The sequence below is a fragment of the Balaenoptera physalus genome (assembly GCF_965194825.1).
Source record: "Balaenoptera physalus genome assembly, chromosome: 2".
NCBI lineage: Eukaryota > Metazoa > Chordata > Mammalia > Artiodactyla > Balaenopteridae > Balaenoptera > Balaenoptera physalus.
Genome location: NC_138883.1, coordinates 150,905,676 through 150,966,623, shown reverse-complemented (window position 1 = coordinate 150,966,623; position 60,948 = coordinate 150,905,676). Strand labels below are relative to the sequence as shown.

The 60,948-nt window shown below is 47.1% G+C and overlaps 2 protein-coding genes and 1 long non-coding RNA gene across 8 annotated transcripts; 1 reads left to right on the top strand and 2 right to left on the bottom strand.

The window, feature by feature from the left end:
- Positions 1–241: 241 nt before the first annotated feature.
- On the top strand, positions 242–3,977 carry IDI1 (isopentenyl-diphosphate delta isomerase 1). 5 transcript variants are annotated; one of them, XR_014260858.1, is made up of 5 exons: positions 242–419; positions 733–905; positions 1,031–1,123; positions 1,522–1,700; positions 2,384–3,977. XR_014260858.1 is itself a non-coding variant. In XM_082450706.1 (5 exons), exons 1-5 carry the CDS (start codon positions 271–273, stop codon positions 2,699–2,701), a joined length of 864 nt encoding a protein of 287 aa, XP_082306832.1. In that variant the 5' UTR covers positions 242–270; the 3' UTR covers positions 2,702–3,977. The 5 variants fall into 5 exon arrangements, 4 of the variants coding, with proteins under 4 accessions (XP_082306832.1, XP_082306835.1, XP_082306833.1 ...); XM_082450706.1 differs by having other exon boundaries at positions 1,570–1,700; XM_082450709.1 differs by having other exon boundaries at positions 1,570–1,700; positions 2,155–3,977.
- Positions 3,978–5,536: 1,559 nt separating this feature from the next.
- GTPBP4 (GTP binding protein 4) lies at positions 5,537–23,911 on the bottom strand. Of its 2 annotated transcripts, XM_082450702.1 has the most exons (17): positions 23,808–23,911; positions 22,738–22,908; positions 20,728–20,831; positions 20,507–20,643; positions 19,363–19,463; positions 18,106–18,198; positions 17,321–17,512; positions 17,175–17,240; positions 14,775–14,864; positions 14,165–14,275; positions 12,502–12,579; positions 12,169–12,220; positions 11,612–11,712; positions 9,618–9,815; positions 8,585–8,650; positions 7,061–7,204; positions 5,537–6,160 (listed from the first exon to the last, which is right to left on the bottom strand). In XM_082450702.1, the coding sequence occupies exons 1-17, from the start codon at positions 23,853–23,855 to the stop codon at positions 6,008–6,010; spliced, it is 1,905 nt and encodes a 634-aa protein (XP_082306828.1). In that variant the 5' UTR covers positions 23,856–23,911; the 3' UTR covers positions 5,537–6,007. The 2 variants fall into 2 exon arrangements, with proteins under 2 accessions (XP_082306828.1, XP_082306829.1); XM_082450703.1 differs by lacking the exons at positions 20,507–20,643; positions 20,728–20,831; positions 22,738–22,908; positions 23,808–23,911 and having other exon boundaries at positions 18,106–18,233.
- Positions 23,912–33,919: 10,008 nt separating this feature from the next.
- LOC309655301 lies at positions 33,920–41,423 on the bottom strand. Its single transcript, XR_014260760.1, has 2 exons — positions 34,911–41,423; positions 33,920–34,567 (listed from the first exon to the last, which is right to left on the bottom strand). It is a non-coding gene; the product is annotated as an uncharacterized lncRNA (long non-coding RNA).
- Positions 41,424–60,948: the final 19,525 nt, after the last annotated feature.

Sequence of the window (60,948 nt, the reverse complement as noted above, 5' to 3'; positions counted from 1 at the left end):
CGATTGGCTGGCTCGGCCAGGGCGTGACTGGTGGGCGGCCGCTCTCCCGGCCCCCTTCTCTCCTAGCTCACTCCGTCAGGTAGCTCCGCAGTCGAGGAGCACCCCCCTCCCCCCTCAGCGGCACAGGGAGGACGCCGAAAGCACCTGCGCTTCGGCCTGAGGGCGGCTCTGCGGCCCACGGCCCTGGGAGGAGACCCCTCGCGCTCCGGGAGTGGCGCCACCGCGCGACCGTGACGTGAGGCGCGGCCGGCGCGCCATTGGCCAGCGGCCATGTGGCGCGTTCTGGAGCGGGCGCGGGCGATTGGGCGCGTGGCGGTGGGAGGCGGGGCTCGGTCCGGGGGCGGGCGTTGTGCTTGGGAGCTAGGCCTGCAGGAGACGCGAGCGGCGGAGTGTCGTCCCGCGGCTGGTCGTCTTCTGAGGTAAGGATGCTGGGTCTCTGAGAGGAGGCGGGCTGGAGTCCCGGGCTCGGCGTCGGGCTCGGCGCGCTGATGGGCGGGCCCACTGCCTGTTGGTCGTGTCCTGTGAGCTCAGGGTGCTTTTTTCTCTTAACTGTTTTGGGGAGAAGCCAGAGGGCGGAGGTCTATGCGGCGCGAGAAGCGCGTGGGGTCGCCGCCGGGCTGGGTAGGCGCAGGCCGGGAGGACGGCGCGGGGGAGGTGGCGGGGCGGGCGGAGGGAGGGGCGCGGGGCGGCGGGCTCAGCCTCCAACCCCCGGGTCCCCACCTCCCCCGCCAGGTCCCCGGGTCGGCGCGCAGGCTGGGCCGCGATGCCCGAGGTGAGCACTGACGAGCTGGACGAGCGGCAAGTGCAGCTCTTGGCGGAGATGTGCATCCTCATCGACGAGAACGACCGGAGGATCGGGGCGGAGACCAAGAAGAACTGCCATCTGAACGAGAACATCGAGAGAGGTGCCCGCGGGGACGGTGGGCGGGTCGGGTTCCCGGGCGGGAGCCCCGTTTCCTTCGGACCCCAAAGCGACAGGCAAGTAACTGGCCTTTTAAAACTCAATTCATCGTATGTCTTTTGCTTTCAGGATTATTGCATCGAGCTTTTAGTGTTTTCTTATTCAACACTGAAAATAAGCTCCTGCTGCAGCAGAGATCAGACGCTAAAATTACCTTTCCAGGTTAGTGTGCTTTGTGTAGTGTTTTGTTGGCGACTGTATTTAGTTTTTCACGTGGAACTTCTGGTAGCCAAAGTCAAAAAAGAAATCTTGTGAATGACTTAGTTTTATATTCTTCATACAAAAAATTTAGATGGCGGATGCAACCTAATAAGACGTAAGGTTTATCCTAATAAAGGATAAAAACTGCTAAGTATGTGTAGATTCATATGTAACTTTCTAAATTGTATCTAATACACGTTATGATCGTTTTGCTTAAGAAGGCGTTCTTAAAAACTTCTCTACACAAGTGTCTTTCACAAAATGGTTGCTGATAGCTCATTATAACAGATTTAGAAATCCTCAAGAATCATTCTGTTTTTCTGTTACTTTTAAAATTTAAAGTTTTCTTAATCTTTCAGACCTGCTTTGAAGAAGAGTTAATGCACATCTATATTAACATGTTCCAGGTTGTTTTACAAATACTTGCTGTAGTCATCCCTTAAATAATCCACGAGAGCTTGAAGAAAACAATGCAATTGGAGTAAGGCGAGCAGCACAGAGGCGTTTAAAGGCCGAATTGGGAATTCCCATGGAAGAGGTAAGCAGCCATACTAGCTGAAATCTAGAACACATTGAAACAATTTTTAGTAAAACATTAAATTTAGGTGTAGCCTTCTGCTTTGTAAATCTCTTGCTTTTTTAGCCCAAGAAAGCCCATTGGATAAAGGTTAAATTTTGATTTCATAATACTTGTCGATATTTAACTCAGTACCAAAATGGATTGATCTGTTAACCAGTTTATAAAGTTGACTGTGTTTTATAATTGATCAGATCAAAGATGAATATTTTCTTGTGAACTACAGATCTGATTGGGTGAATTGAAATAATCTTTTTTTCCCTGGAATTGTCCCCTTTTAATAATACACGAATAAATAATCTCTCATTTAGTTAAAATGGTAAATTTTTTTCTCCCGTAAGTTAATATTAAGATGTGAGGCAGAATGGCACACTTCTAGTTAGAGTGACTGCTTTTCTTTTTTTCTTTAATACAGGATTTTTCAATAAATCTACTTCTGTTTTTGGTCCTATGGGAAAAGTGTCAGATACTTGAAACTATTTAATATTATTTAATACTATTTCCATATATTAATAGGAGACTAATGTTTCAAAAGTTGTCATTATAAAACTAGTTCTGTTGTTCAAGGTATTATTGAAATGTAGTGGGTTGATTTAGATTACTTTATTGTTGGTATTTTGGAGGTTTTTGGTTTTTTGTCCTAGGTTCCTCCAGAAGAAATTAATTATCTAACACGAATTCATTACAAGGCTCAATCTGATGGTATCTGGGGAGAACATGAAATTGATTACATTTTGTTTGTGAAGAAGAACGTGACCTTGAATCCAGATCCCAATGAGATTAAAAGCTATTGTTACGTATCAAAGGAAGAACTAGAAGAACTTCTGGAAAAGGCAGCCCATGGTGAAATTAAGATAACTCCGTGGTTTCAAATTATTGCAGAGACTTTTCTCTTTAGGTGGTGGGATAACTTAAATCATTTGAATCAGTTTGTTGACCATGAGAAAATACACAGAATGTAGATGTAGAGATGAATGATTACTAAAGTACTAAAGAATTTCTCTACTTAGTAAACTTAAGATGAATTTTTTAAAAACCTGGTTCCCCATTAGAACTCTCATTGGAAATACTGATACTTTACAACCAGAATTTGTGTGGAAAAGAATTCTTGATTTGTGTCATACAACCCATATATGTTAACTGCAATTTGTAAAAAATATTTGAGATTATAAAAAGAGCAGGTAAACTTAATTTAACCTATCTAAACACATGGTTATGACAAATTCGAACAAATAAGTGAAGTTCTTCATTTTTTTATATATTGTGATAAACATTTTCAGAAGACTTGTAGAGCACTTTGCTGTTTGCCAGGTGCTTGACCTATCTTTAAATTTTTATCATAGTCCAGAAAAATGTGCAATGGAAAACTATTTGCTTATCTATTTCAAAACAGTTCAAATTAACTTTTCAGATTGAGATTAATATAGAACAGGTTCAAGGGAATTAAATGGTATATATCCTGATTTCTGTCATTGTTAATTTTGTGTTTTAATCATTCTGGAAGTATTCTGATACTTAAAGTCAAACATTGTTTTTGGTAATGACATTGGCTAGGTTAAATCATTTAAATAATCGTTGCTGATTAGCAAAGTCTGTGGTTTTCAGAGTTACTGGGAACAGACAGGCTATTTGTAAAATGGAACTTGGGTCAGTTGGGTCATACTCTACAACAGGGTATTTTAACCTTGGCACTGCTGATGTTTGGGTTGGATAATTCTTTGGGGGGGCTCATCCTTTGTGTTGTAGGATTTAGCAGCATCCCCAGGTTCTACATAAAAAAATGCTGTTGGCACCCCTCCCCACATGGCAGCCCCAGTGACACCAGATGCCGAATGTCTCCTGCAGGACAGCGTCACCCACAGTTGAGAACCACTGTTCTGCTGAGTCAGGCCGTGTTGTAGGGGGAAAATTATCAAAAAGAAAGGCTAACGTTCGTGTTAAATAGATTTGGGTTATGGAATATGTGTGTATTCATATTTAAAGTACACTTTGACTAATGTACTTCTTTAAACTCTTGCCATAGACTTCTCAGATTTGAAATCTTAAGACAGCTTTATTATCTTTGAATGCTGTGTATTAGTAAGTAATAAAGAAAAAGATAAAAATTTGTTTCTTACAAAGCTAAATGTTTTATAAATTCAACAGAAAAATTCATTTGTTAACCCTGAACAGTTAATTTCAGGCAAGACTGTGTAGCTGATAGTAACTTTATTGAAAAATAAAAACAAAACTAAATTACCACATTTTGATACTGTTGTCTAGTTTGTTAAAACTTCAATACAGTAATAGGTCAACCTGCCTATGGTAGCTTAAGTGATAAATGACAAAGAGCTTCAAAATGCATTTTTGTATTGTTTCTAGTTCTTTAGGAGGAACTTTTAGGCTAAAAGACACATGTAACCAGTTACTGGGTAGCTACAGTGGCTAGTGGTTGCCATATGGGCAGTGGCGTCTTAGACTGTTTGTTAGTTGCTGGACAAACCACTGACAACAGGTACAGAGCAGAGGGAGCCATCTATAAAACTTTATTCTCTTTATTGATATTCCTGGTTTGTTCAGTTTTTTCTGACTTTGTCCACGTCTTCCTTTAGCTCCTTGAGCATCTTTAAGGCAGTGTCTAGTAAGTCTGTCATGTCTTCCTGAGGGACAGTTTCTCGGTTTTTTCCTTTAATGGACCACACTTTCCTATTTCTTTGTATGTGAATTTTTAGTTGTTGTTGGGTATCTGTACCCCCCGAGGTCTTCAATTCTCTCACTTCCTTTCCCACTGTGTGTCTTTCCCTGGACACAGACATGCTGACTTTCTAAATTCCCCTGAGCCAGCCAGCAGTGCTTTCTTAAGTCCTAATCCTCACATCTCTAGCTCTCCAAAGGGGTAAAAAAGGAAAAATGCAAGGGAAAAAGAAACAGGCACTGACCCTTCAAATTCAGCTGATGGGATCCATCTCTGTCTTACACCTCTGCCATCATAAGCAGCAACTGTCAGTCAAAACAAAATCCTAATATTTGGAGAACAAGGCCCTTAGGGCCCAATCTGAATCCCACAAGCACCTCCAGAAACGCAGGTACAGTGACTGCCACAGGGTTTGGGGTGGGAGGTCAGGCAGTTGCTAAGCCAGCCACAGGGGCTAAAACTGACAAACTGGTTTACCGCAGAGCCTTTCCCTGGAAGAGGTGAGCCTTTAAAGACTGGAGTCCCAAATATTCAATAGTTAAAGCAGAGATTCTGCCAGAGCCACTGTAACCTGGGAGGAGAGGGACTCTGGTGCTTCCTACTCCCTCTCACCTGACACTCAATGGGTTTCTCTTTACATAATCTTTCTCAGCATAAACAAATGAAAATTTTACTTTGGATCCCCAAAATGTAATGCAACTTTCAAACACACCTTGAATCACACTGCATGACACTGGAAGACTCCCACACAGGTGCACTTAGAAATACCGTGAGTCAGCAGAGGGGATGCTTGAAACCACACAAAGCAGTGGCCACGGCAGTTTAGTGGTCAAGAAGTGATGTTTTAAGCACTTAATATTCTAAAATGTTAATTTCCTAGATTTTACTGGGCATGTACCTCACAATGATTTCTACTCAAAATAAATTAATTTTCAGCAGTGGACACAAGGAGCAGATGCCCACATTTAATTGCTGTAGTAACTTAGGCAACATTCTGTTCCACTAAAAAGTATTTTTCGCTTTGAAAACAAAAAAGAATTGCCATTTACTTTCTTTTCCCTTTTCATCTGCCCAAACTGACAGTGATCTGTAACTAAAAAAAACAAAACCAACTAAATAAAACTGCTTTCTTTTGGAAGTTTATTTTGGATAAAATAGTTGAAGACAGACTACAACAGTACATTGTACAAAAGGACTAGAAGATAACTCAGTCCTGGCATCCTGACATCTGTAAGCTTTCACCAGCTAAGGACTCTTCCCATGCAGTGAAACCAAAGTTCACTGTTGCACAAGAGAGTAAGATTTTTCTCCATCAGAAACAACATAGTCACATAAATATATCCTTCCAGCCTGTAAGTCTGAAGCCACCAAAACTCCATAAATGAGAAACCACTGCCTGCTCAAAATATCTGTAATATTATGCAGCGATAAAAATCCCCCATACCTGGACAACTATCGGGTAACCACAGCTTTCAGCAAAGCAACAAATGCCTGAGTTATTCCATTGTCATGTTCAGTTTACAGATCACGACTCCAATTCTGTAAAACCAAACCAAGAAGAAGTCGAGCCAAAGTGCTTCAGCTGCGATGGACACTATCTCCTGTCCTTTTTACCAGCTTTCCTCTTTCCCGAGAGCAGGTGCTTGGGTTTCATGTCAAACACATGTCTGTCTGCCTCCCCTTTCCTCCCCAAGCGATTCATCTTCTTCTGAGCGTTCTTCATCATGGTCTTGGCTTTCTTCACCATCTATAAAGCAGAAGAAAAACACGTCAGCTGTGGAAAACCTAATTTCCAAGCAAATTTCCATTACCTGTTAACACTCTGTCTGAACGGTCCGGGTCTGTGCTGTGAAGAGAAACCCTGGTGAGTCTCACTCATACCATGTTCCCATGGATCCACCACAGTACCTGCAGGAGCTCAACCAGTATCTGCAAGATGGAAACTACCCAGACAAGTCTCGTACCTACAGGGACCAGATACACTCAGACCTGGACTTCCTCTCAGACACACGGGGACACTGAGATTCCGGCCCATGAAACTACTCACATCTGACTAACAAGTGTCAATGCTGGTGTTAAATCCAGACTTCCAGATGGAGACGGCGTGGTGGAATGGGAAACTCGGGCTCCCAAAAGGGAGACCGCTTGTAAGCTTATACACAAACTTTCTCATCTGAATTTCCAAAATGCTAAAACTAACCATTTTTGTGTTTATTTAAAAAAAAAGAAGTTTCAGCAAAAGAGACTGTATACATCCAAAGTGTCTTTCCCAAAAGACTCCCAAACAGCTCTCTCTGGGCTGGCTCCCCACATGGGCCTGTGGTGGGTGAAAGCCCCATGTCCAGGTTCTGAGCAGAACCGTTTCCTAGCACAGCCCTGAGCGGCTAGGACAGAGGCTCAGGCCGTGGTGCTATTACCACACCCTGCTCTGTCCACCCCAACAAGAAACCCATGCACTGAGGGCAAAGGTCCAGGGACACCCGGCTGTGCCAGGCCCAAGCCCGCCTCTCGGGGTGCAGCACACAGCCAACGCCCACTCCCGCATCCCCACCCCGCAGTTCTTGCAGCTCCAAGTGTTTGCCCTGAGCCCTCGTGTGATCAACAGTAGAAGCTACCATTTTATTAATTACACCTTGCAAGGACTAACCTTGACATCGCGGAGACCAGAGACATCACGTGGGGTCCGAGAGCAACTGCGACTCCGGGCCACAGACGTGGGCGGGACAGAGTCTTCCCGCTTCCTTTTCCTTGTGACGCTCCGAGACCTTCTGGCCTGGACCATATAATGGGCCTGAAACACACAGAAAGCAAACTTCAGTGCCTCAGGGTCCCAGCCTTAGTGACAAACATGAAGTTATTCCAATGAGGAGAGAAGGCACATGGAAGGGTTTATAGAACCATCGTCAAATAAGTTAAATACATTTAAAATACACATAGTTAACTTCACATTAATTATTGGTCAAATAGTTTTTTTTTTTTTTTTTGGCTGCGTTGGGTCTTTGTGGCTGCACACAGGCTTTCTCTAGTTGCCGTGAGCGGGGGCTACTCTTCGTTGTGGTGCGCGGGCTTTTCAATTACGGTGGCTTCTCTTGTTGCGGAGCACGGGCTCTGGGCGCGTGGGCTTCAGTAGTTGTGGCTCGCGGGCTCTAGAGCGCAGGCTCAGTAGTTGTGGCGCACGGGCTTAGTTGCTCCGCAGCATGAGGGATCTTCCTGGACCAGGGCTCGAACCTGTGTCCCCTGCATCGGCAGGTGGATTCTTAACCACTGCGCCACCAGGGAAGTCCCAAATACTCTTTTTCACTTTCACAGCTGCTTTAAGTTACAGAGCTGATTTTAACTCCATTTAAAAAACTTTACTTAGAGCTGCCTGTTCAGCCACATTAGCAGCACAATTTATGTAAAGTGCTGTCTCTCCTTCATGCCCCCTTTCCGGGATCATCCGCCTGAACACAGTGACGGCCGCCTGAAAGCTCAGCCTTGCGGGTGCTGAGATCCAGCTCTGCAAGCCAGCAGCTTGGCACCCCGGCCTGTGGCGCCCGCTCACGTTACTGTTTTGAAATAAGATGACACAATGATGTGAGAGGCAGGCACCCTAGAGCCCAGCACCTGATAAACAATCCAAAGTCAGAAGCCATATGTGAACATTAAAATAACACCCCATGTGAGCAGGATGGGGTGCTCACGCAGCTCACGCACTGCTGATCAAAATCCGAATTAGTCTAACACAACGTCATCCTTTGTTTCGGTAATTCCACTTCTTGGAATCTGTTTTGAGAAAACAATCCAGAACATGAAGACGTTCTTTCACACAAAGATGTGCATTCTCCAGAGTAATTCATCAAGCAAGAAAAACTGGGATCCTGAAAAAGGTATCTGAAATGCCTTCTAACCTCTGGGCTCCAAGGAACAACTTTGAGCTATTTACAGCCTACGTTCCTCTCACACCAAGAAACTCAAGACCACCTCACGTTTACCTGGTGTCCAAACTGAAGCTCTACGTGAAGACATCAGTCACCAAAATCAAAGTTGCAGCTCAAGTCCTAAAAACTGCACACAACAACATAATTCTCAGCACAAACCCCGGCAGTGCTAACTCCTCTGTAACCCGCTACTGCCCTTGTTCCCAGGACGGCGCCGCCCCACCCATGGCTCTGAGGCCGTCTGCACTCACATTGTCTTTGTTGTCCATGTCGACACCGAGACTGCGCATCTCATCCTCCAAAACCTTCCGCTGAACCTGAAGGCAGAAACGGACATTGTTTTAAGCAAAATTAGTTTGATAAAATGTTTAAAAAAAAATTTCAAGGGAAACTACCTTTTACAATGATCCATGATACACTTATTTTAGAAATTCTTTTACTTGGGCTCATGTGTATGTTTTTGGACAACTCATTAAATAACATGAAAATTAACATTTCCTGGGCAATTTTTCTGAGCAGGACAACGTACATGTTGCCCCTGGATTCCGCTCAGCTCCCCGGGGATTCCCACATGCAGACCCCAGAGGCCAGCACCTCCTCCCAAGCACACGGAGCCCCACGATGGTGGGGATACAGCGATGGCCACACCTGTCAAGAGACAGTCATTCGCCACCACACAGGAACAGTATTTCGAACACATGAATATCCTCCATGGAGAGGCGCCTAGCATCTGACATTTTCCCTCCTGTCCCATCTCACTCTAACTGCCCCACACACCATTCACTTTCCCTGGGGAGCTATGCCTCCGGACAAGAGCACGGAGCAGGAGGAAGATGCTAAGAAGACGGACCTGAGAACTGGAAGGACCCTGACACCATCTGATCCATTTGTGCCTCAGTGTGAACTTCCCCGTCCTAACCAGTCACAGGGCCCAGTTAAATCACCTTTGGCCCTAAGTTAGATTGGGTTAGTTTTTCTGTAAATTGTAAAAGATGACTCCTAATAAAGAATTAAAGAATAAGAATGTGTTAATTGATGACTTTACATCTAGAAATTTATGCATAACTCACAATCTTCATTTGTACAGCTACAAAGGGGTTGAATCCAACAGTGAAAGTCACCAAGAAGGGGTATAATACTCAGAATATGAAAGATCAATACTCACCCAACCTCAAAAGTCAACTTATACCAACAAAACAAAGTGAAGCATGTTTAGCATGGACCATACAAGACTCCAATACACAAAGAAATAGGTGACGCTCTTGGACACGACACGACACTTGCCTTCTTGGCTGTCCGAGGCATCCTGGGTCCCTGTGTATCCTTCTCTCTAGACTGCAGAATCTTCAACTTCTTTTTTTCCCTAATCTGTTTTGCCAGCTGTTGGATTTCCACCATTTCTTCATCTTCAGTTTCAGATTCACTGTCATACACTCCAGCAGCTGTTCTTAGCTCTTCTTCTTTTTCTAACTCTTCCAATTTCTTTTAAAAAAGTCATAATTAAACAAAGCCAACAATGAAAAACTCATAAACAAGTGTAACAATCTTTACAGAAACCAGGTTTCCCCTAAGTCTTTCGGGGTATGATTAACACCCGGGTCCAGACTCACGTGGGCCTCGCCCTCTGTGCCAGGGCTCACCTCCCTGCAAACAGGCTCCGTGCGGAGATGAGCACAAAGACTAAGCCGACAGCCGCAGACTATTCTGTGCCACCTCTTTTCCTTCTTTAGAAACAACCACTCCCACCTCTGAGGCTAAAACATGTAAAATGTTCCCCTCGCTCCCAGCAGGTACATGAAAGACCCTCCATTCTTGAAGAACTGAGAACATCAATCTGAACTGGCCTTGGACCACGACAGCCCGTGTATCCATCCCAAAGCTGTCCCAAACACAAGCTCGTTGGCCATACAGTTAATAAAATTTCTAAATACATATAACGAATAAACCTCGACAGGAACCCGAGTCAGAGGTACCCCCATCAGTACTAGCGTGAAAAGGCATAGGGAGGGAGGTTGGATGGGAAGGCCAGGTCAGGCCATCTGAGCCCAGACTACGGAAACAGGATGTCACAGAGTAAGAGACAAAGCAAGAAGCACAACTGAAGAGATTAAGACATGAAATATAAATCAAGGATGCCATTTGAGAACTGAGGAGTGAATAACAAGGGAAACAAGGAACATACGTTGCAAATATTTTATAAAATATTTTTTGAAAAACTTGGCTGGCAGTTCCTCAAAAAGTGAAACATAAAATTATCTTATGACCCAGTAACTCTACTCCTAGGAATCTGCCCAAAAGTGTTGAAAACAGGCACTCAATACTTATCCATCAATGTTCATAGTAGCACTAATCACAATACCCAAACGGTGGAAACAACCCTATGTCCATCAACGGATGAATGGATAAACAAAATGTGCTACACATATAAAATAGAATATCACTAAGCAATAAAAAGGAATGAAAGCTCTGGCACATGCTACAACATGGGCAAACCTTGAAAATATTATGCTAAGTGGAATAAGATCAACATATTGTAAGACTCCATTTATATAAAATATACAAAACAGGCAAATCTAGAGAGACAGAAAAGAGATTTGTGGTTGCCTGAGGATAGGGGGAGGGGAGACTAGGAAGTGATTACTTATCGAGTACTGGGAGTTACTTTGGGGATGATGAAAAGGTTCCAGAACTACACAGAGGTGGTGGTTGCACAACACCATGAAGGTACTAGATGCTACTTAACTGTACACTTTAACACATTTAAAAAAAAAAACTTGACTCTGGAGAGAAAGGATAGCAACTAAAGGAGAACACAGGGTCTAAGAAGTTTTTGTTTGCTGTGGACACTCATATGTTAAGAAACAGCAAACAAGGACAGGACTGAAACAGGAGGCAGCTGCGTGTGCCAGGGCAGAACTTGGGGAAGACAAGGGGTCAGGTGGGGAGCAAGCAGCACCTGCAGCCACAGGGGCCCGCATGGGGTGGCGACGAGGGCGTCCACGCCCCGGGGACTCCCTCATGAAGTGAGGCCGCCCCCGAGACCAGCACAAGGAGTTCGGGCAGGAGGTCTGGGAGGAAGGGGAGAGTCTGCACCAGCACCCGGTGCAGGGACATGGTGCTGCGTGTGCAGGGCCCCAGGAGGCAGGGGCCCCGGGGTCTTGGTGGGCGTAGAAGGAACGAGGGCCATGGACAGAGGTGAGTGGAAAGTTGTGTGCGTGTCTTTCGGTGGTCTTGTTAAAGAGGAATAAAAGTCAAATAATTTAACTAGTGACACAAACCTGCATGATGTCAGGATCAATATAGTCGGCTATGTTATGGCCTTCCCAGATCTCAGGTATCTTATCATGTTTCTCAGATGAATTCACTATATCCCAGTACTCTAAAGGTCAAAGAACAAAAAGTTTATAGCTGTTTTTAACATCAACTACTGTGTGCCCCAAACGAGCCACCACTTACGCAAGTCCTACACCTGTGAAGACAACAGAGCACTTGTGTTCAACACTAGGTAAGCACTGTAACATGCTTGACCAAAGGATTGCTCCAAGCACATCCCAAGACCCATCAGTACCTCAGGATCAAAGTGTCCAAAGGCATGAACAACAGATTATCAACAATATCAGCCTGGTCCAACACTTACATGCTAGGAAAGTTACAGAAATGATCACTCACAGAAAACTACCTGGGAGGAAGAAATTTCAGAGTCCTGGCAGTATGCAACCTCTCGCCTTCAAGAAATTAAATTAACAAAATGCTGCAAGACTTGCACCCATTAATGCACTTTCACATTTTTCACACAACTGGCATCTGAAAACAACTATCACATTTGAGCCCTTACTTTGAAGATCCAGAATATAATCATCTCCCATTTCCAGCTCAATGTCCCGTTCCTGCAATGAAAACACAGTTTTCATCAGTGCTATTTGACCTTCAGAACCAGAACTGCTGGGCCCCCTCCCTTCCCTGTGGAATCACCCCTTCTCCAACCGAAGAGCCAATCCTTTCAGCACCTGAGGCTCAGAGCCCATTTCTGGTGGGAAAGCTGTTTCTGCCACTGGCGGACCTGGCACCTCCACCCAGGAGGGTGTCCAGGCCCCAGGGGGTTTATGCTCCAAAGCCCTGCCCCGCACATGCTCTCCAGCGCAGGTCCATGGGCGCTCCCGTCACCTACCCGCCTCCTCTTCGGCTCCCTGAGCTCCATTCTCTTTCTGCGTGCCACGACTCCTTCAGGGATGAATGGGGGCCGCCCCTGAGAAGACATGAGTGGAAATACCTAAATGAAATGCCTTGCTAAATCAAAACACAATGATGAAAAACTACAAGCAAATTCTCCATCTGCATGGGAAACACAAAACCACACCCAGACCAACTAAAAACCAAGATGATCTGGGGGAGAGGGGAAGGTGCAGGGCCAGTCTGGGCAAGGAAGCTGGGAAGGCTCCGTAAGCCGATTCTAAAGTTTATTTAGAAAAAACAAACGGTAAGAGAATCAAGAAAAAGTATGGATGAAGAAAGCAATATAGGAGAAATAAAGCAGATCAATGAACAGGAGAAATTCAGACATAAGCCCAAGCACAGAAGGGAATACGATGGGAAGACACATCATCCAGCCATCAGTCCTGAGATAAACGATGAGCTGGGTGAAGACCACCACCTGCTTCCCATGAACAAGATAAAACCACAACTAAATGAAGACTTCTATTAAAAAAAAGGTAAAATTTAAAAATTGAACCATCAGAATACAGAAGAAAAAAATACCTTAAAGAAAACAAATCTACACAACATACAGGAGTCTGATTTCCTTAATATAAAAATTACAAATCAGTAAGAGATAACCTAAAGAAGTGAAAAAGCAAATAAGTATGTCAATGCCAAGATACACATCCTGTTCCACATGATGTTCACTAACTGAAAACAATCATGTTGAATAATCACTGAGTGTGACTGCCTGAAACTACAGTGTAGAAATATCACTTCTTATAATGCAATTTCCACTTTATTTTGGGGAAAAAAACTGAAAACTGGTATAACTTTTTGAGAACAAATATGATAAAAATCATTAACAACATCACTGACAGTGATCTTTACCTGTATTGTTAATGCCTAGACTAGCTACCAAAAATTAGTGTTGAATGAATAAATACATAAGAAACATTAAAATAAATAAATAAAAAGTGAGAATTCCCAGGTGGCCTAGTGGTTAGGATTCTGGGCTTTCACTGACATGGTCCTGGGTTCAATCGCCGGTCGGGGAACTGAGATCCCACAAGGTGTGCAGCACAGCAAAAAAAAAAAGAAAAGAAACTCATCACAACAATGGAAGCATCTTTAGTCCGTCACACTGACACAACAGGAAGCGTGCGTTCTCAAACCTTCAGGAGTATAAACCTGCAAGGCATTGTTGGAGGACAATGACATTTTCGATGCCATGCCTTAAAATTCACTCTACAGATATATTTGCAATTAAAAACAGAGACCTATGTATGAAAACGTAAGCTTGAGCACTAGTTTTTAATAGCAAGAAAATGAAAAACTTGAAAGAAAATGTATTCCCATGTTTAAAGTTTTTTAAAAAAAGCTTATATGCCAAAATGTTTCTGGACAAATAGACAAGCCGAGAGTTACAGTAACAGCCTCTGGTGGGGGAGCAGGTTTAACCTGGCTCTTCATGCTCCTCCTCTCACCGCTTCGATTCTTCCTGACATACATGGCATAACCTTCATTCTGAGGAAGACGCAAGAACACCCGGGAAATCCACTACCGGGGAGGCAGGCGCGCGGGTCCCCACCAGCCACGCAACCCCCTGCCTCAAGGACCTCCGCAGGCGGCTTTACCTTGTCATCTCTTCTGCTGGGAACAGCCAAATGCAGTCTGTTCAGCACCTCGTTCACTTTATTTCCTTTCATTTTGGTTTCAACTCGATGAGCCAAAAGCCTGTCACAAGCCTGAGAAGGTGAGAAAACGTGGCACCAGGTCACAGGGCACCTGGCACAGCCTCATGTTGCCTTCTGGAAGGAACCAGGAACCAGAGCCCCCATAACCAGAGGACGGTCCCCAGGTTTGGAACCTGCTACGCTTTTCCCTCAGAGGCAGCATCTGATGGCTGAGTGCTGGGACCCGCAAGGTCCAAGTAACTGCCCTGGGGCAGACCTCACGCTCCGGGACGGGGGAGGGTGGGCCGGGTGCAGAGGGGACCTCTCTCTTCCTTCCTGGGTCAGGGTCAGGCCCAGCCCGAGGAAGAACCCTGAGGCAGCAGGACTAAGTGAAAATGACCTGTGCTGGGAGTGTGAGCATCTCTTCACATCCCCCCATGTTCACCGGGCGGGTGGGGGCCCCAGGACTCATCTCTCAGGCGGAGCTACTAGCGCTCAGGGTTGTTAACGCCCAGAGAGAAACATTCCTGTCAAGGAAAGGGATCAACCCTGCTTGTGAGGAAGCACTGACCTCTGTCTTCACTTTAATAACCCCTTCCTCCGTCAGGGTGCTGGTCTCCACCACAGAAAACCCTTCAGCCTGAAGATCTAGAAATATTTTCTGGGAATACAAAGGACAAATGAGAGCTCCATTTATCCCCAGTTCCCCATGAACAAATCTTACTTCTCCTCAAATGGGTGCTATAAATGCTAATTATAATTAACACATCTGTGGTTTTTTTAACTCTTTTGAAGGACATCTCCCCAAAACAGTTATTTATTTTTCCCTAAATTCAGCTGTGATTAAGAAAATACAGGGGCTTCCCTGGTGGTGCAGTGATTAAGAATCCGCCTGCCAATGCAGGGGACACGGGTTCGAGACCTGGTCCGGGAAGATCCCGCATGCCGCGGAGCAACTAAGCCCGTGAGCCACAGCTACTGAGCCTGCACTCTAGAGCCCGCGAGCCACAACTACTGGGGCCGCGTGCTACAACTACTGAAGCCTGTGCACCTACAGCCCATGCTCCGCGACAAGAGAAGTCACTGCAACAGAAGCCCACGCAACAGAAGCCCACGCACCGCAATGAAGAGTAGCCCCGACTCACCACCACTAGAGAAAACCCGCGCGCAGCAATGAAGACCCAACGCAGCCAAAAATAAATTAATTTTTTTTAAAAAAGAAAAGAAAATATACATTACGGGGAGGATCAAATCAGACTACAGCAAGCAAACCAGAGGCTCTCTGGAACATTCTGTGAGACCTACCCTTCTGAAGAGAATCTTGAGAAAATTAAGGTAGATTTTCATAGAGAATATTGTCAATGCTATTTTTTATAAAATACCTGGCCTCCACAGCCTAAGATAATTCCTTAGAAAACGATACAGCAACGTGTACGAATCCAGCTACGAACGAACCACCAAGACCCCAGGACAAGGGACTTCATTTGCGCCTCCACGAATGCCACCCGACACCTTGCTGCTGGCGTGACCATGTGACAACGCTCAGACACAAGTGGCCAATTCACGACAGTCAAGCTTCTCAGGAATGAGTTCTGCTCCCCCCGCTCCCTGGAAAGACCAACCATACCACCTACCAGCATGACCTGCATAAGACACCGCACCTGCCACCATGTGCCTCGTGCAAGACGGGGCAGAACCTGCACTGCAGCTCAAGAGACATCAGAGTCACTGACCGACACAGGGCAGGCCCCACGCGGCGCTGACCAGCGTTCATAGCACCCGCAACCCTGCTTCCCAACCCAGCGATGCAACTGTTCCCACCACTGAAGCTCCATCACAGCTGGCAGTGGGGGCAGGACTTGGGCGCGTCTAACCCCAAGGGCTGAGCTTCCGGCACAACGATCACTCCTGACCTGCCCTCCCCTCCACACTCCAGTGCTCTTAGCCTGAAAAACTGAGATCACCCAATGAGTATCTGATCCTTTCAAAGAAAAGAGAATTCTCTGACATCAGCGTTTACATCATCAGTAACGTAGAGAGTACAAGGCAGGGCCCAGGGACACCAGAATGGCTGTTTAAACACACCACGTTCTCACCAAGGATTAAGTGTCCAAACAGCACCAGAGAGAGCCAGAGACAAGAGCACATCCTCCCTAGAGACCCTCTCCTCAGGCCAGACAAGCGCAGCGTCTCTCCCACCAAACGGGGCCTTGCAAACCGGGCTGCTGGGCCTCCCAGAGTCTGACTGCGGAGGCCTGGGGTGTGCCCTGACTTATGATGCATTACCACCGAAAAGCAACGCCAACACTGCTGGTGGGGCCACGAGAGAGAACCACTGGACCAGCGCAGAGCTTCTCGAAGCATTTGTCCTGAGAGATGCCTCCTGGGGACGGATACAGGGTCAAACAGCTTGAAAACCTAGGGCTAACGACGTTACCTGCCACTTGGAAAATTACAGCAGACACAACAGGGTCACGGTTCTGGAAGGTCTGCAGACACTCCTTTTCCCTCACTCACTCAGTCCCCAACATCTCCCCACAGAACCTGTGCAGCAGGTACTCCAGTAACACCCGAGAAACGCCTCCCACTAGACACTCTGCTGCAGGCGCTGCTCCAGAGCAGCCGGCAGCCCAGGCCCAAGGAGCTGGGGCGAACCTTGAGGTGCTTTGCTCGTTTTAAGGCCCCAACACGAGAGGCAGCCCCTTCCGAACAAGCAGTCTCCTGAAAGCTACTGTACCGACCACACGCACGGCCGGCCCCACAGCCTCTGAGAGAGCAGGAACCAGGAAACGTCATGGTCCGTTTGCCATTAATGGGCTTTCCTAAGGTCACGTCGACTCAATCAGTGAGGATATTATCTCACTGCAAAACAAAAACCAGACTAGCATCGCTAACATTCCTTTTCAACTCTGACTGTGTAAGACGAGATTCAGAATTAGTAGGAAATATTGAAAACATCAAGGTGATTTACCTGATCGTCCTCAGAAAGTTCAGCTATTCTCTTCACGTCACATTTGTTTGCTACAATAATAAGAGGCTAGAATGAGAAAGAAAAATAACAAAATTATTACCTTCACACTGCAGGTTACAAACTAAAACACTGGTCCCCACACTCACCTTGTTGACAAAGAGCGGCCTTATGTTCTGGAAGAGCTCCAGCTGCTCCCCGAGTCCGTGCCCACACTGCTCAGACAAATCCATCACGTAGAGAACCGCAGCTCGCAGGTGAGCCAGTGCCGTGATGGCCTGCATCTCAATGGTGTTGCGATCCTCCAGAGGGTGGTCCAGGATCCCCGGAGTATCCACCACCTAAGGTCAGACTCGTTACTCCAGAGCCCACATCTGCACAAGCTGCTTGCCCAGCACAGGCCGAGGGCGCTCACAAACCCAGACCAGCCCTGACAAAGCTGGTAAAGAAAATGCAGGGCTCCCAACTGACCACGGTAAAGAAGGCAGCGGGGGAAAAGGACAAATTAAGTATGAAAAACGGGGAAGGGGGCTGCAGAGCTCATTGAAGAACGAACTTGCCAACGACCCTGAGAAGGACCCCTCTTTCCATTAGTGACGACAACACAGAAAACAGGGATAACCCCTCCCACGTGCTAGGAATGACATCACCTCTCATAACATTAAATTCAACTGCGTCATGCTTGTAAATGGTTTCTGATGACCGGCCCATCAGAAGCACCACCATTAGCTGAGCGCAGAAGGCTTGCTGGGAGCTGCCGCGTCCCCTGAGCTTGCCGGAGCTTGTCCACAGAGACGTTCCCGGTGACCCCCCCAGCCTTCCCTGTAACCCTGCGTGCACTGGGACGTGGGCAGACACTAACTAGTCTGTGGGAATCCCCAGAATCAAACTCCAGGAACAAGAGCACGACTGTCCCAGCTTAGACAGCTCTCACCTGCCAGCGCAGATACTTGTAATCCATGTGCCCAACAAACAAAGACTTGGTGGTAAAGGCGTAGGGCTGGACGTCCACATCTGCTCTCGTCACCTGGAACAAACCACAAGTCCTGTACCGCGTATCCTCTGCAACAGAGTAAACGCGGCACCTACGTGTTATCGAGACTAACTGCTGCAGTAGGAAAAAAACAAAAAAACCCCACGAGATTCAACCTCACATGATTGAACTCTGACAGGAGCCAGCACCTCAGCAGGCAGACGGGCCCCTCTTCCTCAGGACCCGGGCCGCAGAGGCGGAGTACGAATCAGGCATCAGGGAGCAAGGAAGGCCCAGTACCTGCAGGACACCAACCAGCTCCTCCTCGCACCCATCCTGGCCCCAGCGACGCCCCACAGAACTTCCTGTGATGATGGGAACGCTCGACACCTGCACCTCAACACAGGCCCGTGAGCCACGTGGGGTCCCTGAACTCCGGAAATGTGGTCACGAGACTTAGGACTGAATTTTCTGTTGTTGTTTAATGTTAGTTAATTAAGCGGCCCGTCTCACCCCCAAGGCCTGGCTCACAAGCCCTGGAGAGGTCGGCTGAGACACTGCAGAGCTCAGCTGTCACTGTATCAGTGCCGCTTGTGGACAAAACAAAAACCTACAGATCTGCAGGAGTGTTCTTAGTAGCAAAGAGCCCCACATGTAACCATTGTTTTTTTGGCACCTGGGCTGTTGCTGGTTGTGAGCTGACACTTTAAACACTGTTTCTACTCCATTCAGGTCCTTGAGCGCAGCTAAGGTGCTGCGTTACTTAAACAGTTCCTTTAGCTCTGATAATAAACTCACTAAGTAAAGGGCAACCACTTCCCACTACACAAACCAAAGTTTACAGGCAAGTTGACACAGCAACCCGGGTGATATCACCTGAGAAACACCTCTGGAGCCCGGGAAGGTCAGTTCAACAGGCACGGTCTGCACGGTCAACAGTGACTCCCTGGCACTACTGTTCCCGGGACACGCATGTCCATGTGTTAACAGAAACGTATTTAAACGTCTCAAATCCCTTAGAAATTTGTAGGACACACACAAAATTCAAAACTAAAATGGTCCCCATAACTGCAATATCCATCCAGGTTCAGGGTCGATCCTCGAGGATGGGAGGAACAATGTTTTGGGCCCAGGGCAGTGCTAACTAGAGGACTGACTGCAGCCGCCCTCACCCCATGCAGTCAGGTCCTTGGTCACCGCGCCGTCAGGCGGACCAACCTTATTGATGAAGCTGGACTTTCCAACATTCGGGTATCCACACAGAAGCAGGGTCCTTGTATTCGGGTCAATGGTCGGCAGACGGGACAGATGCTGACGCACTGTGAGAAGTTTACAGTAAACCTGCTTAAATTTCATAAGAAAACTTAAGAAACTCAAAGCTGAAGATCTGCTCGACTTAGCTGCGCACTCCAGGACTGTGGTCACATTACCCTCACTCCAACATTTATCATGTACGTGACAGAGAGAATACGAATGAACGAAGAAGGGACCAGCTGCGGAGGCACCGGGCATCCAGGCTGTACCAGGAATCCTGCTCCCAGGCCCAACAGCATGGACTCCTATCCAACAGGTACAAGATGGGGCCCAAACCACACAACCCAGACAACTGAGTAAGAGAGATGATGTTTGAAAGAGCATTTTCGAGCGAGTGTGTGTGCCATCACTTCCTGGCTGGGCAGCAGGCTACTTCCATGTAATGAGAAACCCTCAGGAGCCTCGTCTGCTCCAGCGACACCAGTGGGCCACCCTGATGACCTAACGGCTCACTGCAAGCACTGTTAAAGCAGCCCAGTGTTACAATCTTGTCACAAATTATTTGCAAGATGCTGGGAGGGGTGGGGGGGTCCAAAACCAAATCAGTTAAAAACACTTGAATTGTAAAAATATATGCATGCAAAAAGGCAAAAAATTGTTTCAATAAAAGTCCTACTACATTAATTAAGAAATCATCCTACTGAAAAAAACTACCAGGTAATAAAACTGGAGTAGCAGTTTGATGCTACCACGTTTTACAAAGAAATGCACCATATTGTCAGTAACAGGTAAAACTATGGGTTACTTTATTTTTATATGTTTTATTACTTCCCCATGATTTATAACGTACATGCCTTACCTATTACACTTGAAAAACATAAATTTTCTTAATAGTGCTACTAATGTGTAAGCATGTTAAGTGCTAGCTGCTTTTTCAGTAATATCTAACCTGTTAGAATTTCTTACAGGCTAGGCTGGGAAAAATAATTTGATCCTCTTATCTCTAAAATAAAACAAAAATAAACATTTTAAAAATCACTTCTAGACAAGGATCAAGTACGTTAACAGAATGCACTAAAACCTGTTTTTGCTGATGCATAACAAGTACCTTGTTCCAAATATTCCAAACTCTGCTTCTGTCTTTTGATAATAGTACACATTCGCCCAAGGGCCGCACGTTTCAGCTGCTTGCAGCGGTAGAGAGAATCACCATATTTCATAAGCCGCACATAATCTTTAGCAACGCTGAAAGACATAAAAAGAAATGTGTAAGAGTTTTCTCTCTTTTAACAGTAACTTAAAAGATATTATATTAAGAAAATACCTTACTTGTCCACTAAATTTTTGGCAATATTTATTTGTCCTAGAGCCAACTTGTAATGATCCTTGTCATACAGAATGTTCATCAAATCAGCATAAAATGGATGAATATCCTATAACAAGAAAAACAAAGTGGTCATTTTGCTCCAGCAGTTTCGCCTCCCAATATATGAATAACACCTGAAGAATAATTTCCTAGGGAAACAAATGGCACCTCTTACTCTTCCTCACGCCCCCAGGATCTTCTCCCCAGTCCTCTCTCCTGTTCAGTGACTGTTTAGTTCACAGAGAAAAATGGAGTCAGCAGGGCAGCCAGGCCCATCTCCATCTGAGCACCAGAGCCTGCCCCTCACCACTCAAGAACTGAGCTGGAGAAATTCTTCCCTGTCCCATCAACCTTACACTATTATTGCCCCAAAACTTTAAAAAAGTTTTAAAATTCCCTTAAGCCCACAATCCGCCCATCTCTGCTCCTCTTCTTGGCAGACGCTCTCAGCTCCTCAGCTCTGGAGCCACCAGTGCCCTGGCAGCCATGCTCCCCACCTAGTGCTCTCACCCCCACAGACCAGTCCTCCTTCGAAAGTCAGTCAGAGCAAGGCCAGCGAGGCCGGTCCCAGGCTCCACTGCAAAGGCCACTACACAAGTTGCCTCGCCCCACCCACACCCTCTCTGACCCGCCTCCTGGACCTTCCTGTTCCCTAAAGACACCACACTCTGGAGCCCGGGGCCTTTGCACTTGCTGTTTCTGTGCCTCAGTGCTCATTCCCCAGGTAGCACACGGCTCTCGCTTCCTTCAGGGCTCAGATAGCGGCCCTCCCTCGTCTCCATACCCATATGACACACATGTTTTACTACCTCTTCCCCCCACTAGACAAAACAAGGGCTTTAAAAATGACTGCTGAACAGACACAGCAATCGTTTAATGAATGATAATCTACTCAAACCTTTTACTCGAAAATTGTCCTCAGATAACTTTAGTTTGAAAAAAAAAAAGCCAACAGGAATAGAATGTTCATAAACTTGAACCCCTAATGTATATTAAAAAAAAAAAATGATACCAAGGATAAAAAAGATAAATTTTTTTTACAAAGAACAACAAAAATCTGGTGTTGATTAGATCAAAGTATTTTGTTTGCTCACATCAGGTGTTTCCTGGTGCCTTCATCTCATTCTTACTGCCTTCTTTATCCCCAGGTACTTCCTGAAGTACCCACACTTTCCCAAGAAACTACACCCTCATCCAGCCAGTAGTCACTGAGCACCTATCAAGTCCCGGAATTTTATAACAGCAATTTCTGTCACATAAACCAATCTCTTCTCACTGTCTTAACCCACCTTCAGGGACTGTTGTAGGGCAGTGGCACATTTAGGTTCTCATGCTGTACTGCTGACCCCACATCCATCACCTCCTCAACAACCCTGCAACCGTGTCGCCCCACACAGGGACTCCACAGGCAGTGTCCTCTCTTGCGTCCTACAGCTAAACACACAAGCAAACTGCTCTACGCAGCAGAGCTCCACTGTGGGGGCTCAATGCAGAAGGCGGCTCCCCACGAGACTGCTTCTTGCCCGTGAAGAAAGTACACAGACGGTCGTTAGCTGATGAAGCAACAACATCACAAACACTGCTGGGCCTCAAGCCATTGGCCCAACTTGAGGCCACAGGAAAGGGAGCCTTGGAACGAGGGAAGAGAGGAAGCACACAACCCGCCAGAAGCTCGGGCTTCTGAATTCAGTCCACAGCTTTCAGAGCTCGGGTTGGCCCATACAAGCCTAGAGGTCACAGAAAAAGCCCGAGTGAGGCATGCTCTGGGCCCTCGTAGATGGAGTTTGGGGGAGAAAAGATACTAAGGAACCAAAACACCTGTACTCTGTTCCCAGTTTTGCCACTAACTCTCAGAGTAAACTTTCACAAGTCAATTATTTCTTCTTTCTTTCATTATCTCTAGACAGACCTGGTTTAACCCTGTCTGAAGGCTCATATTTACATAATCACTTATGTTTCCCAGAATCACTTACATCCAATTTGGGGAAATCCGTCAGAATCTGTGAGAGTCTGTCATGGTAATTCTGCTGAGTAAATTTGACTTTCCTCATATAAAAATGTCTAATGCGATGGATTTGATAATGTTTATGGATAACTGTCGGAGTCTTTCGTTGAGTCTTCGACAATGTCAAGTCAATAAAGTCCTGCAATTAAATAAAGTAAGACACAGTTACACCAAAAACATCTACTTTCACCCACTTATTTGAAACCATCTTAAAAGACTAATATTTAACAATACAATATATTTTAAACTACAAACACATTTTCTAACTAAATCTTCAATATAAAACTTGTTCATCTTCATAGTTTCTGGCCTTTAAGAATCACTCAGCAAATGGCTGCAGAAATAAATTTTATCCTACGCTTTCTTCACGTTATCCTAATTTCCAAATACCTAAGAACCTCTGAAATATAAGTAGCCAGACAACTCAAGCATAAATTAGAAAAGAAAAATTTTTTAAATGAGAAATAGTCGTACTGTTTCAGTTTGCGTATCTGTGGCTTTGAAAGTACATAAAATAACAGATAAAACTAAAACCCACTATATACTATTTCCTAAGGAAAGGTGACTAAGGTATGTAAGGTGACTACCAGAGAATATAAAAGACTTTTGCATGAATTCCCCAGTGCAAACGAGCCAAGAAGACAGGTGCCGGCAACACTGTTAGCTCCGGGAGGGACGCCGCGGTCTCGCCTCTGACCGCGACCCCTCTTCCATCTGGCACAATCCACGAACCCTTTGGGGACAGTTCAAAACCTACCTACTTCATAAAGTTTGCCCTGACTCTCCCCCTCTTCTCTAGGGAGGACCCTAACATCTGAGGAGGGACCCTAACCCCGGGCAGCCCTAAGCTCTGAGGAAGGACCCCGACCCTCTGGGGAGACCCCTAACCCGGGGGCCCTAATCTGGAGAGAACATGGTCTAAGACGGGGGCCTGGCGGAGGAGGCGACCCCTCTCAGCCCAGCGTTACAAACTGGACCCTCGATTCCCGCGACCCGGCAGAGAAAAGTGTGGGCGGAAGAGCCCTCGGAGCCGCCTACCTTGGCTGACGGCACCACCGTGATTTTCTTGAAGTTGTAGTGCGCCATGCCTGCGATCAGCCACGAGGGACGGGTGCTCTGACTTCCGCCGGGGGGGGAGGGGGCAGGGCCGGCGGGTAGGAGGAACTTCCGCCGAGGTGGACGGGACTTCCGCTAGCTGCGCGTCACTTCCGGGCGCTCCCTTCGTCCCACACGCACGGCCTCGGCGTCGCACAGCGCCCCCGCCCGGCCGGAGGAGGGGTCACGGGGCCGGGGGTGGGGCTGAGGGCGCGCTGAGGGCGGGAGGAAGACCGCGCGGGGGAAGCGGTTTCGAGGTTCAGTCCCTGCCCCGTAAAGGAGAGGGTCCTGAGAGGCCTCCCTGGGGGTCTGTGCTCCCCCCGACGGTCACCGGCTCCAGGGCCCGGCCGCGATCCCCTCCCGGCCCGGGTCAGGGGTCTTAGGAGCCTCGGGGTGTCCGGGTGGTCAGAGGGGCTCGGAAGGCTCCGGGGGCCTCGGCGACTCTGGGGTCTCTAAGGGCCTGGGGGACTCAGGATCTCAGGAGGCCAGGGGCTCTGGGCTCTCAGGATCGGGGAGTCTTGGGGGCCTTGCGTCGCGGCCGCTGGCGGGGTGGACGGAAGGTAGGGGGGCGCGAGGGTCTGCGCTTTGCGCGCTCACGCCGCCTCTCCATTTGTGAGCGCGATAAATCTTACTAAATAAACGCCGTTGAGGCCGAATCGTCTGCAGAGAAGGGGCCCGTCTCCCTGCGGGCCGGAGTCCGCGCTCGCGACCCCACCCCCGGCCCGGGCAGCGACCCGGGCCCTGGGCCCTGGGCCCCGCCCGACCTGCCAGCCTTCCCCTGACCTGGGCCCTCAGCCGCAGGCCCTTTGTCAGTCATCATTTTCTCTGCTTCCCGTCTTCTCAGAAGACCTTCTCTTCTACCCCGTGGCGTCTGTGACTCTGGCTCTTAGTCTCTCCGCGCCCCTGACCTTGGCTGACTTACCTGCCTAACGAGCTCCACCTGGAGCTTTTGCCCCCGCCCTTTGCTCTGCCTGCCGGGGTCTCACCGAATGCTTGTATGGACCAGACATTTCCAATCAATTGTGTAATGTCCACCTACACGATTCCAGATATGGCAACGCAGCATTTCTGAAAATCAGACTCTAGGTCGGTCCATCCTCACCGCCCTGTGCGGGAGGGCAGCCCCTCCCCCTCCCACTGAGATGCCAGGGGTGTGAAACAGGCCGCGGGTGAGATCAGGCCGAAGGAGATGGCCCCCAAGACCTGCGAAACCCCACGGTGGAGGGGCCGGGGGCTGCAGCCGGCTCCGCACGTGCCCTCTGGAGTGCACTGAGAAGGCGAAGGGGCTGGGGCACTGGGACACTCCCCACCATAATCTCCCCTAACGGTGGCCACTCCCTCAGGGAGCCCAGGACCACATACCGTGGTAAACTGTACCTGCGTGCGTGTGACCAGGTGTGGAGCACTATTGACTAGCCCACATATTAACTCATTTCATCCCTACAGCAACCCTGTGACTAGACGGGGAAACCGAGGCACAGCACGGGGGTAACTAGCCTGGTCACAGCTAACAGGCAGCAGTGGGGCTTGAACCTGGGTGGCCTGGCCCAGCATCTCTGCTGTCCACCAGCAGCTGCTCTGCTTCTCAAGCATCTCGACTTCTTAGATCTTTTTAACAAGTCCTCCCATTCTTACGTGAAAATGCCTCATAAACCTCCCAAATTCCAACACCGAAAATAATTTTGAGTCACGATTCTCTCATCTGTTATTAACTGTACTACCTGTTTTTGTGTCATGGGTTAGAGAAGCATGCCTCCTGTGTCTCTGTGGCACTTCTGAAGGAAGCCTCTGGGGTAATTAGGATTTGCTAGAATCATTTGCTAAACCCCAGACAGCTCTGCGCACCATTCCTGAGATGCACGGAACCGTGCTCACACCCCTCTGTCTTCCTCCGGCACCTGCATGTCCCTCAACCTCTCCCCCTCCCCTCACTCTTTTTTTTTTTTTTTTTTAATTTATTTAATTTATTTTTTTTTTTAAAGAAGCTGAAATAGCGGTTGTTGGTTTTTTTTTTCCAAATTATTTATTTATTTATTTATTTCTGGCTGTGTTGGGTCTTCGTTTCTGTGCGAGGGCTTTCTCCAGTTGCAGCAAGTGGGGGCCACTCTTCATCGCGGTGCGCGAGCCTCTCCCTATCGTGGCCTCTCTTGTTGCGGAGCACAGGCTCCAGACGCGCAGGCTCAGTAGTTGTGGCTCACGGGCCCAGTTGCTCCACGGCACCTGGGATCTTCCCAGACCAGGGCTCGAACCCGCGTCCCATGCATCGGCAGGCAGATTCTCAACCACTGCGCCACCAGGGAAGCCCTCCCCTCACTCTTATATGGCCTGTTCCTCCTCCTTAAAAAATACAGTATTTAGATAAGTTCAACCAATCCTTTGCTTCAGGCAAGCAACTATCCTTTCTTTAGCTTTTAACTCTAGGCAGTAATTGAACAATTTCTTACATTTGCGTAGGACTTTAACATTTACAAAGTGCTTTACTTTTTAGTATCAATAATATTCTCAACAACTTTGTGGTGCAGCACTAAACCAAGACCAGAGGCTTGCTTCTCCCCAAGGATGCTCCAAGTGGCAAACAGGACCCCAGGCTCTGCTGAGGACCAGCATCTTTTCAGCTGTCCCGTAAACACAATCATGTATATAGGCAGTGTATGGAGTGGACAGAATTTTTTTAAATGATGATAATAATATAAGATGTCAAATATGTGATTTTCTTCGTTTTACAAAGAACAGTTGAAGTCTGCTTGTTCAATAGAACAGAAGAGGAACCATTCGTTAACCAAAAAGAGGACCCTTGACAAAGAGAAAGTGCATTAACGTTCCTGGCAGAGAATAACGTCAGGACTTTATACGTCCTGTCAATGAAAAACAGACAGGTCTTTGGTATTTTTACTATTCACCCATGAATTTGAAATCGTGTTTGCCTAAAAACACTTAATAAACACTTGCCCTGGTGAAAAGCTCTGCACCTTACAGCTTTGTGAGCCATGGCGAGTGACAAGTCCTCGTAGCCCTGGTTTCTCTTTCACAAAATGGGGGAAATAAAGCCCCCCTTCAGAGGATTGTTTATGGAGGCTAGTTAAGATGTGTGCAAAAGCATAAGGTGTGTGCAAAAGCATAAGGTGTGTGCAAAAACATAAGGCGTAAAGTAAGAGGTACTAGTATAATGACCACCATGAATCAATTTTATATGAAAACCTTAACGGGGCAGCACAAGGTCATGTTCTGAGCATTGCCATGAAGTGTATCAAATGCCTAATTTCTTGCCAGGGATTCTCAGTTCCCACAAGTGGCAATAAAATCACCCCTTAGAGAGCGCAGTCGTGCAGAAACTGAGCTATCTGCCAGCCTTCAAAGGAAAAGAACTAGCACATGAAAAGAAGAGACTAGAAACACCTCCCCTCACTGTGTGTCTGTGTGACAAGTCCACTGGCGGGAGCTCTCTGCTCGGCCACCAGGCCTGTCTGAAGGAACGCACAAGCGTCATGACTTGTGGCGCCTAGAGCTGCACGCCCAGGGCGAGGCATGGAGCGCCGCACTCCACCTCCCACCTTCTCTGCTCTTGTGTCCCCACTCTGCCTGCCTGAGTGCCGCTTCCTGGGGGCAGGTGTGTGTCCCAGACCACACGTCCTTGGACACACTGCTGGGCTCCTCAGAAGAGCTGGGAAGGCAGATGGCCAGTTCTTGAGCCAATGGTGACAGTGCAGTGGGGTGTCCAGTTCCCAGGACTCCTCAGACCATGAGCCTGGTGACGGGGACAGGCAAGCCTCGGCTATGGTGAAGGACACTCTCGAGGGTGCCCTGCAGTGCTTTCTGGCGACTTCTGACTGTCAGGGCACTTCACAGCCAAAGGGCTTGTTTCTCAGACCTCTATATTTTGTGGAATTGGTCTCCTCTGCTTTACTTTCTTGTTACTATAATTCTGATTGATGAAAAGTACATCTTGCAGCAGAATCTGTGCCAGGAACTGTGACCAAACTTCTTGTCTAAAAGGAGGCTTTGTGTGGGGATTAGTACTTAGCCATAGGTCACTCAGGGTCCGGAATTAGAAGTTGTTAGGACCTGTGCATCTGGCAATCATTTCCCTGCATCCCCAGAAACTGTGTTCTGGGGACTCATTCAGCATGAATCGTGTGTCCCCCTGGGTCCAGCTTACTTCCCGAGGAGGTGGCCCCTCCGAGGGCAGGACTGTTTCATCCTCCTGGCGTTTCCCTCGTCAGAACTCAGCTGACTGAAAGCCTGTGCAGCCGGGCGGTGACATTTGCTCTCTGGCTTCTGTGTTGCTCGGGGTCCCACTGCTTTCACAGCTCCATCTGTGGTACCGGGCCTCCAGCTAACTACAGCTGGGGAGGGGCCTCGGGGGACACCCGGACGCCTGTCCCCTGGAGCCGCAAGAGACACAGCGGGCCTCAGGCTCTGAGGCTGTGCCCCCTGATCCTGAGAGGCAAACTCTCCCCCGAGAAGCTGCAGCCAGCAAACCATGGGACTGCTGCTCCGGCTCATTCCACGGTGGAGGGAGACCTGCTGCTGAGGACCCCACGGAGCAGGGTTGAGGAAGGACACCCTGAGCCCAGTCCCGACCCTCGGCCTCCTGGCCTGAATCAATGGTGCCTCAATGCTGGACCAGGGGACCTAAGCCAGGTCCACACAGCAGAGGTCTGCATATGTGTGTGTCTTTCAGTTGTTCAAGTGATTGGTTATGAAAAGAACTCACTGAAGGATAAAGAGATGAAAGGTTTACTCATTATGGTTTTCCTTTAATATGACACTGAAAACTCAAGAGAAGAGGAATTTCACTTTAATGACATTACTTGGTGACTTAGCTCAGACTGCTATAACAAAATACCACAGACGGGGTGGCTTAAACAACAGATGTTTATTTCCCATAGTTCTGGAGACTGGCAGCCCAAGATCAAGGTGCTGTCACAGTCACATTGTGCTGAGTTCACAGACAAGCACCTTCTTGCTGGTCCTCACTTGGTGGTGCGAGGAAACTCTGGTGTCTCTTCCTCTTCTTATAAGGACACTAATCCCATAATGGAGGCTCCACCCTCCTGACCTCAACTAATCCTAGTCACCTCCCAAAGGCCCCACATCCTAATACCATGAGATTGGGGATTGCGGCTTCAACATATGAATTCTGGGGGGACACAAACATTTATTTGGTCCATAACACTTAGCAAGTGGATTTTGCTAATTTAACAGTGTCTGTCAACCCAACTCTGTCAGTCTTGTGGAATCTTAAATGTAGCTATGGGACAGATGTCATCTTAATTTCACAGAGATATGACTCCAACAAGGATATGCCCTCATTCCATGGAGGGCAGTAACGGCATTAGAGACATCCTCAAAAGTAGCAACTGGGCATCTCTTCAGAGCTACATAATAGTGCAAGAGTGGGCTTTTTTTCGAGACCTTTCTCCACCCCATGTGATCTTGGGAAAATCTCTCCATTTCACTAAGCCTTAGTGTCCTCCTTTGTAAATTGGGGGCAATAATAATGCCCACAGAATAGGGTTAGTGTGAAGACGATAAGTGTAGAATGTTTATCATAGAGCCTGGGGCCCAGCAACTATGCAGAAAGATCCTCTGTCATTAGTAGTAGTGTTTTTTTGTTTTGTTTTGTTTTGTTCTGTTTTTTGGCCGCACTGCGAGGCTTACGGGATCTTAGTTCCCTGACCAAGGATTGAATCTGGACCACAACAGTGAAAGCGCTGAGTCCTAGTAGTACTGTTCTTTTTTTTTTTTTTTTTAACAAATGATTTTTTTTTTTTAATTTTTATTTATTTATTTATTTATTTATTTATAGCTGTGTTGGGTCTTCGTTTCTGTGCGAGGGCTTTCTCTAGTTGCGGCAAGTAGGGGCCACTCTTCATCGCGGTGTGTGGGCCTCTCATTATCGCGGCCTCTCCTGTTGCGGAGCACAGGCTCCAGATGCGCAGGCTCAGTAATTGTGGCTCACGGGCCCAGCTGCTCCGCGGCATGTGGGATCTTCCCAGACCAGGGCTTGAACCCGTGTCCCCTGCATTGGCAGGCAGATTCTCAACCACTGCGCCACCAGGGAAGCCCAGTAGTAGTGTTCTTTATGTACTTGCTAAATGCTTAGTTACAATAATAGCCCCTAAATTTTGGTTCTGTTCATAAGTACTCACTGGACCTGACGTAATAACTACGGTGCAGGGAACCTCTGCTACATGCCAGGTGACTGTTTATTTCTTACAGTAGCTCAGTGAGGTGGCCACGACTGTCCCTGTTTGACAGATGAGAACACTGCTTTTGGAGAAGTGAAGGGGTTTGCTCCCTGTCACACAGCTGCCAGGTGGCACCGTTAGAGGTGGAGCCCAGGGCAGTTGAACTCCAAAGCCACTTTTCCTATTGCATTGCCTTCTAAGAGTAACTTTGCTCTTCACTTCCTCAGAGTTCTTACTTTTTTGGGTTTCAACTGGAGGTGCATGATGGAATGTGCTGGAAATAATCCCCCAGAAGCGCTAACCGTGCGTGTACATGGGTAGGGTTTCTTCTGCAAGAATGTGCTGCTCCTGTCACTCGAACACAACAGACAGGCAGGACATTTGCTGCTGTGCTGATGAGCTGACACCCCTGCTCATGCTGGCAGCTGTTGATAAGGGACGATTCCATCCATTAATTACAGCACCAGTATATGAATCATCCTATTGCATGAACACACTGCTGAAAACACTCTTTCCATTTTACGGGTCCCAAAAGGACCTTTAGGTTTGATGAAAATCTTGCAACCTGTTTTCTAAGAGCAAATAAAAGGTGATAATAAAAGGTTTGTAATCTGTGTACTTATGTTTCTATGATGAGTTTCCCAATGATTCTAAATACCTACAGGCAGAATCTCTGAAGATGAACATTGTGTGCGACACCCAAAAAGACTCACAAGGCTCATGTTGCAACAGACGCCTGACTTCTTGGTGTTCAGGAAAGCTGGCTGAGCCGCTGGCTGTGCTGGCCACCCCTCAGGGTAAAAGCAGCAAGAATATAGATTCTGACAATGTTATGGTCCTGTCAGCAGTTTAATTATTGACTATGAAGTTCTGCATGAGGAAAGCATGATGTTCTAACAATCTCAGTTTTCCAGAGACAGGAAGTTTAAAGTGCCCATGCCAGCCCTGAGACTAACTTTTGTAGTGATAGCAAGCTACCTGCCTTCACCACTATTTGAGTTAAAAGCATAATATTAACTTACCAGTCTGTATAGTCTAGGTGATGCTGTGGTAACAAACAGCCCCGAATCTCAGCATCACGTTGTTTTTCTCTTGTGAACCATGCCCACCCTAAGTCACAGGGGATTGTGTCCTGGATAGTCACTGTGGGAGCCAGCCTTCCCCAGCAAATAGTGCCAGCTGCTACGCTGGGGAAAAGAGAGAGTATGACAACGACGTGTTTCAGCCTCAATTCATCGGCTGGAAAGAGTCACATGGGACAGGATGTACAAGAAAGTGGGAAGAAACAGAGTTATTTGCAAACGGTATTGACATCCACCCCGTGAGCCTCTGAAGCAGTTTCCCCATAAGTATATGTTCAATCAGTAATTCAGACATTGCACATAAGATAATTTCAAAATACTATATGAACAAGAAAACTTGAACTTCTAACCAAACATATTAAGGAACCGGCAACAAGCCCTTTTCTGATCATCCGTCTCAGGCAGTGATGCCCAAACCTGAGGCTGGAGGGCAGGTGAGGGAAACAGGTACCAGGGAAGCCTCTCCTGCTCACTGCTGCTGGGGCCTCCCTTTGACCTTTGACCTAGCCCAGTGGCCAGAGTGCAGCAGAGCCGAGGTGACCAGCCTGTAGAGTCACTTCCTGGACACCGTGTGGGGCAGAGAAAGAACATGGGGGGATCTGGGGCAGATGGGAGCCCATGACACAGAGGCCAAGAGATATGAAGGAGGTGGACTGAGGAGACCAGGATGGCTGTCTAACAGGAGCTCCAGGAGGACCTGGGAAGGAGCAAGGGGTGGAGGCACGACAACCAGGACTGTCCCAGAGCTGACAGAAGGTAGCAGCCCACAGATTCCAGAGAACCAACAAGCACCAGGAGATTAAACAATAAGAAATGTACTATGACTATGTATACATAGTCAGAGTGTACATAGCAGAGACAAGAACAATCTATTAAAAGGAAAAACCTGGTAACTTTGAAGAAGCAACAGCTGGTGAGATGGTAACATTGAAAGACAGGAGACAGTGAAATGATATCTTCAATATGATGAGGGAAAAAACCAGTATAACTAGAATATGGTGACCAAAGAAAATTTCCTTTAAGGACCAGAAAAAGAAAAACTAGGAAATCCGACCCTAAGTAGATAACCCTCTCTAAGGGCAAGTCCACAGAACATACTTGAGGCAGGAGCAGTGACCAGAACGAAGAGGAAGAAAATGTATAAACAACAACAATAATAATATTTTACTGAATTTTAACACATAATAAAGTCTATGAATTAAAAAAGTGATAGATTTCTCGGTCCTATTTTCAGAATTAGGGTAAAAAAGTACTGATGAGCGCCAGACTTTGATGAACTAAGTTTTCATGTTATAATTTTTTAGGGTAATGATTTAAACTACAGAAATAGAATGTATAACTTCCAAATTATTAGGAAAAAACCAGAATGCTTAATAAAAGCTAATAAAATGAGGGCAAGGAGGGAAAAGAAAAAGGAAAAGCACGACAAATGGAAAATCACAAATAATATAGTAGATTTAAATCCAAATATATCTGTAATTACAATGTGTTCAATTCACAAAGAATGTAATTTCAGAATATGAACCTAGTAGCATAACCTCGAAATACAGAACACAAAATTGATGGAACTACAAAGAGAAATTCATGTCTCTCAGTAACTGATAGATAACGCACACATGAGAAGATTAAGGATATAGAAGATGTGAACAAAACAATAAAATTAATTTAGTGGAGATATATATGTTACTGCATCCAAGATTTGGAGAATATGCCCTCTTTTCAAGCACACTCTGAAATATTTCTGAAATTGGGCACATGTAAATCATGTCAACAAATTTCTATGGATCTATATCATAAATTAAATTATTTGAACACAGAAAAATTAACTAGAAATTATAACAAAATACTAGAAATATACAAAGGCTTGGAAATTATAAGAATACCTTTCCAAATATAGTATGGATCAAAGAAGAAATTACAATGAAAATTAGGAAATACTTTTTACTGAATGATAAAAATTCTACATGAGGGACTTCCCTGGTGGCGCAGTGGATAAGACTCTGCGCTCCCAATGCAGAGCGCCCAGGTTCGATCCCTGGTCAGAGAACTAGATCCCACATGCATGCGCAACTAAGAGTTCACATGCCACAACTAAGGAGCCCGCATACCGCGACTAAGGAGCCGGTGAGCTGCAACTAAGGAGCCCTGGAGCTGCAACTAGGGAGCCCGCCTGCGCAACTAAGACCTGGTGAAAACAAATAAATATTAAAAAAAAAATTCTACACGAAAGACTGAAAATTGATGACCTAAGCATCCATTGTAACAAACTAAAAAACAACAGCAAAAAGTAAAAGAACAAATAAGGTGGAGAAATTAACGATGTATAAAACAAAAATTGGTAATGAAAAGACTATTAAATGTCAAACCTGGGGCAAGACTATCAAGAAAAGCAAGAAAAGGTACACATAAAACAGTGTTAGGATTAAAGACCTAGTACCATTTACATTAGCACCAAAAAAATTGAGATATTTGGGGATAAATCTAACAAAATTTGTACAAGATGTACATGCTGTTCAGGCATAAAGCTCGAGAGGGAGGTCCAGGGCTTGTGAGGCATAGCTGAGAGTCAAGAGCGTCCTGGTGGTAAAGAGGGGATGAGAGGAGTGGGCTGAACAGAGAACCCTGGAAACACGGAGGGAAGAAGGGTGGCCCAGGCGGAGGACCCCATCAGCGGCCGAGAGGGAGGCCAGGGAGCAGACGGTGGTGCACCGGCTGCGGCCTCTGGGGAAGCAAGTACTCAAAGTGGCCCGAACATCTCGGTATTTTTTCAGCGTTTTTTACCTTTTCTCTTTTTTTTTTTGGTTTTGTTTGTTTGTTTTTGACTGCGCCGCGGGGCATGCTGGATCTTAGTTCCCCGAGCAGGGAACCCGTGCCCCCGCAATGGAAGTGCGGAGTCTTCACCACTGGACCGCCAGGGAAGTCCCCATCTTGGTGTTGGAACTCTGCTCCGTGAAGTGGTGTCAGCCCGTGCGCCCCCGCCCTGGGGGCATGCGGCCGTCTGTTTGGGGCCAAGACATCGAGCCACTGGGGGGCGCCCTTCCTACCAGTGGGTCTGGGGGCACCCCGAGAGCAGAGCGCGGCCTGCCGGTAGTGAGCAGTGAGAGGCCGAGACCAATCCCAACCCCCCATCGGGGAGCGTAATCCTGCCGACGCGGACGCTGACGGTCCCCTCTGCGTCAGGACGCAGGGAGGGAGGGACGGTGACAGCGTGCCCACGCGATTCCTTTCTGGGGGTGGGTCCTCACCTCCTGCGATTGCAGACGAGGTCCTCCTCGGTGTGAGCTGACCCCCGTCACCAAATCCGCGCGGACGCCCATCGGGTGTGTGTGCTCCTAGCAGCCCGCGCAGGGCGAGCCCGGAGGCTCGACGTCCCGGTGCCAGCGGCCCACCCGGCAGACTCGTCAGTGGGGCCGCTTGCGCCAGACGCGATCTGCAAACATAAGCGGAGAGATCCTGCTGAGAGTCAGGCCCAGGTCCAGATCTCTAGAGAGCGGTTCTGAGCACACCCAGCGACCAGCGATGCTGCTGCCGGTTCCCAGCTCCTCTGCCCTGAGTGCTGCCCGGGCGCAGGGTGGGGGTCGGGGTCGTAGGGTTTGCACTCTGGCTGTGTGGCCTGGGGTAAGTTACTTAGCCTCTCTGAGCATCAGTTGCCGCCTCTCATCACAACCATGAGCTAGAACAGCGTGTGCATGGTTCCCGGCACACGGAAGATGCTCCGTACGCGCAGGCGGAGCGTTCAGTCCCGGCTCGGTTCTGATTCCTCCCTGTCTCACCTTCCAGGTGCCGGCGCCGCGCTCTCCCGCACCAGGCTCGCGGCGTGCAGGAAGCGCTGTTCACGGGGCACCTGAGGTGCCGTCGTCATGAGGCAAGCCCCAGAGCGGCTTTTCTTCCCTGGTGCGCACAGCAGACACCCGCCGTCAACTCCCCACTACGAAGGGCGCCTTGTGTATCTTCCGTATCTTTCTCTAACCCAGCGGTCAGGGCGCCACCGGGCACATGCTAGCACGCCACAGCGCCCCGCGGGGTCCGATACAGTCGCACCCCCAAGAGACACCATTTGGTTTTGCCCTTGTCAGGCCCAGCCCCATCTCCCAAGCTGGGCGTGGACTCAGAATCAGGCGGCGTAAGTGGAAGCGGACACGAGCCCTCAGGACCTCTAGCCCCTGAAGCCACGGCCTTTGCCGCTGCTGTGTCATCGTGCTGACACTATGGGGGCATTGTGGAGTCGTTCTCCAGGCTGCTGCCAGGGTGACACAATAATCCCTATTGTCCAGGAAGCAGTACATTTGGAAACTGTAGTAACTGAAATGACGATTTAGTTTAGAGGGTGAGGAGAAAGTGGTGGTATAAACAGAAAATGACACAATTGCTAACAAGACAATATGGTAAAAGTTAGATTGATTCAAGGGAGTTTCGATATCAAGGTGTACGTATTTACGTTGTTATTTAAGGAAACTGCACTGCCTGCGGAGCACCTTGGTGGGTGTGGTGTGCCAGCTCCTGGGCACTCATGGTCACGTGACCCTGAGGGGAATTAGGTGGAAGATGGGAGGGAGGCGGCCCTACCAACCACGGAATACACAGATCCGTCTCCTTGTAGCCAGTGGCCTTCCCTCTGCCTCTTGTCCCACCTCCCCAGCCAACCAGAGCTCAGGACTGCTCGGGAATACGCCGTCTGGAGATGCTGGCGAGTCCACTACACGGAGCAAGAGGGCTGCTCTCCAGCGAGTCGGCCCTAACCTGCACCTGGAGAACCTACTTAGTGCAGGATATGCCCCCAAAACCCTCCAGACCCCTTGTCCTGCAGGTACCTCGAATCCCTGACTCCACCCAGGGCTTGCGGCTGCGAAGTCAGACTTGGAACCCGCGGGGCTCTTTAGCGGCGCTCAGAACAAGGCTGAGTCTGAGTGAGCTTGGGGGCTTCCCCTTCTGAGGGTCCCTTGCTCACGCCTCCAAGCTAGCACGGGCCTGTGGGCAGGACAGGGATGGCAAAGGGCAGCTCCCCTGCCCTGTGGATCGTCCTACACGTTCCTGGGACCTGCTCTCTTTGCCAACAGAAGTGCAGTTAGAGGGGGGGACACCCCTGGTGACTACAAAGAAGGAAATCAGTGCCAGCATCTGGGCAGGGGCTCCAGGAGGGGAAGGAACTGGGCCTTTTCATGATGTAAGGGGTGGAGGCCGGAGCAGAAGACGGAGGCTCAGGCCTAGGCCAAAGCCTACCTGACCGTTCCTGCTGGTTGACTTACGGCAAAGCCATAAGAGGAGGTGGGGAGCTAAGTGTGTTTGTTGTGGGGGTGGGGGGAGACAGAGGTCCCAGCACCTCTGTCAGGGGTTGGGGCAGCGCTGAGGGTCCACAGGAGAATCTGCGTCCTCGGGACCAGATGCAGGAGGTCTCCCCCTGGCCCCAGACACCACCATGAGCACATTCTGTTAAAGAAGCAACATGGGGACTTCCCTGGTGGTGGAGTGGTTAAGAATCCGCCTGCCAATGCAGGGGACACCGGTTCGATCCCCCAGTCCGGGAAGATCCCACATGCTGCGGAGCAGCTAAGCCCGTGCGCCACAACTACTGAGCCCGCGTGCCACAACTACTGAAGTCGGCGCGCCTGGAGCTCTGTGCTCAGCAACAAGAGAAGCCACCACAATAAGCCCGCGCACTGAAACAAAGAGTAGCCTCTGCTCACCGCAACTAGAGAAAAGCCCGCACGCAGCAACGAAGACCCGACGCAGCCAAAAAAAAAAAAAAAAAAATCAACGTGGCCTCACAGGCCACTGCTGCCAGAAGCAGGGGGAGCGGAGGCAGGGGGATAGGGCAGAGAGGAGGCTGGAGACTCGCGCATCCCGGGCCCCTGCTCCTCCTCCTCCCCCAGCCCCCAGTGACTGTTTAACTTCTGACTCACGTTTCCACCCAGAAATCACTCAGTGCAGGTGCAACTTGGGGTCTGCTCTCCGTTTGGTCTGCTCGTCTCTCCGCTGATGGGCTGATCCCGACACAAGCCCTTCCAGCCAAAGGGCTGGATTCAGACCCTGCTCCCCACTCAGTGGCTGCCAAGCCTCAGGTGAGCTGTTTGCTTCTCTGTACCTCAACTTCCTCTCGATAGTAACAACACCTATTGTGGTAGGAAGAATGGTGGCACCTGAAGATTTCTGCGTCCTAATCCTGGGAACCTGGGAACATTACCTTCCATTGTGGAAAGGGCTTTGCAGGTGTGACTGAGGTTACAGGACCTTGGGATGGGACGATTATTCTCAATTGTCTGGGCCCAATCTAATCACACAAGTCCTCAAAAGCAGGGAATCTTTCCCCACTGTGTTCAGAGAGATATGTGACCACGGAAGGCAGAGCCAACAAATGAGTAGTGGCTACCTCTGAAGATGGAAGAAGGGCCATGGGCCAAGAAATGCGGAAGCTTCTAGAAGCTGGAAAAGACAAGGAACAGACCCTCCCTCGGAGCCTCCAGAAGGAACCAGCCCCGTGAGACCCATTTTGGACTTCAGCCTACAGAACTGTGGCTTCAAAACCACGAAGTTGGTGGCAGTTTGTTGTGGGAGCCTCCCTCCTAGGAGTGTTATATTTGATGGGGTCCTTTGTGCCAAACACAAAGAGTAGAGCCTGGAAAACAGCAAGTGTTCCACACGCACACACGTGAACACACACATACACACATGGAGTTCTCAACCTCGGCACTGCCCACATTTGGGGCCTTACTTTCTTGTGTGGGGTGTCCCTGGCCTCTGCCCACTAGGTGCCAGGAGCACTAACCCCGCCACTGCAGGTGTGGCGACCAAAGCCATCTCCAGACATTGCCAGACGTTCCCTGGGTGGACCCCCACAGCTGAGAACCACTGACGTGTACGTCAGCTGTTGTCTGCAATGCCAGCAATACAAGACACCGTGCTGGGTGATTAATTTGATTTCTTTTGCGAGCAACCGTGACTTAGATAAGAATGTGTGTGGGAGAGTTTACAATTAGAAATGCCCAGAATTCAGTCATGTTAACCACCGTCTGATTGCAGTCTGGGTTGTGACCACCAAGTAAGTCAGATTATAAACCCAGGGGCTATGTCCATGCTTTGTGATTTGTCGAACCCTCAGTGCCTAGAGCATGTTGGGTCCACAAAATAAGAGAATTCTAGGGTTGGAAAGGGTCTTTCTGGTGGGTTTGTTCTACCATAATAAACAATCACCAGACATTTGATGGAAGGGTGGGTAGGTAGCTATTTAAGGAACTCGAAGGACATATGACATCATGGAGTTTCCATATAACTGACCACTTAGATGTTCTAGTCTCATACAACACAGAGTTCTCAAACTCAATATTTAACTCAGGCAGGACCTTTGTTATTTTTAGAATTACAGCCAACTTTTTGATTATCTATGGCTTGTACAAAGAGAGGGAAAGAGAAATGGAAGAGAGAGATTGAACTCTAGTGAAAGGACTGAAATTATAGATTAAAAAATCACACAAATATCACTAAACCTCATTTTAGGCTATCTATTCCATCCATCCATCCATCCATCCATCCATCCATCTATCCATCCAGCCTGGGAATTCACAGGTCCATCCAGACCCTCAAAGGGGAGGGTGGGGAATTCCACAGGTTCACCTGTAACTCATCTGTTGAACCAAATGATGGTGACAATGGGGTGGAGGGATTGAGAACCCTTAGGTGGTTCAAGACTAATTCACAGGGTTGACATACTAGAAGAAACGACAGTCGAAAATATTGCCCCCAAAATACAAAATGGCAAGGATTCTGAAAAGAGTGGCAATGGAGTCATTCATACTGAAGAGAGCCAAACTATCCTGATTTCTGTTACTGTTGTGTTGTTACCACACCTCTGCCCCACCCTCCCTGTTCCTAAATTGGGTCACCAGGAGCCCCAGTCATGGCTGTGACTCTCTTGAGCATCTCGTTAAGTGGCGCCCTCTTCATAAAGGGCTCTGAACAGGCCGCGCCCATGGGCCGGGAACTCCTCCGCGGACACGGCCTCCTAGCAGCCCTGCCACGGGCTCGCCTCATCCTTGAGTGCAGCCGCCTCCCAACGAGTGTTGCTCAGTTAACTAACCTTGTGGGGAGAGGAGTTCAACTACAGCTACTCCAGAAGTGAAGGTGGAGAAAAAAAAAAAAGGGGCTCAAACGCCAGCGATTAGCAGACATTTCCATGGAGCATGTATATTACATGCGAGGCCGTAAGGCAGATGTTTGTCAGAAAAGCAAAAGTCCTGAAGGCTTTGTTCTGTCAGTGCTAAGAGAAATCACAGCGTTGGACACGCTGGCATGGTCCCAGCAGGATGTGATCTCTCCCTAAGGGCTGACTGGCATCTAACCATGAGCACATCGGCTATCCAGTGCCACTTAAACGCGGCCTCCTTTCTCAGTCGAGGAAATACGATACAGACGTTTACAGCCCTCTACTTGTGAATGCCGGGAAGCATCTACCCACAGCCCACACTCCCTCACTGCTGTGCAGAAGGGATGCCATTGTGTCTGGAGTGACAGCAGGGATTTCCCACGCGTTTGCTCCTCGCTGGCGGAGCACATTGGAGGGAGGAGGCCAGCAATGAAGATGATGATGACCAATGAGCATTTCTGTATATCTTTACAGCCTGCCTCCTGGAACAGGGAACTGGCTTGCTGGCCCTGGCAGGCTCCTGCTTTCTGCATTTCCGGGCCGTGGTGGGAGAGGCAGCGTGGCTGATCTCCGAGGCGCCTGACAGCTCTGCTGTTCCACTCTGTAGAATCCTCCTCCTTCACTCTGTCCCTCTCTGGTGTCTCTGGTTCCAGCTGGCAGAGCTGCTGCTGGTTCAGTCCTGTCTCTGTCCCTGCCTTTGACCGAGATGGCAGAGACCTTTTCAAATCTTCAAGTTCTGGTTCCTTTTTGCTGAACTATTCCTTATGCAAGTCCTCTCTCTCCTCTCACATCTTACTCTAGCAGCCAGGAGAAACCAGCCTGCTCCCTCAACACTTTGCTCAGAAATCAACTCTTCTGTAGACCTCGAGGGCAGTAGGTCAGACAAAGAAAGACAAATATCGTACGATCACACTTACATGTGGAATCTAAAAAACAAAACAAAACGGAACAAAACACCAAGCTCATAGATACAGAGAACAGATTGGTGGTTGCCAGATGTGGGTGAAATGGGTGAAGGGGGTCAAAAAGGACAAACTTCCAGTTATAAAATAAATGTCATGGGGATGTGGTGTACAGCATGCTGACTATAGTTAATTATACTATATATGCATATTTGAAAATATGCATTCCAAGGTATGACGTATTTGAAAGTTGCTAAGAGAGTAGATCTTAAAAATTCTCATCACGTGGAAAAAAAAATGGAACTATGTGTGGTGATGGATGTTAACTAGACTTGCTGTGGTGATGATTTCACAATATATACAAATATTGAATTATTATGTTGTACACCTGAAACTATTATAATGTTGTATGTCAATTATACCTCAATTTAAAAAAATGAAATCTCCTCTGCTAAATATCCAAGTTTGTTACTCACAAGTTCACCCCTCACAAAACACCAGAGCACAACCAGCCAAGTGCTTTGCCACTTTATAACAAGGTTGCTTTCCAATAACCTGTTCCTCTTTCATGTCTGAGTTCTCACCGGAGGTCCCTTTAACGCCCACATTCCCACAACAGTCTCTTCACGGTCCTCCGGGCTTTTTCTAACAGGTTCCTCAAGACGTTTCAGCCCCTGCCCTCACCCAGTGCCAAAGACACTTCCGCGTTTTGGAGTGTTTGTTTGTTACATCAGAACCCGTGCTCCTTGGTACCAAATCTGGAGTAGTCAGAGTTCTTCAGAGAGACAGAAGCCGTGGGATGTGCATACACTGAGGGAGAGACTTAGGGAACCGGCTCACGGGATCATGGAGGCTGGAGAGTCCAGTCTGCAGGTGGAGCCCACAGCACCTGCTGGCAGAGCTCCCTCTTGCTCAGGGGAGGCTGGTCTTTCTGTTCTATCCATGCCTTCAACTGGTTAGACGAGGCCCACCCACACCCACACCTCGACGGCCACCTGCTTCACTCAAAGTCCACCGACTTCAATGTTAATCTCATGCAAAAACTGCCTCACAGAAACATCCAGGATATTGTCTGAACACATATCCGGGCACTGTGGCCTAGCCAAGGTGACACATAAAATTAGCCATCACATCTCAAGCCTCCCTTTCATTTCTTTTTCTTCTTTCTTTTTTTAAAAAATAAATTTATTTATTTTTTTCTTTATTTACTTTTGGCTGCATTGGGTCTTCTTTGCTGTGCAAGGGCTTTTTCTAGTTGCAGCGAGCAGGGGCTACTCTTCGTTGTGGCGCACGGGCTTCTCGTTGCGGTGGCTTCTCTTGTTGCGGAGCATGGGCTCTAGGGGCGCGGACTTCAGTAGTTGCAGCATGCAGGCTCGGTAGTTGTGGCTTGCGGACTCTAGAGCTCAGGCTCAGTAGTTGTGGCGCACAGGCTTAGTTGCTCCGCGGCATGTGGGATCTTCCCTGACCAGAGTCGAACCTGTGTCCCCTGCATTGGCAGGCAGATTCTTAACCACTGCGCCACCAGGGAAGTCCCGCCTCCCTTTCATTTCTTCGTTTTCTTTTTCACCATTATCATAGCCATTTTCTTGTTAGCACAAAAGAGAAGTAGAAAGCCAGCCAGGGGCACTGGCAGTGCCGGCCCCCAAATGAGGCAGCTCAGCTGCCGGGACAGACAGGAGCATGGTGGCGTGATGCAGCTGGGGTGCCTCCTCCTCAGGGCTGCGCACATCCCTTCCCAGAGATCAAAGGAGCCTTCGGGGGTCCGGAGAGAATACTTCCACCACCGAGGCTTTATGACATGGCAATGACAACTGCGTAAAACCCGTGGAATTCGTTCAGCTTCCCTTAGGTGAAATCTGAGAGTGGCGTCAACAGCTGATCAAACGACTTTATCAGGCAAACAAGCCAACAACCATGGTGCTGGGGGCAACGTTCTCCCGCCCCCGCAGAGTCCAGGAGCTCCAGGAAGTCCGGAGACCTGGCGCCTGTGGCGTGCGGCCTGCAGCTCCACACTCCAGAGTGTGCTCCGTCCACTGTGCCGTCAGTCACCTACACGCCCAGCGAGTGTGGCACGTTTGCGAGCACACTACCAAGTCACTCTTCAGCCACTGCTGGTGAATCAGGGGTGAGCTAACTAGTTAACTGGTTTACTCCAGGCAAAGATAAACATAAAGCAATTTTTAAATGTTATTAATATGGCTTTGCTGAATGAAGATTAATATTGAAACTGTATTTTAGTTCTGTTAATATGTTTTAACCTTAAAAAATGAAACACTGGACTTCCCTGGTGGCGCAGTGGTTAACAATCTGCCTGCTAATGTAGGGGACATGGGTTCGAGCCCAGGTCCGGGAAGATCCCACATGCCACGGAGCAACTAAGCCCGTGTGCCACAACTACTGAGCCTGCGCTCTAGAGCCTGTGAGCCACAACTACTGAGCCCGAGTGCCACAACTACTGAAGCCCGCACGCCTAGAGTCCATGCTCCGCAACAAGAGAAGCCACCACAATGAGAAGCCCGCGCGCTGCAACAAAGAGCAGCCCCCACTCCCCGAATCTAGAGAAAGCCAGTGCGCAGCAACAGAGACCCAACGCAGCCAAAAATAAGTAAATAAATAAGTTTAAAAATAAATAAATAAATAAAATTGCAAAAAAAAATTAAAAAAAAAAAAAATGAAACACTGAGGGTTGAGACATTAGCAGGAAGGCAACTGGTTGCGTCGGTCCTGACCCCAATCTCCTGGCCTGCGACCACTGGGCTTGCATCAGGAGACTCCTGGTTGCAGACGACCTTGACTGGAGTCTGCTAACAGGGGCACCCTCCTGCCGGCACACTCGGAGCCACCTAGAAGGCCTTTGTCCCAAGGGATTAGCCTAGGCGCTGCTGCACTGGGCAGTCAGTGCGACCGCTGACCTGGTTAAGCCACTAGACTGTTACGTTGTCAGCATCTAGCACTTTGCTTGCCCATAATCCAGGCTCAGTGAGTACTGGTTGAATGAATAAATGTATTCAAATATGTTTAGACGGCAATGTCTGTGCACCGGGAACTGTTTTAACTGCTTTACAAATCGTTCATAGTTTGATTCTCATAACAACTCTATATACAGGTACCATTACTAACTCCTTTCTACAAAAGGGAAAATTGAGGCACAGAGCACTTGAGTCAGCTGCCTACAGTCACACAGCTCGTCAGACTCAGAGATGGAGTTCAGACCTGACTGCCCAACTCCAAAGTCCAGCCCTTAATCACTATGGATGAATGAACAGGGAATGAATGGTCTTTCCAGAGCCAGGCTGAGCCTCCCAGGTGACCTGCAGCCCTGTTACTGGATAGAAGCTTCCCTGCCCCAGAAGACATCCTTGGTTGTGGAGTGGACCGGGGTCTTGGGCAAGCAGCCCCCAGATGACTGGCTGCCAGCTGGTGCAGGCTCACGGCTGCACCACAGTACGGGGGAGCGAGGAGGACTAGGGGAGCGGCACCCAGCTTTCTGGCTGAAATACACAGACCACCCCCCAACGGCGTGTCCGCTTGCAGCTCGTTAAAATCAACACTTCACGGAGACCAGCCCTGACAACTCCCCAAGCAGACAAAACCAGTGCAGTCACACAGGCAAAGCTTAATTCTGTTTTCGGGAGAGTAACTTCACTCCTTGTTTCTGCCTCTGGAATCATGAGCGAAACTTAAACTGCTTCCTGAGGTTGCTATGAGGTCACCTCTGACCAATAACCTATCAGTTAGGAGAATTCTAACATTATAACCAGTCACTGTGAAGAATACAGTCACCACTTTCTCACTAGATAAGCTGCGTTATAACAGCACACCCCTGAGCCTCACCCCCTGTTTGGTTGGAGAGCTCCCAGTTTGCCAACCGTTTGGTGTGAGCACAACAAACGTTCACTAATCACTACTTCCCTGATCACGGAACACCGCTCCCCACTGCACCCTCTGCTCCAACTGCCCCCCCTCCCCGACCCCACCAAAGTCAGCAGGCGGCAGGATGAAGCAGGACACCCCTCGGGGGACGTGCACCACAGACAGATCTGCCAGAGCGGCCTGAGGGGCAGGTCAGGGAGACACGTGCAAAGGGCAGATTAGAGCTTCCAGGACATCACAGGTGACATGAGAAACCCCAGAAGCAGCCAGGAGCTACCGCTCATTAGTGGGCAAGCCTCCTCTCTGGAGCCCTCCGGTTTGAAAGCTCTGATAGTTTTAGATGTTACCTTTCCTCTTCCCGAGCCCAAATCTGGCTCAGTCCTCAAGGAAAGGTGCTCAGTGACTGTGGAAGCAGGACTCTTGGCAAGAACGTGCCAGTGGGCTTCCTAATGCGTGTCCACTCCTAGCTAAAGCCCTCACCACTGTGGCTCTTTTCAAAATAGAATCAGAACTAAAATACAGTCACTTAAAAATAGCAATTTTGATAGATACTTTTAAGTAGTTGAAAGACACATTTCGATATTTTTGACAGATAAATACTTTTAAAAGATATGGATCTTAAATAATTATCTCCAAATCCTAGTGTTAACTACATCCTGATGCTCCAAACTTTCTTCCAGAAGTTTATGAAAATGTGTTTTTCCTTTGAGAGTAAATAGTTCTTTTAAAGGACTTTGTGGAGAAGCCCTTTATCTTATTCTTAACACTCATCAAGCTATTAGTTACCTGTCCTTCCAATACCACCAAACAGGAAATAAGAAGAATTTAACCCAGAGAATGGGACCAAGCCTCTTTTATGGTCTCAAACAAGGAATCAGGCAGTGGAGGGAGAGGTGGACACATCAGAGCCCGTTGAGCCCCGTTGGTGATGCACTCACTCAATCAGCTAAACGGTGGCCTTAGAGGATAAGGCGCCTGCCAGCTGAGAACTGCACAGCGGGGTCTGGAGGGCTGCGCGGAGGAGGGACGCAGCGCAGCCCTGAAGGGGAGCCGGGGAGGGAGCCGGGGAGAACCCCGCTGGAGCCCTGCCAGCCCGGCTGCGGGTGACGGTGGAGGAAGTGCGGTGAGAGCAGTGAGAGGTGAGAGGTGCGGAGTCCGGGGAGTCCGAGGTGAACAGAAAGTTTTGCTAGGTCTGGACTGGGGTGTCTGAGAAAAAGAGGAGTGGAGGTGACTCTGGTTTGGACCTGAGCCACCGATTCACTGAGAGCATCAGGCGGAGCCGGTGCAAAGACAAGATCGGGAGCTCGGCTTGGACGCGGTAAGTTTGAGAGCAGATCAGACGCCCGCCCCGGTGAGGCATCAAGGAGGCCGCTGAACAGGAAAGTCTGGGACTCGGTGCAAATGCCCGGGCCAAAGGTGGACATGTGGGAATCAAGGACATGCAGATGACATTAAAGCTCTGAGACTGGATGAGACAACCACAGAAATGAGCAAGGAAAGTGGGAGGAGGAGGAGAGAAGGGAGGCCGGGGCGGGGGTGGGGAGGGGATGTGAGGGAGAGCGAGGATGGAGCGAGGTCCACCCGGTACCCCACACTCCGGTCTGGGACCCCCTGCCCTGCTGCACTGGCCTGGTCTCAGGAAGTGTGAGCCCTACTCTGGTTTTCCTGCCCCACGCTCTGGCTTCTGCCCAGGGTTGGCGTTTGGCCTTAACCCCCAGCCTGCTGGGCCGGAGTCCTGAGATCCGCCTTGGTCCAGCCTTGCCCCCAGAGGCCTGGAACCTGGCTGGTTCTGAGAAGAGGAAATGGACTCTCCAGGACGTTGAGGAGACCCACTGTGAACACATCTGGCTGCCCCGGAGTCTTCCCTGCGCTGATGTTCTGAGGTGCATCCTTCCCACCTCTCACTCTGCATGAGGATAACCTCTGGATCTTTGGGCCCAGGACCCATTTACAAAGCTGATGTGATGACAGCTCTGTGGCCCAAAGTCCCCTGGTGTCTGTAAGAGCGAGACTTGTGGCTGAGATGCTGGAGTCTAAGTGTGAACCCCAGTAATGCTGTGGTGGAAGGAAGGAAGGAAGGAAGGAAGGAAGGAGATCCTAGGACTGAGCACTTGGTACACCCAGTGCTTTGCTAAATGTTTTTCTGATCTTCTCTAACTTAATGCCCACAAAATCCTATGACATAAGTTATATTCCTATTTAACAGATGAAACCTGGCTTCACAGAGGCTGAGCAACTCACACAGTCCCCTGCCAGCGAGTGAAGAGCTCAGGCTTAAACCCACGCCCACGGCCTCAGGAGGCCTCGCTTACACAGACAATGACGGCCATACTGCAACCTGCCCTCATGACACCTTCCACCCTGCCCAGTGGTGCACATGCACTTGAACTCTAGTCTCTCCTGTAATCCTCGTGTCAATCCTATGATTATGCCCTTTAATAAATCAGGGAACTGAGGCACAAAGAGATTACGTAACTTGCCTGGGGTCCCCCAGTGAGAAGGTGCTGGAGCCAGAATCCCACTCCAGAAGAATACCAGTTACACCATCAGCATTATTTAATTTTCTTATGTATCGATGTCTAGATGTATAGCCTGTCCTGTTCTTAAGAAACATGAGGAAAGTTATGGAAAATATGCTCTACCATAAAATGAGGAATATATGAAATATGAAAAATCCAGGACAAAGGTAAAGTAAGAAGAGAACAAGAGACCAGAGAAAAGTTATGGCCGAAAGTGTGCTGCGAGGGCTCAGTGACCAACCTGGGCTCAGGGTGAGGGGAGGGGTCCTGCAGGACAAGAGCCGTGTCAGGTTAGCGCGAGCAGCTCCAGCACATAAGGGCTCCAATCCAGCTCCCAGTGCTGCTGTGCTGTCGTTTAAGTACTCAGTAAACCGCCTCCGGCTGCTGAGCCTCCAGGACAAAGGCCAGAGGACGCTGAAGGAAGAAACTCTGCTTCTCTAGTTGCCACACCCCCCCGAATCCAGACAAGGCCAGAAGTGGGGACCTTCTCCCCTGGAGTCAAACCACTTCCTTAAGTCTGGGAAAAAACAATGACTTCAAAGGAGCATCCCATTAACCATCCTTCTTCCAGCAGCAAGTGGGAACAGAATGGCTTCTTGTGCTGCTACCTGGATTTGGCCAAATTTCCAGTTTCAACAGTGAATCGGTGGGCTCAGCGGCTGGCAATGGGACCAACTGTATGATGCAGGAGACAAGACATTTACTGAGAGCGCAGGTGGCCTTCTGGTCTCTGGAAGGCTGGATACTTGAGTTTGAGTGAACCATGCAGAAGGTCCCACACCTTGAGTGCGGCCCAGATGAACTAGACACACGTGCCCCCAGGACCGCCACCTCATAACAGCCCCTCTACCCCGATGCCAACTCCTGTCTCATGTTCTGAGCCCAAAGTGTCTCATGGGCCACGCCCAGGTCAGGGGGGCTGCTCCAGCTGCAATAGAGGCTGAGGAGGGATGTACCTGGACCTTGGGTCTAAAGCAGAAAGAAGGCTCCACCCCCGTGGACACCTGTGTCACTGTTTCCATACTGCCACTTTGAATCTAGACAACACTTCCTGTGACATGGAGCACAGTCAGCTCTGAACCGAGCAGGGGCTCCCTCGTTTGTCCGTTTTCCCCTCCCTCTCACGTTCATCTCTGTTAGGGAAGTGGTTCTCAGCTGATAGCTGAGGCAATGGCTTTCTAAATTTAATCTAAACCCTGTCTGTAAAAGGAGGACTTAATTTTCAAAGGTGCTGGTGTATACACTTGGGATGTAGATGATCCCGTGAGTCTCTAAGTAGATGTTATGTGACACGAATACATCCTCCCATCATACTCCCTTCCAGTCGCATCTTATAATAGGAATATTGAGTGTTTCCATCATCAAAGGCCACTGAATTTTGTCAAATGTTTTTCTGCATCAATTGAGATGATCATGTGGGTTTTTTTCCTTCATCATATGAATGTGTGATATTATGTTGACTAATTTTTGTATGTTGAACCATTCTTGCATTCTAGGAATAAATGCTACTTGGTAATGGTGTATGATCTTTCTAATATGTTGCTGAATACAGTTTGCTAGTATTTTCATATTTATAAGAGTTGTTTTAAAGTCTTCATCTACTAATTCCAACATCCGGGCCAACTGTTGATCTGCTTCTATTAACTGATTCTCTTCTTGATTATGGTTCACATGTTTTGGCGTATCTAGTAGTTTGTCACTGTATACTTGACATTGTGAATGATACTTTGTACAGACTCTGGATCACATTATCCTCCTCTACAAAGAATTGACATTTACTTGTTGTTTTTCTCAAAGGCAGTTAAACTACTGGCAGATTACCTTGATCTTGCGAGGTTAGCTTTAAACTCTCTGAGGACAAGTCTGCTTTGTTTTCTTCTTTGCTATAGAGTGTACCCTTTTCTATTGTTTATATTTTTAATTTTTTGTGTATTATGATGTTTTGACACTTTTAAAACCTTTCTGGCTGGGCAGAGACTGCCCCTCCCAGGGCTAGCCAATTCTTAAAGATGCTAAAAGGCTCAGCTGGAAGCATGCCTCTGATCTGCAAACTAACCAATCTAGAGCCAGACCTCCTCTATCTGGGCCATGCACCCCAGGAGGCAATATTCCTCTGCCTTCATCAGATCAGAGCCAGGGACCACCCCTACAGCTTAGAGCCTGCTGGAATTATTCAAACCAGCCAATCCTAAGCTGTTTACCCTGTTGTCTTGCCTTTCTCTCCCACAGAAAACCCAGTAAAGGTGCTAGCCTTGGCTTTCCCCTCACTCCTGACCTCCCTGGTGTCTTCCCCATGTGGCCCTGAGTGGCATGACATGCCTCCCATTTCTAGGACCAGTGAGCATAATAAATTTTGTTCTTTCCCAAGCTTCTCCTGCATCTTCTCTTGTGACTGCACCTGACTATTACATAAAAGAACACAGAACACCCTCAGTCCTAGAATGTGACCAATATCTCAAAAGGTGTCCCTTCTGGGAAAGCCATGGTGTCCACTGAGCCCTTCCAATTTGATGGCACCGGACTCCACACTGTGTCACTTGCACTGGGCAGCCCAGTGCCCCTCAGCCCTTTAATTTTCCAGCTGCTGATTTCTTGGATGGGGGGAGGTTCCTTGGAGTCTCACCCACACGTGTAGTTAGGAGCCAGTCAAGATTGCAAAACATGTTCTTACGCAAATTCAGGAGATGCCCAAAATATTTTCCCAATATGCAAGTGTGCTCAGATCATTGAATAATGTGAAATCAAGATCAGACATTGTTACAAATTGAGAAAAAAATTATTTTCCCAACTGCTGTTACAAAATAATTTTGGTCACCTGTACGTCCAATTTTTTGTATTATGTAATTTAGGGACACATTCTATACTTAAAGACACATTCTATACTTAAAGAGCAATAAAACAGAGTAATTTCTTCCTCATTTACATCTTCTCTTTTCCTGTGTTTAATATCTGTGGCATTACATAGAACTTGCTAAGAGTTCACTCAGAGTGGCAAGAATAATTTTTATAAGCCTGTTAAAAATAGAAAGGAAAAGTTACTTTTCTACAGTTTGAACCAATATTTGAACTGATGTAATTCTTGAAGTTTTCAATAAAATAAAAAATAATTAAAATGAAAGACAAATTTCTGTTTCAAAAGTTTGCTCAAATAACTCTTTTCTAAATGATAGCTTGGGCTTGAATACCTGCCAAGGAACTGGGCATGAACACTGCGTGGGCAGCTTAGCACATGCGTGTGTGTGCATGTGCACTAATGCCACTTTAATTGGTTTTGCAAACACTGACAACTTTGTCTGACACACAGCACAGCGATCACCAGAGGACAGTCAAGCCAAGCCCAATATTTGGAGCGCTAAGACAGCCTGTAATAAAATTTCTAGCCTGGCTTGGAAATGACACTTGCAACATTTCCGTTCTTTCTTCTCAATCGCTATCTTTCATTTCCTTTGCCCCTAATTTTGTTGAGCTTCCAGTTTTTACTTCAAATTTCTTCTCTCTTGATGCTCAGTGTAGTCTTATAGTTACCGTTAAAAAAAAGAAAGGAAAACACATTCCTTAGACATCACGGAAGAAAAAGATACACCCCAACCTTGAGAAATCAAAGCTGACATAGCTGTCTTTTCCCTCTATGCCTGTTCTAGGAGCCAGAGTAAAATTAGCACTTGCGCTGTTATTCAGTGCAAGTGTTCTGATGCAGAAGTCCCAATCACTGCTTTCAACAGACTCCTGTGTAAATATTTACCAGCTACTTAGAATCTCAATCCTGCTCCCACGTTTGAGCCAAGGATTCCAATGATTCATAGAACCACAGAACTCCAGATGTGGAAGTCATGGCAGAGATCACACAATCCAATTTGCACCACCCATCATGACATTTTTCTTTAAAACACCCCTGAAGGATAGACATCAAATCCAGTTTCCACTTCCGAGCAGAGCTCATGGTTTCTCAAATCAGTCCATCCTACTGCCAGGCAGTGTCAACGGTTATAAATGTCTTTCCTGAATTAACTAAAATCCTCTTTCCAGAACCTTCGATTCATTGGTCCTTGCTTTGCCACGGAGCTATACAAATGTAGAGTTATCTAGCCCATAAATACAAACATGCCAGACACTGTAATTCCTTTCTTTAAGTCAACTGACATCCACACCCGAGCCTCCTTCTGGCAGTGTTGGCGGTGGTATAGTAGACAGTATTTAATCACAGTGAGTATAGAGTTCACAGCCACTACCCAATAAACCCGGCCAATGAAAAGGTCCGAGGGGACGATGCACAGGCAAATGTTCAGGACTTTCCTGTTTGACCAGCCCATGCTCATCACCGCTGGAATGCTCACGGTCCCTTAACTTCCACGTCCCATTTGGGGCTGTTGTTGGGGAGTGCAGCCCCTGGCACGCCACTCAGCATCCCTGAGGTCCTCCCACCTCCCTGGAAAGGGAGTCAGTCAGGTGCCTCTAATTGAATCCCTCTTTTTCTCCTAACTCTTAGAAGCATCACTCCTTTCTCTATCCTACCACTTGAAACTGTGTGTTTGATTTCTTCCACACTTTTATCATAGTCGAGAAGAGTCCTTGTCATCAAGTTTCCCCACAAATACCCCAGCCAACAAAACTCAGCCAGAACACTTACCTGAAATGGGTGGGGTGGCAGGGAAGACAAACAAGGAAGGTAAATGCACGTTGTAATGGCCACACTTGGTAAAAATGAATCATTTTCGGGCTTCCCTGGTGGCGCAGTGGTTGGGAGTCTGCTTGCCAATGCAGGGGACACGGGTTCGAGCCCTGGTCTGGGAAGATTCCACATGCCACGGAGCAACTAAGCCCGTGAGCCACAACTACTGAGCCTGCGCGTCTGGAGCCTGTGCTCCGCAACGGGAGAGGCCGCGACAGTGAGAGGCCTGCGCACTGCGATGAAGAGTGGCCCCCACTCGCCGCAACTAGAGAAAGCCCTCGCACAGAAATGAAGAGCCAACACAGCCAAAAATAAATAAATAAATTTATTAAAAAAAAAAATGAATCATTTTCTTAACCTCCTTCCAAATATTTCAAAATATCCATCATCTTTGCCTAAAATCCTGTCCAATTCAGAAACTACTCTTGTTTCCTCCAATTATTCCCCATAAAACAGAGTTTCTGGGTTTTTTAGCCTCATCTTAACCCGCTGTTATTTGCCCAAGTCTTTCCTAAAATACGGTGCCGAGACCTAGTGCCCAGACACGGTCTGCGCTAGGCGGAGAAGCGGAGCCAGGAGACCCTTGCTCTGGGCATTAAGATAATGTCAGTCTCCTCTGCAGACACACCAACCACCCTGCTGGCCCGCCCTGAACATGCAGCCAAGACAGGACTGCATGGTCTCTTCCTAGCACTTTCTCCAGAATGTGTACCCTGACTTGGAAACAGCCCACAGGTCAAGGAGCTCACTTCCATTGCAACCACAATTTCTCCAAACGTTTCCATCACTTTCAGTTCATCAGCCAAGCTCTTCTCTGTGGTTCAAAGGCATTTCCGCTTTCTGAGAGATCATCAGCAAAGCAAGTGAAACTGTCAGATACTGGGCTTTTAGGAGACTCAGATTTACAACAGCTAGCTAGGAATCAAAATCTCCATCCTCAGTGACTTGTTTTTATAAAGTTTGTTTGATCAGAGGAACCTCATTAAAATCTTCTATCTGCATCTATAGTTCAGAAGCCCACATGGATCACAACCCTATCAATTTAGGCTAATTGGAGGAAAGAAAGGCCAATGGAATTAGTGAAAAGTCAAGTATATTTAGTAACCAAAAATATGCTAATAAAGGGTTGCTAAGTAGAAAAACATCCTTTGGAAACTATCTCTAAGAATCCCTTTAATTAGCATACAAATTGTTTGTATGGTACATCTATAATGTTTGACCTCAATTTGCTCTCAAGTAGCATTACTTGCTTTAAAGAGCCTTTTATGAGCTCAAAGGTAAACTACAGCTTGAGCCCAGTGAGATTATTACAAATTACCAGGTTCCAATTTAATGAGGTTTTTATGCTGTAAGGCTTATAGGGTCTTGGAGACAGAATCTCAGCAGGATATTGAATCTAAATTTCTATTCATTGCTAAAAGCCCCTGCTTGAATATTTTTCCTGAACAAGGACTGTGTAATAGAATACGTTACATAATATATGGAGAGAGGGAGAGCAGAGAGGGAGAGGGAAGATGGGAAAGAAATGCATTTGTTTTAGCGAAGCCAAAACCTTTGCAGGTTAATTTCCTCCGCCATCCCCCCACCCCCACCTCTTGTGATTTGCTTTCTGAAACAATGTGCAAGAAGGCTGCACCCACCCACCCCCGATGATTTTTTTTTCACCACAGGCTAGATAACACTAGTCTCCTGGACCAGGGGTGGGGTCCCAGACCTGCCCAGCCCCCTCACTCCCTATGCAGCTGCCGTCCTCCCCACAGTGGCACCCCATCCACGCAGTGCACCGTGGCAAGATGAGTATCTTCTGAGTCGGGCGACTAGAGCTTTGATCACCTGGCCTTGAACCAGCCTCTCAGCAACCCGATCCTTACTTTTCTTATCTGTGTGCAAAGTACCTAATACCGTGCTTGGCACATAAAGGTGATCAGTAACTACTGATTATCTCTGCCCCTTCCTTTCCCAATCAACAGAAAGGACAGTGGGATGCCTACACCCAAGAGCCAGACGTTCTGCCTCTCCGAGAAGGAGCTTAAGAGGGAAGCTCAGTGCAGCGCTGAGTTGGTGGTCCAGATTGACTGCAGCCTCACGGGCCCACAGGAAATCTCTCTTCAGCGGTTCTTAATTTGGGCTGCACATTGAATCACCTGACAGCTTTAGAAACCATGATTTGCAGGCCACACCCAGACCAATAAATCCAACTCACCGATTTATCTCGGAAAAAAATGGTCCATAATGCTACTTCTTGCTCCTTTTGTTTTAGTCATTATCCGTTGACTTTCGTCTTGTGTGCTGGAGTTTCAGCTACTCACTGCAGGCTGCTGCTCACCACCAAATACACACGTGCACATGCACACACACATCCCACACGTACACACACACGTCCCACATGCGCACACACGCACCCACACACTCCAGGCATCATATTCTCAACATGCTCTATCATAAATATTTGGTTATTTGACTTGTATGTAAGTAAACATTATTCACTTGGAAAACTATGATTCTGTTTCCTTTCTTCCACACTCTTCCCCCCTAAAGTGAATAAATTGCCTGGGTCTTTCTTCCAATTGTTTAACTTTCTATGTACCTATTATGAATTCAGCCCCAAACTCTCCCATGAACATAAATCTCCTCTCGACACCAACAGTACATCCAGCATCCCGTCTGTCTCTTCTGGGTGTCGACCTCCTGGAGGCCTCGGTCTTCCCCTCCAGTCCGCACTGGTTTTGCTCGGGATCCACACAAGTGATCCTGGGGATTTTTCCCTTTTTCCTGTGCTGGGTTTTCTTTCCTAGATCCTGTGTGTGTGTTTCTTGTTTACTCCCTTATTGAAGAGAACACATCCTCCGTTGGCTTCCTGAGGAAGAGTGCATGAGAGCTAAATGCTTTCAGACCCTAAAAGTGTGAAAATGTTCACTCTCCCTGGGACCTTGTTAGATAACTGGATAGGTGGAGAGCTCTGGAGGGAAATGATACGCCCTCAGAGTGCTTCAACTCCACCAGCTCCTCAAGTCCAGCACTGCTTTCAAGTAGTCCGGTGGAATTCGTTCCCAACTCTGACTCAAAAGTGGGAGGAGGATTGAGATTCTAAGTAGCTGGTAAATATTTACACAGGAGTCCTTTGAAAGCAATGATTGGGACTTCTGCGTCAGAACACTTGCCCTGAAGAACAACTCAAGTGCTAATTTTACTCTGGCTCCTTAGAATGGGCACTGAACTCCTTTTACAGAGGAAAAGACAGCTATGTCAGCTTTGATTCTTCTCAAGGTTGGGGTATATCTTTTTCTTCTTTGATGTGTAAGGAGTGTGTTTTCCCTTTCTTCTTCTCTTTTTTTTTTTTTTTACTGATAACTATAAGACTGTACTGAGCATCAGATACCAGAGGATTTATTAAATATTCATGCATCCAAGAATCACCTGGTGAACCTGTAGAATATGTAAAAACCCCCGGCTCCTGTGCAGGTAACTCTGATTCTGTACGTCTGAGGCAGGCCTAGTGATGGCCATTTTACCAAGATGGGTGGTCCTCAGAGCACACACTGAGAAATAAAAACCTGGGGAATAAAGAAGGAATATGAGGCAAGTAAGAAATCCAGGGTCATCTCTGAATTCAGGGTCTGGAAATCAAGCTTCATGGACTTGACCTGCCCCACTTAGAACATTCATGTGCATTTCACTTCACAAGATTGAAATGGCATCTATGGGGTCCTCTGGGTCTGCAGAGTTCAGATGTGTCTTGTTGGAGAGGAAGAACTCTTCCTCTGTCCCCTTAGCTCCAGTAACTGTGAATTAAATGACAAGAGACAGAGTTTATCTACTCGTGCACAGTGCATACACATGGAGATTCAGGGATGAATAACTCAGAGCGGTGGTTAGAACTTGGGGCTTATGTACCCACCTTAGCAGGGGAAGGGAGAGTGGAGAAAAGGTTCCTATGGGAAGAATAAGCACATTTCTTTAGGAAAGACAAATGGGTTTTTAGGAAAACAAATGGGAGATAAGAAAGTTTTGATAATGTTTGTTTATGCAGGTGCAAGTGGTCTTACTGTCTTCTTCATGGCCATTGGGCTCCCCCAGAGAGGGGACTTATGGTAGGTTTACTCTTAGTATTTCTGCTGGGAGTAGAAGCTGCCCCAATGAGGGAGATTATGGCAGTTCTCATTTCCCTGAGGTAGCTGCCTTTAGTCAGGTAAGGGGAGCTTCGAGAAGGCTTCTTTCTGTACTTGTTGAATGAAATGTGAGTCTAAAGTAATCTGCATACCAACTCTGGGGTTCTGAGTGGATTCCCAACAGTCTTAAACTCTTTCTTGGTTTAAAAATAAAGGCAAAAATTTGAAGCCTGTCAAGAGTATAGTTATTTTCCAATGACAGCTCAGTGGCTGGTAGGAAAGAGTTCATGCTCCCTAGAAAAAGATACTTATTTATTTTCAAGTCATGTGACTGAGACAGCTCAAAAGCAACATGGAGCACTGCTATCTCACTGCAGATAAATTGTTGGCAAAAGCTATCATACAACAATTGAAAGTATGTGAGAAAATGAGCTCACCATGTGAGCAAGGGCATTCATTTCTTGATAGGAAAATTGTTATCATCCTACAAGATGAGAATTAGGTATTTAAAATGTCAGTTTTCTGTCTTAGAAGGGGAAGTTTCCTTATGTTTGCCTGAGTGGGGTCAGTTTCCCCATCTACCTTATCTTCAGCATCTTCCTAGCACCATCCATGCAGAAATACACACAAGGCTTTCAGACAAATGTACATGAAACAGCCCAGAAACCCCTCTGTTGGGCAGGTACAACTTATCTCCCTATGGGGGGGCCTGGAAATGGAAGATAAACTTCTCTTTATCTTTAATGAACAGAAGGCCCCAATCCTGTTTGAGCACTGACTCTACCTGTGGTTCTCAAAGTTCTGCTATTTTAGGACTACATCTTTGATCAGCATCAACCAAGGTGATCACATGACTATTGCTGGCTTTGTTGGGTCTGCTGTAAATAAAGTATTTTAATACAGAAATGAGAGATCTTGCAAAGCCACAGGGTGCCAGGGAGAGAACAGCAGTTAAAGTCGGAAAGGAAAGAGGCAAAGCTTGTGCACTGCTGAAGATAAAAAGAGCAAATCCACTCCATCATGAGACAAACCTGAAATGACGTCAGGGACAGAAGACATGGCTTCAGAAGGAAAGCCACCGTGTTGGCATGAGGACGCCGGCGTGAAGGGGCACAGCACTGTCTGCTCTCAAGTCTTCGCCTTTTTTCCCCATCAGCAACCAGAATGCTCAGTACTGGACCTCAAAACCTATCTGACCAATTCTCTGACAGCTGATTACTTGGCACGTAACCCAAGCATACAGCTAAAGCATACCTTTACTTTAGTGAAGGAGAGGAAAGGAAATAAGATGGAGAGAGGGTAGCCCATCTCTTTCCCCTCAGCCTCCAGGAGCTGGTGAAGCATGTATGTCCAGAACGAGCAAGAAATGAAGTATTAATACATTCCCCATTGTGGAGCATTAAGAAAATCTAAGGAAGAAGCAAATTAGGAGAAAACAAATGGTATTACAGCTGTGGAAATGCCATGCTAACACATGCAGAAGTCGAGAAAGTGAAAAATACATTTTGAAAGAGGGTAATTTAGCTCATGGAGAGTATTATTTATGCCCCACAAATAAAGAAATTAACTGCAGATGAGAAGCAAATGTTTTCCTAATCCTCTTAAGCATCAAAGTTCTAACTCCTTGTAACTTGGGTTTTTTGTTAACACCTTGATCTTATTATGTTTTTGATCCTTTGATTCCTTTATCTCTTCTCAACTTAAAATCAGACCTGTACAAAAACTGTCCTACATGAAAACTCCCTTTGTACTATTTTTAAAAATTTTGAAGCACAACATACATATGAAAAATGAATAATTAGGAACATCCATGTAACAATCCCTCAAGGCAAGAAATAGAATATTAACAACAATTCCTGGGTGCCCTCCTTTTATATATTCCATCTTTTATCTTCACTTTTCACTTTACTTTTGGGTGCTTTGTTGTTGAATCTACACCGTGTTTGGAAACTTCACCTCTTACCAGAGGGGCAGTAGCAGTTAAGAGCTGGTCTTTGAAATTGGATTGACCAGATATCAAATTGAGACTCAATAACTTACCAACTTGTAACTCTGGGCAATTACTTGTCTCGGAGCCTCAGTTTCCTCACACATAAAATGGAAGAAAGAATGCCTATCTCATAAGCTTGTTTGCTGATTACATAAATTGGAACCCAGCTTCTGAGCTTGAGCAGTAGGCCTGAGATACAGAGTAGAATTCATGATTTTTAAGCACTCTAAGTAATTCTTTTGTTCAAATGTCTTACCTTCTCCATCCCCTTACTTACTATCAAAACTGAAACTAAATTATTATAGAAAGATAGTCCAAAGATTTTTGACAAGGAAGTGTTTTGTAAAAGGGTGGAAGGGTTTTGGTTGTCATAACAACTGGAAGCAGTACTGGCTTTAATATAAAGGGAACAGGGTTGCAAAACATCATGCAATATGCAGCACAGCACCACACGGAGGAAAAGGGTCGCATCCAAAATGCCACTAGTATTCCCTTTGAGAAACAAAGCTGTGTCTTAGAACCCAGAAGGAAAGGAGGAAGGATTGAACAAGTCTCTGAAACAAGTCTATCAATGTTTATACTCTTTATAGGTAGTTTTCCCAATGTCTAAATTATACCACCTTTGTTACACTTTAAGACCATCATTTTTTAAATCCTGTTTGCAGAAGGAAAAAGAACAGCTGAGCCTCAGTTTTTGTGTTTGTAGAAGAACAAAAGTATATATAAAATAAGTTTGCTTAGTGAAAAATTAGAGTAGGAAAGGTCCAAAAATAGAGTATTGGTTTAATAAATTGGGGTACTCATTCTTAAAGAGCCTATTAAAATCTATATACAGCCATAAAAAATAATATCATAGGATAATCTTTTACTGACATGGGAAAATATTAATATGTTGCTAAATGAAAAAATAAAGCAGAATAAAAACCAGACATTGCAATTACAAGACATGCAAAGGAAAGTATGACCCAGACACCAGAAAAAAAGAAAACGCAAGCAACAAAAAGTGTCAGTGAGAGTGACCTGATGTTAACTATGACTTCAAAACAGCCATTATAAATAATGTTCAAAGAACTAAAGAAAACCATAATTAAAGAAGTAAAAAAAAAAAAAAGGTATGGTGACAATGTCACATCAAATATACTATACCAAAAAGAGACAGAAAAGATAAAAAAAAAAAAAGAACCAAATGGAAATTCTGAAGTTGAAAAATAAATAACTAAAATGAAAAATTCACTAGAGAGGCTTAATAGTAAATTAGAACTGGCATTAGAAAGAATTAGCAAACTCGAAGCTAGAGCAATAGAGATGATAAAATCTAAAGAACAATAAAGAAAAAATAATTAAGAAAAATTAACAGAACCTTGGAAAATTTGTGGGCCACCACTGAGGGCACCAACATACTTGTAATGGAAATAGCAGCAGGAGCAGAGAGAAAGGAGCAGGGAAAAGTACTCAAAAAAACTAATGGCTGGCACTTCCCTGGTAGGACAGTGGTTAAGAATCCACCTGCTAATGCAGGGGACACGGGTTCGAGCCCTGGTCTGGGAAGATCCCACATGCCGGGGAGCAACTAAGCCTGTGCACCACAACTACTGAGCCTGCGCTCTAGAGCCCGCAAGCCACAACTACTGAGCCCACATGCCACAACTACTGAAGCCCACGCGCCTAGAGCCCAGGCTCTGCAACAAGAGAATCCACGGCAATGAGCAGCCTGCACACTGCAACGAAGAGTAGCCCCCGCTCACCACAACTAGAGAAAGCCCGCATGCAGCAGCAAAGACCCAATGCAGCCAAAAACAAAAAAACAAAACAAACAAACAAAAAACTAATGGCTGAAAACTTCCCAAAGTTATTGAAAAACATTAATCTCTACATCCAGGAAGCTCAATTACCTTCAAGTATGATAAATACAAAGAGTTCCACAACAAATACAACATACTAAAAATGCTGAAAGCCAAAGACAAGGAGAAAATCTTGAAAGCAGAAAACAACTCATCATGTACAAGGGAACCCCAATAAGACTGACAGCTGACTTCTCATCAGAAGAAGGGAGGGGGACTTCCTGGGGGCACAGTGGGTTAAGACTCCGCACTCCCTACGCAGGGGGCCTGGGTTTGATCCATCGTCAGGGAACTAGATCCACATGCATGCTGCAACTAAGAGTTTGCATACTACAACAAAGAAGCCCACCTGTTGCAACTAAGGAGCCCATGTGCCTCAGCTAAGGAGCGGGTGAGCCACAACTAAGGACCCTGCCTGCCACAACTAAGACCCAATGCAACCAAATAAATAAATAAATAAATATTTTAAAAAAAGAGAAGCTATGGAGATGAGAAGAAGAATATTTTCAAAGTGCTCAAAGAAAAAAATGTCAACCAAGATTCCTCTATCCAGTAAAGCTATCTTTCATAAATGAAGGTGAAATAAAGACCTGCCAAAATAAACAAAAGCTGAGAATATATTACCAGTGGACCACCTTACAAGAAATACTAAGGGAAGTCCTTTAGGTTCAAAGCAAGTGACCCCAGATGGTAATTTAAATCCACACACATACACACAAACAAATAGTACTAATAAATATAATTATGTAATTGTAATAGGCAGTATAAATGCATAGTTTCCCCCTTTCTTTTCTTGATTTAAAAAGCATAAAACAGTATGTATGTAATGTATTGTTGGGCTTATAACATATTAGAAATGTAATATATATGCCAACAAAAGAGATGGGTTGCAGCAAAGCTGTATTGAACTAAGGAAATGATTCCATATGGTAACCTGAATTCATAGAAACAAATAAAGATAATCAGAAATGATAAGTAAGAAGCTAATATAACAAAAGCTATAAATATATATTCATTCTCTTATTTAAGCTTTTTAAAAAGACATAAAATTATACAAAGAAATAATTATAGGGACTTCCGTGGTGGCGCAGTGGTTAAGAATCCGCCTGCCGGGCTTCCCTGGTGGTGCAGTGGTTGAGAACCTGCCTGCCAATGCAGGGGACACGGGTTTGAGCCCTGGTCTGGGAAGATCCCACATCCCGCGGAGCAACTAGGCCCATGAGCCACGACTACTGAGCCTGAGCATCTGGAGCCTGTGCTCCCAACAAGAGAGGCCGCAATAGTGAGAGGTCCATGCACCGTGATGAAGAGTGGCCCCTGCTTGCTGCAACTAGAGAAAGCCCTCGCACAGAAACGAAGACCCAACACAGTCAAAAATAAATAAATAAATTAATTAATTAATTAAATAAAATTAAAAAAAAGAATCTGCCTGCCAATGCAGGGGACACGGGTTCGAGCCCTGGTCCAGGAAGATCCCACATGCCGTGGAGCAGCTAAGCCCGTGCACCACAACTACTGAGCCTGCGCTCTAGAGCCTGTGAGCCACAACTACTGAGCCCACGTGCCACAACTACTGAAGCCCGCACACCTAGAGCCCGTGCTCCACGACAAGAGAAGCCACTGCAATGAGAAGCCCGCGCACCACAACAAAGAGTAGCCTCCGCTCACCACAGTTAGAGAAAGCGCGTGCGCAGCAATGAAGACCCAATGCAGCCAAAAATAAATAAATTTATTTAAAAAAAAAGAAAGAGTTATAACAATGTCTTGTTGG

Coding starts and splice junctions, on each gene's coding strand:
- IDI1 (XM_082450706.1), top strand. CDS start 271: ATGTGGCGCGTTCTGGAGCGGGCGCGGGCGATTGGGCGCGTGGCGGTG. Junction 1,124..1,569: donor CGCTAAAATTACCTTTCCAG/GTTAGTGTGCTT, acceptor AACATGTTCCAG/GTTGTTTTACAAATACTTGC. Junction 1,701..2,383: donor TGGGAATTCCCATGGAAGAG/GTAAGCAGCCAT, acceptor TTTTTGTCCTAG/GTTCCTCCAGAAGAAATTAA.
- GTPBP4 (XM_082450702.1), bottom strand. CDS start 23,855: ATGGCGCACTACAACTTCAAGAAAATCACGGTGGTGCCGTCAGCCAAG. Junction 20,644..20,727: donor GCCAAAAATTTAGTGGACAA/GTAAGGTATTTT, acceptor TATGTCTTTCAG/CGTTGCTAAAGATTATGTGC. Junction 17,241..17,320: donor GGCCGCTCTTTGTCAACAAG/GTGAGTGTGGGG, acceptor TTCTCATTCTAG/CCTCTTATTATTGTAGCAAA.